Source organism: Ammodytes marinus (assembly GCF_949987685.1).
Source record: "Ammodytes marinus genome assembly, chromosome: 10".
Lineage (NCBI taxonomy): Eukaryota > Metazoa > Chordata > Actinopteri > Uranoscopiformes > Ammodytidae > Ammodytes > Ammodytes marinus.
In genome coordinates this window covers 12,493,937-12,562,551 of record NC_137214.1, presented here as the reverse complement: position 1 = coordinate 12,562,551, position 68,615 = coordinate 12,493,937, and the positions used below count along the sequence as shown (strand labels likewise).

The following is a 68,615-nucleotide window of genomic DNA, read 5'->3' as shown; positions in this document are numbered from 1 at the left end:
TTAAGTCTTATTCACTTTAATTTACTTTAAGTCTATCTGTTCCAATACTTTTGCTCACCTAAAAATGTGGTGTTCCTTTACAAAAAATGCCATCTTCTCAGTTCTATCAGATCCAGATGTAAATACCTGGAAATGAAAGCTTAAATGTTTACTATTGTCTCATATTCATATTTTGGTGTCAAACCCAAATGTTTCCAGTCTACAGCAAAAATAAAGGAATTGGCCTCACTGTTCCGATACTTATGGAGGGGACTGTATATATATATATATTGGCGTCTTAAATTTTACGGGATTTTCTTGCCCTCCAAAGAAATCCACATTCAACATTTCTAAGACAAGTGTGTTATTTGATGATAGGCCTATATGTTGTTTTTTGGGTGGGATGTCAAGTCAAACACATATGACGGTATGTCTTGATATTATACCTGTTTTTCAATTACAGGTACAACTGCAAATAATCATTCATGATATTGAATACAAAGTCAGTGACTCTTAATGACCGATTATATCAGGAATTCTATTTTGGTATGTTTCTTTTTATTTTAATTTAGCTGAGATGCTCCATGTACACTAGAGGGTTGAACTTTGCGACTCATTGAAGAAAATGCAGAGAGGCATAAGGGTTGAATTCTAACTGAGCAACCACATATGGGACATTAGCAAATAGACAGACACAAGGATGAGGCCATTATCTTCCCTGTTAAGAATGTGCACGCATGTGTGTAAGTTTATACTGTTGTGATAATGTACGTTCCCAGTTATTTATGTTCTCCAGCAAGTGTGTGTGTGTGTGTGTGTGTGTGTGCGTGCAACTGTGCGTGCGAGTGTGTGTGTGAGTGCGTGGGCGTGTGCGTGCGTGCGTTTGTGCGTGTGCGTGCGTGTGTGTGTGTGTGTGTGATGTCCTGTGAGCATTTGCAGCTGAGGTCATTTGCATTAATTTAGTCTGATGGAATTTCACATGTAGCAGAGCGAGCGGCTACATGCCCACTTTCTGGGAGTCTAATCCCTGCAGACTCTACATCAGAGATGGATCTTGCACTCAGACACACAGCTGTGATCCAGAGAGGATGAGTGGCAAAATGGCAACACATCTTTGAAAATAGCCTGTCGCAGTGTGAAATAGTGCCCCGATTTCCTATGAATCCGCATGAGAGAAGGAAACATAGTATAGGTGCTGGGGTGCTATGTCGTCTTAGCAGGGCTGTTCAGTTAAAATGTATCACAGAAATCAGTGATGAATGATAGATTGAGGTGTCTGAAGCTGACATTTTGTCACACAGATAGTATAAATTGTTACACCAGACAGCAACACAGCTGGGGAAGGTACTTTGATGATAGCACTTTAGATGAAAAATATCATAGAAGTATCGGTTCATTCTGAGGGTCATGAGAATATCTGTGCATTTCATGGTATTCTTTCAAGCAGTTATTGAGACGTTTCACTGAAAATCAAAAGTGTCCATCTCATGGTGGTGCCAGAAAAAGAGTCAGTGGAGGTCTTTAGAAACCATTCATGTCTGTACACTGACCCTTACCCTACAGATTTAAATCACTATCACCCAGCATACCAAAACATTTTATTATATTTCAAGGAATTATATTGTGTGGTTGACGAGGCAGGATGAGGAAACACAGGTACAACTGAAAGTCAATTTGCAGATCAAGAGGCAAACTCAAGATTAGAACCCAAATTAATTTAAACTCTGGTGAGTGGCGGTATGCGCCTGCTAGCCGGGTCTCAAAGCTCAGGGACATATCTTTGGTTACTAATCATCCTTACAACACTAAGGCAAATGAACATGATGGCTGAAGCTCTCTCAACCGACCAGTTTGAGAAGTGTTTCAGATTAGACTGTTCCAGACTGATAATCCGAATGCACATTCACTCAGATTACTCCATGCCTGCGGATTATGGGTGGTGCATCTCCTATTTTCTGCTGAAAGGGAGAGAAAGAGAGTAATCCTTGCAATACTGTTTTTGTTTGTTTGTGTGTATCCTGCTTGCTTCTAGTACGGTATTTGACCACAAGTGTATTTGCCTTCCACAGTTATGACTGGCTATATGTCTGCGATTACATGTAATGTATGTTGATATGCTCTATGTTCCCTGCTGTTTTTCTAATTAAAAAATATATAATTCACAATCAAATAGCATCATTGTTGCCATCAAATGTATTTACTGCAGTATCTGAGCTCCTGCGGGAACACTGTTTCTCCATGTTTAGTTTCCAGATTAGGTTTAAATCTAGGTTGTAATACTTATGATAAAAAATTGACAAGTCTGCTCTCTCTGCCCTTGAAACTTGGCGAGATCATCACTTGGCAGACGCTATTGCACATATTTGCAAGTGCTGTGCTCATTTGTCTGAGTGTGCCATGAATATGGATATCATTTGACTCATTTAATTGCCACCACATCTCTTTAGATGGATTTACGTATCTCACATATAAAAACTCATGTTTTGGTTCCAGCCTGCAGACAGAGAGCCAAGTAAAAACGGTTATCCAGAGAGGGAGAAGTGCTCTGTTCTTTAAGGAAAACCGCAAAAAAATTAAGAAAAGTGAGACGAGACAAGACTGATGGATGGCAGGACTCCCTGTCCAGCCAGACCCTCGGCTGCTCTCTCATTTGGCGATGCGTCATATTAGCATTCAGGCCGGCCCCTTTCCCCACCCACCAAAATGAATCACGGCTTATTACGGTAATGAAAGTGTCACTGAAGAATTGATGAAATAATGTATTAATGAATTACTGGAAGGGAACAGCACAGCAAATACAAAAATACAGAAGATAAATAATAAATTAAACAGAACAGATAAAAGAAGAGAACATGACAAGACATAAAAGTATTAACCAGGCAGAAACTACATAAACAAACAAGACAAAATAGAAGAAAAGAACAAAGGAGTTACAAGAACCAAGTGGTATCAGCATGGTGCCATATTCACATGACAATGCAAACATGCTGATGTGTGGCAAAGTAAAATGTTTAGCATGTTCACGATTAGCTTATTAGCACAAAAACAAAAATTAGAGATAACACTGATCGTAAACGGCATTCTTTTTTTCAGGTATTTGGTCGTAAACCAAAGAATTGGACAAGCTAATTTCATTACTTGATGGTATAGCACCAAACGAAAAAAACTTTGTAAATGCCCTAGAAGCGTACTCACAGAAGTAAAGGGTAAGTGAACACCAGTCTCCAGTGTCAAAGTCTGATGTTTTACTGACTCATACTTTCACTATGACATCAACCAACTATCCCCCAGGTCGAATGAGTCATGATTGCCAGAGGTGCTAGAGGGCTTTGTCAGTTATTTGTTGTCACATGTTGTTTGTTTCTTTCTGAAGTCTCTTGGCCGGTCTTAGAAGTAAATATCCATACCAAATTTCACAGTAGTCATTCCCATGTTTGTTTGAGTTTCTTCATTGAAGACCAGACATGTCAACATCATGGTTTCTCTAGATTCAAACTCAGGGGATCCCCAAAGTCAGCAAGCTTCGCTCTCTGTGCACTACTATGGGAATTTGTGTTAAAAATTTCATGACAATCCATACTGAAGTTGTCGGGATTATTCTGTCCGGACTAAAGTGGTGAACCGACATTGCCATCCATAGAGCATGTCTTAAAAATAAGCAAGCAAATGGGCAACAGCAAAACCGGATAGAATAGGAGTAGAAAGCAATCTATGATCTAACCAAGGCACCATGTCGAGTGTGACGGTGTGTGTGTGTGTGAGGGCAAGAGACGGTTTGGGACCTGAGAAACCGGGCAGGTGGCCGGGCAACTTTGCAGGGCAAGGAGAGGAAAGGTGGTAATATGGTGTGACAGTGACAACAGTGCTTTCCAACCCCCAGGGGATCATGGAAGTGGTGGATTGATTGGGGCTGGAATGAGAAAGCGTGAAGGGGGAGGCAAGGGAGGAGGTGAAGGCCTGGGGGGTGTTGTCCACTATGTCTGCTGTGGAGCATTTCGCTGCCACAAAATTCCAGCCATCAATAATCCACCTGCCACACACATACACTTCTTTTAACTAATAATGCTAGGCCAGCAGTTCAGCAGGCAAGGGTTGCTGCCATATTGAATGGTAATAAGATTGAGTCTCAAGTCATGATATTTTCATGGATTTCATTACTTTCCTCCCTCTTTCTTATACTTTACTCCATTTACCTGTTTATGCCTTTGATATAAAAACTAATTTAGCTAGACTATATATATCACCTACTGTAGTTGCATTATTAACCATCACGGATTAGATTTGAATCTGTATACCCCAGGAAAAAAAGTAACTCTGTTTTGGTTCATAACTTTTTGATATCCTGTGAAGTATACATCAGCTGCACGCTGAGCTCAGCAGTCTGACCGTTTGGCACTCTCTTCACCTGCAATCTGGTCTTGCCCTGCGCCCCCCACTGTGCACAGTGTGTGTGGATGTATTAATGCCGATGTAGTGCAAGCATGTTTGTGTTTATGAGTGGCTGGTAGTGGTGGCAACAGCAATTATGTGGGCTTTATGTGTGAGGCATCCTGACACTGTGTCTTGCATTTTGCCACTTTACCACTCAGGCTGTTTATCATCGTACCTACTCATCCGAACCTCCTGTTGCTGACCAAACACACAACAACAACAACAACAACAACAACAACATCACCACCAACACAACGACATCTCAGAAGCCGCTTGACTGTGAAAATTAGCAGCAGAATCTAGAAGCAGAGCAGTTCTTCCTCACAGGGGGTTTGCTATGTGTACCAGGCGGTGTTGATGAGATTTGGCTACACGCATCTGTTCCAATGTGTTTGCCCCTGAGACTGTTATCTAATGATCATAATGTAAGACACGTTAAAGTGTGAAGAGACCAAACCTTTTTGGGAGGAAAAGCAACTATTTGCATTTGTTTACAGCATATTATATAAAAGAAAATTTTCCTGCAGGATTACTATGTATTCTACTGCCTTCTAAGTCTTCCAGGGTTTTACCTGAAATAATCCTCATGACATTTATATCATACATTAACCCATTTATAAATGTATTTTACCAAATATCAAAGTATGCACACTAATATGTTTAACATTTTAAAATTGCTCAGCTGTTTTGTTTTTTTCAGTGTTTGTAATCATCATTCATTCACATTTTAAGAGTGAAATATTAATTGGAATTGCTGTATTGGTGGATTAGAATATTCAATATCATAACAGTTGTCCAAAATCAATTTAGTAGTAAATAGGTTTTTACATCTTTGATGCAATTCAGAATTCAGCGTTGAAGCCAGAGCAGTTTGTTTTGAACATTTTGTGTGCAATAACCTCATGTGTGTTTCAACTCATCTCAGTGTACAGTTCTACTGTTCGACAGTGCAATGCAAGTGTGCAATATTAACCTTAAACAGTCCAATTAGATATTGGTAAAATATGTGTCTCATCTCATCTCATTGTACAGTGTTCCCCTTTGTTATTTTATTGTTATTCTATTATATTATATATTGCTTAAACAGCATATAGCTTCTGTACAGGGCATTGTAAATCACTTAGCTGTTACTACCACTTATTTATTATTACTTTTATTATTTTTATACTTTTCTACTTCTATTCTTGTTATAATGCTATCCTATTTTATTTATACGTATATCATTGTTTTTATTGAAGAAGCTGACTCAAGAAGATTTGCACAAGAATCCCAATGTACCTTTACTGTCTTGTACCTGTGCAAATGGCAATAAACATATTTTTCATATTCTATTCTTTTAATCAGTTTGGCTGTCGCAGATGACTCATACGGTCTCAAATGAGGCTGGAAAATGTAGATAATTAAGTAGAGCTAGATCTTGACTATTGCTGTGCGGATGTTCCCAGGCTATTCCAAACTAGAACACTTATCTAATGCAAACGTAAGGAATGTTTGATTAGGGTTTCATTAAGTTTATAGGGTGTTATAAGACCATGGTGCATCCTTGGTGCAGAGGCTTCCCTGTCATAGTGTACCAAACAGGAATACACAGAGAGCTGAAAAACAGTAAGAGAAGGAACAGACGCATTGCCATGTGCACACACAACTGGTGTATTTTACACTCAGGATGCTGCCCCCCCCCCCCCCCCTCTTGCATTACTCACCTGGTGTTTATTTGGCTGTTAACTTACACAGCTCTCTCTCTCTTTCCTGCTTCGAAAATAGTCCCTGATGTAATTTTAAAGTTTGTGCTAATAAACATACATTTAAACAGCTAACATTCAATAACCTAAGGCCTGTGAAGTGTCACAAGCCTTTCAGTCAGTCACAACAACACTGCATGTAGTAGAGCTTTTCATTTCCATGCTTCCAATGTTGAAAAATATATAAAACATTGTTGTCCTCATAATTTGGTCAGGCTTGTTTTGTTCCATTGATGACAGCAATAATGAGGTTGACCATTTTGGATATATAATAATAATGTCAACAAAGGAGGATTATGTTTTAGATTGTTTGTCAATAAATGCAGATTTAAATTAGCTTGATCAGCAATGCCACTCAAAGTTCTGAGTGTCCCTCCATACTTTCATCTGCCTCCGTCATGGACTGTTTCTTTCATTTTTATCCCCATGCCCCTTCAATAAATGATAAGAATACTGACACATGGCAGGAGGCATAACTCGGCTTTTTAGTGTCCCCTAAGTCACACACACAACATAGATAGAGGAACACTGACTGTATACTGTGATTGGTCAGCCTGATATCCGTCAGTTATAGCCATTTGACCAAAATGTTTATTAGGAAATCTCTATGATGAATAATTCCACCCCAGTAAAGTAGAGCTGCCTGCCTTCATCAGTCTTATTGTATCTCAGATATCTGTCTTTTTGTTTGTGTTGGCCCTGTCTCACTGATTGAAGATCGTTTACCAAACATCAAACAATTGGAAATTAAGAGAACGTCTTTGTTTGCCACACACAACAATAAATCAGAGCATAATTCCTCAACCATTGAAGGAAAAACATGCCCCACATTCTTGTCTGTGCTGCTGGCTTTTTTGCCACATTTCAGCTCAGACTTCTTTTATATTTCCTCTCGCATTCAATGAGTTAATCCCCTTCCTTATCTGAGACCAAAGACACATTTTCAAACATTATCTATGAAAACTAGAGCTTGACTGACATTTTCACATTATATATGTCTTGTCCTTAACACCCATTCAATGTTTAACTTATCCAAAAGGCTCTGACAGAAGTTGTATTTATGGATGTTTTGCCTTTCTATCAAGGTTAGCACATCCCGTCCCGTTAGTATGATTGCATAGTGAATATATTACGACCTCTGTGACACAAACAGCAGACACTTTAATGTCTCATTAGTCTTCCCTATTAAACATTGAGGACACTGATGCCGACAGTGTTTATCGACTTGTAAAATATGACTTACTTATGCTTTATGCGTTATTGCAACTGTCCCACACCCAGTTAAAAGAGTCAATCCAATGTTTCTGACTCTTCATTAAATTTGCACTTTAGACATCTGGCTATAGCAAACCATACGGCTTCTCCCAAGACTGAGCCAAACACCCCTCTCTTCTCCGTCCACAGTTTATACCAACAGATCAACCCAGAGTCTGTTATACAGAGAATAAATAAACTTTTATTGACAGAAAGCAAAAAAAAAATCACACTTAACAGAGAAAGAGATAGAGACCAATGGCTATATCTACAACAAAGAGGTGGCTGGAGGTGGAACTCAACACGTTTACAACTTTGTTGTGTCAATCAGTCTTTCGGCTCCTTCTACAAAACACAGACAAAACGTACTGACATTAGGGCCCTTTATAAATCTACAGTATAATCTCCAGTGATATGACGGTGTGTCGGGTTGTGAAGCTTTCCTCTTGCAGTCAAGCTTCTATCCATCGTCTGTTGTGTCAGAAGTTCAAAAGTCACACCACTCCTCATCCTTAGTGACCATTTATGTACAGTGAAGCTCAACAAGTTCCTGCTAATCCTTTTAGAGGAACACAAATATGGGTATTTTGCTACAGAAGGTAAATTAATCATGTAAAGATGTAATGTACAGTTTCGACATACAGTATTTGACTGGATTTTAGAAAGACACCTTTTCATTTTGTCAGTCAACACAGTGCTTTTTTGATACAATATTTTAGATGGTTCAATATTACACTGTCGCAATGTGTTACATTACAGATTCTATTGGCTAAAATAAAACAGGCAGGACAAAGTGAATACTGTGGTGATCCTAAATAAGAATGTGTGTTAAAGCAATCAAGCTTCAACTTCTCTCTTGATTGAAGTGAAAGCAAAAACAACAAAATTCACAGTCAAACATCTCAGTTTAGTAACTAGCATTACTCATACATCATGATGGGGACGGTACACATCAGAAAGAGTCAGAGTATTTCCTATTTAGAGGTCAGGAAGTGAACAGTTGGTATCTGAACTCAGACTCAGTATTTGTATTTGTACATACAGGAAAAAAATAGTTGGCAAGACTAAAATGAACTAGAGAACACAGGCGAGATGGACCGTGGTGCTGTCATTGTACTGTAAATAAAGCAGTTTTTTTTTATAAATGAGTAGTGCAGATAAAAGAATGGTTTTTGGACTGTTTTCCGGGTAAAAACTATTGGCAACTTGTTGATCTCTTACTCAATGTAAAAAAGGAAAATCTATATAGCGCTCTCCTCTGCTTTCCCAGTGATTCCCAACCTTTTGCCAGCAGTATCTCCTGTCTGCATGTCCAACCTATTTCCCTTCTCGAGATATGCACAATTTGTGTCTAACCTTAAGAAAAAGTGGAAGATCCAATTCATATTAATGTTGATTAATTTGCTGTATAGGTAAAATATTGATCCTGTCGATATCTTATTTTTAATTACTTGTTCTTCATTCATGAATAACTAGTTTCCTGACTTGTTCAATTGACAACATGATTCAGAGGCTTGGCAGAGCTGCAAGGCTCTATTTACTTTCCTTAGTTTCCAAATATATTAAAATTATCATAAAACACTGTACCGCCCTCATCCTTTCCAATAGGCATGTTGGGAGCCACATACTGCTTCATTCATGGCCCAAACCCCCCTCACCCCGACCCACTTCCTCCCTTCTCTTAATCTCTTTTTTTCTCCCTAATCTTTTTGCGGCATCTCTCTTCCCTCTCTCTCCTGCGTCTGCCGCCACCAGGCTATGTGAAGTCCTTGGAGACAGCCTCTATGAAGTTGGGTGCTGCCATGAGGATGGTGAAGGTGCAAATGATGGAGAAGAGAGAGAAGGCCACCAGGCACAGCCGGTCCACCACCGCCGCCGCAAACTTCCACTCGCTGCAGATAACCTCGGCCTTGTCCTGCTCCCGGAAGCGCTGGGCGATGTACGACACCTCCTCCAGGATGTGCAGGATCTCTGGAGGGGCCACGCTGACTCCCATCCCCATCCCCATCCCTATTCCCATCCCCAGGCTGGGAACACCACTGCCACCAACTCCTCCTCCAGGCGGCTCGGCATCATCCGTAGGGGAGCCTTGTGCCCGTCCCCCCAGCGCCACCCCAGAGTCGCTAGAAGGCGGGCAGTGCGGGCTCTCTATGGGGTTGTAATTGCCGAAGTAGAGGCTCATGGAACCGTTGGAGGTGCCAGTGGGGCAGGGCGGGCAGGACGTCTGTGAGATGGGCACAGCTAGGTTTGGTAGAGTGCCCATCTCTATGGAGCTGGTACTGGAGGTGGGGCGGAACTTGTAACCAGGCCGCTTGCGCTCGTCGCCCGGCTGTTTCATACGCAGGAACCAGGCACACCAGTTCAACAGGACCACACGGACCTGAAAGAAAGAGAGAAAGAGTCAGTGGCACACATGCGCGCACACACACACACACACACACACACACACACGCACACACACACACACACACACACACACACACACACACACACACACACACACACACACACACACACACACACACACACACACACACACACACACACACACACACACAACTGGAAACTAGTACCATACAAAGGCATCAATGACATCAACATCAGCCATCAACATTGACACTTATCTGATTGATTGAGTTTCAGCCACTTACCCACTTTGGCATCTTGCCTCCATGAGGGTCATGGTGGTGAAACTGCAGGACTATAACTGTCACCACCACAGACATGCCCACAATCATCATGGTGCTGGCAAAGTACTGGGCTGCCAAGTACATGAGAAACATCAATGTCAACATGCTTTCACAGTTACACGATCATGCTTTTTATTGCTTGTTTTTGCATGTTCAGCCCCCCTTGAACTATCCCGTGGTCACATTTAATGGGCACGTACTAACATGGTAAAACATTCATCCGGGGTATATTTTCTAAAAAAGAAAATAGGTTGATTTCACACTAAAACATGAAAAGAAAGCTTATCTGATAAATTTTTGCAATAAGTTATATTCCTGAAGGGGAAAGATGTACAGCAGGGGGAAATAAATGTCTGACAACACAGAGGATAGGGGTAAACAAAAACAAAAAAAGTGAGAGAGAGAGAAATTAGTGTTGGTTCTGGAGGGATGTTTACAAGGAACAGTGAGAGAGGAGGGTACATGAACTGAACACTGCTCTAATTCCGAACACATATAGGCTACACAAACACACACACACACACACACACACACACACACACACACACACACACACACACACACACACACACACACACACACACACACAGTATATCTGAGGGCCTGCCCGCCTTTCTCTTGTTTGCTTGTGACTGTGAACAAAGACGAGCCAACGGCTTAAAATGGCTGCAGCTACTGTACTGCCAGCAAAGTCAAATATCATGTGATCTTGTGAGGTCAGGGGGTTATGACCTTATTGGTTTGTAAAAAGTAAAAGAAAGAGGGAAGGATGCTGAAACAATAGAAGAGAATCAGGAGAAGGGTGAAACATAAACAGAGGTATAGGGAGAGAGAGAGAGAGAAAGAGAGGTATAAATAATAGTCGCCCCAATAAAATGGTGTTACAGGATGTGTTTATGAGAAGTGGGAGGACATTTGTTGTGTCCTGATTGCTTTATGGACAACCTCTAATCAATTTAGGAGGAACAGTCAAAGGAAGTTATGAACATTTGGCCGCAAACCACATGATTGATCTGAACTAAATTAAAAATGAATGGAAACTGAGCAGAATGAAACTGAAGTGAGCCAAATGGTCTTGGAATAGATAACATAAATTAACTCAAATGAAATGAACACACTATGCTTATCTGGTGATTAAGAGCTCACGGCTAAAGACATATGGACTGATTCTGGCAGGGGCGTTAAACACTTGCTTAAAATATTTAGTCCAGTGCAAGCAGCCACAATAACTCATATCCTCATTCGGCCACTGTGTTATAAAGGGACATGAGTCATTTTAACAAGGCTACTAAAAGTGTCAAAGTTGGCGTCCAGTTGAGGACATGGGGGACATTCTTTTTTTATTTTTTTTATTAATAATAACACAATTGATGAAGCATTGATCAAGGTCTTCTCAGTGAGAAAACACCCTCTCACAGACATAGGGGAGAACGGGGTAAGTAGGCACACTTTTTACTCTACTGAGAATTGCTCATCACCTAAACATCTTTCGATAGCCATTCCTACATTACATTGAAGCTTAAAGTGTTGGCTTGAAATGTGTACCCCTCACTTTTTCTATCATATTGTAATAAAGAAGAAATTAATCATCAAAGACACCCTTACACATTTTGACAATCAACCCCATCAAGGGATCGGTTGTCATACACTATGGGGTTGTTTGTCACGATGTTATCTTAATGGGAATAATCTTGAAAAGAAGGCAAGAAAGTAGTACTAAATTTGAAAATGCAATTGCATTGTCAAGTTGACAAATAGGCCTATATAACTTACTGTAGCCTTGGCAGCTTGTCTAGTTTGGGATGCACTGGGTTGTTATGATTTTGTTGCCCTTTTTTCCTTTGCATGCTAGCTGCCTTTTCCTGCTCTATTCTTTCCTTCTCTGGGGTGTCAGTGAGGATACAGCTTGACAATTTATTTCGTTATTGGGTTCCTTTTCTGGCTGTAGCCTTTGGATAACTTGTGACAACCAACCCCCCCAAAAATGTAACGAGCAACCCCAACTTGAATGTTTTGCTAGCATCAAGGCCAACAACCATCTGACAACTAATTAGCTTGCTAACCACAATCTAAACTATAGTTTACCCTTCACACTTTTAATGGGTAACAAGTGTTTTGTTATAAACCCATTCTGTAAAAGCCTAGAAGAAAAATACTGAGGAGCTAAATATTTTCAATTTGACATGAAAAACACAAACAGTCCTCTCACCTCAAATTCAGCAGTCTAACTCCATGGAAGACTATGTAGGTGACCTCTTATCCCAATTCTGGATGTTTACATACCAAAATTTCACAGACAGCGCCTTCTGGTTCCGAGATATAACGATTGTGACAACCAACCCGTGTGACAAATTACCCCGTTCTCCCCTACAAGTCAAAAATACACAATTGTTCCTGTGTTGACTAAAAGTCCATGTGTGCTTCTTCGCTGGCTCCAGTAACCCTTTGAATTATTTGTCTCTGAGAACTTTGGCCCCAAAGGTTACTCATCTCTTCCCCTCTCTCTTGGTCTTCTTCCACCCTTCATCCATTATTTCTTCTTCTATCATCTTTTCCTTTCAATCAGACGTCTGACAGCGTATTAATGGCACTGACAGCTTTAGTTCTGGCCACCCAATTTACTCCACACACCATGCAGGGGCTCGGTGAATATATAGGCCCCCTCAGGCTACTCAAACCAAAGCTCGCCCATACACCAACATGGAGTGTTTATTTATTATCTTTTCAGGAGTCCATATAGAGTGTGTAGGGTAAGGTCACGCAATTGCCTACTGTAAAAAACACTCAATAAGCAATGCATGTTTTATGGAACTGGAAGAGCAAGAAATAATGAAACGGACAGGTGAGTCGTTAATGTTGAGTGGTCTGTAATATGTGTGTGTGTGTGTTGATGTACGGAATTGATCATCACTTTAGCACACGATTCTTCACGCATGCACACTTAAATATGTTACACATATACACGTACAGATTTAAATACAACCCACCGATGAGTGGAACAGAGTCTGAAGTGGCAGGCATGATCTCTGCTACCAGAAGCATGAAGACGGTTAGCGAGAGGAGCACAGTGATGCCTTGAGACAAAAGTTGAGAGAGAGAGAGAGACACACACACTCACACACACACACAGGGAGAGAGAGAGAGAGAGAGAGAGAGAGGAAATATAAGAATATACATAATGATGTGTTCAGGGTCACTGGTGTATGAAATCATCCCTGTAATTACTTATGTATGTAATCAGTTATGTTCACATGACTACAACCATTTATCAGCTGCTGGCCCCTCTGACATGCCCAAGGTAGGTTAGAGCTCTAGAAAATCCCTGAAACACTTTGTATCTGCTGACTGCTCAACCACAGACGGCTGTTACTCAAAACTCACTTATTTTCAAATTCAATAATTCCAAGATAGATTTGACATGCATGTATGCATGGCTTGCTATGTGATTCATAAGGACATGCATGTAGTAGACACATATCCATGACATGTGAGCCTAAACGTGTTTATGTATTGGTGTACAGCTGTGGGACATTTATTTGAGTAGTGACTTAATTTGAAGAATATGCATGTTTACATGTGTTTAAGCCCCTCACCCAGAGAAATCTTTTCTCCAGAGTCTGCAGGTAGCAAGAAGACCAGCAGAGCCAAGCCAGAGATCAGCACACAGGGGATGAGCAGATTGAGGCCATAATATAGCGTCCTGCGGCGCATTGTGACCGTGAAAGTCACATCCGGGTAGGGCTCCTTGCAGCACTCGTAGTACAGCTCATTGCGCTTGGCGGGCACACCTAAGAGAAGAGCACACATACGTACAGGTCAGGTGGAATTCAGTGGACCAAGAACGTGATCAAAGTTGAAGATTGACAAAGTAAATAGAGAAAAAAAAACATTTATCTAAATATTTCCATAAGTCCCAAAAACAGATGAACTTTTTTCACTTGAGTGGATCTGACTCAGACCATGCTTGAAAGTTTGCTCTGACAGTATCTTATCAAACAAACAAAAAAGCAAGCCAAAAACAAAGCAAAAAAACTCAATTGATTTTTTGACAGCTGAACTATCCATCCTTGAACTCCAAGTTTAGGGATGTGGAGTGCTGCTCTCACATATGGCCTGGGCTACACACCTGCCAATGTGTCAAACGTTCCTACTGAAAGCCACCTGGTGCTGTCAGACATCCATTTCCAGCTCAACAATCAACCCAGGGGCACTATCGGCTGCTGGGCACTCTGGGCTGCTACTCTGTCCCAGCTTCAAACAACATTTTCATATTATCCAGCTACAACCATCCAAACTATGTCCCATCCAAAGGAATTAATTTTACTTTTCCAATCATGGAATATGTTGTAAGGAAAAAAAAAGACTGACTAGAGCAGCCATGAGTTAAGTTAAGTTACTTTATTAGTCAATGGTTACATTGAAATTTCTCAAGTTACCATACTTTGGAGGGGGTCAGAGCGCAGGGTCAACCATAGTACAGCGCCCCTGGAGCAGTTTTGGGGTTAAGTGCCTTGCTCAACCACACAATGGTAGAGATGGTGGGCACCGTTGATGCAATACCAGTCACTACTAGTTTTACAACTAACACCCTCCTGTCCGGTGCCGGGGATTGAACCATCAACCTTATGGTTACTGGTCTGCCACTTTTCCTCTGGGCCATTCTACCACCCCTGTGTTTGTACTGTCCTGATGGCTGTACCTGCAGTAAAAAAGAACATTTTGTGTCTCTCTTACCAACAAGGTCCCACTCCCCATTGGGTATGTAGGTGGATGTGTCCACGTCCAGCATCTGGAGGTCCAGCAGCCAGCCGTTGTGCGTCCAGGAACCAAACTTCAAGTCACACTTCTGCACGTCGAAGGGGAACCAACGCACGTCAATGTAGCAGGTGCTCTTCAAGATGCCCGGGGGGATGTACTGGCAGTAACCTGAAGCATTCACCAGAACGTTGGTGTGGAAGGTGGCGTCAAACCGTTCATCCGCACTGGTGGTCGGGGGAGGATAACACAGAGTCATGTGTTTTAAAACTTTTAAAATATCTAATCATCTTACTGTGAGCTAAAACTCTATTTTGATTCAATCTATTTGTTGTTTTTGACGTGATGTTCTGATAAGCTTGCAATTACTACATGATGGGTTTTGTCAATGTGCAGTTTCACAGTGGGACCAAGGCCTCGGAATAAAATATGCTTGTTGTGAAAGGACGTAAACTGTGATTGAAGAAGTCACAGGAGGGTCATTTTGTCATGTTTGCTAGTTTCCAATCAACAAGAGTTTGCACATTAAGCGATAATAAAAAGATTTAGTTTAAAGGAAAGGACATTAATTATTTGAAGAACTTTGTTGGCAATGTGGAATTGTGTCCACCTGATGGATGTAATCCAATTTTCACTCTCTTTAAGCTTTATTTTTGGTCTCCTCCACCCAATCTTGAGGGGAAATATCTGGCTTTTTAACTGCTACATGCTCAGCTATGTTCACCAGTAAGTTGCTATTGGGTCCGCTGTTTAATGAATGCAGAGAGAGTAGTGTTCAATGGTGTTTGAACAAAAGTACAGAAAGGATCATCAGACAGACACATTGAAGCGTTCCATTCTCTTTGCTGTTTCAGCCTAACCTGCCACAGCAGTGAGCCGTGAAGGGATATCTCTACCCAGCCATCTGTGGAGAAGCCGTCCTGCTGCTCCAATCCTTCACTCTGCATACGCTTGGTTAAAACCCCAGGTGAAATCCAGGGTCCAGTACAATTTAATATTCACTTCTATTGTTCTGTCAAATATGCAGTAACAGGATCCAAATCAGTGACATGAGAAAACACCCCAGATGCCTCCTTCATGGCTCTGCAACTCAAAATCTGCCGGGATGATATATGCGCAGCCACGGAAAGGTCTTTGTTTCTAAGTTTCAAATATACCTTTGCATGCCAGACTCACCAACAGCACCAGAAGTGAATGAACACAGTCAAATTGAGAAAAGTTAAATCTGTATTCTCTGAAGGTATTCGGAGTAAGCAAACAGTACATTTGGAGACAGAAACTGACAGTCAGGAGAATGCCTAGACCACCTAACCTTAGATCTGCTTCAGCTCTGGCACTTCATTGGAACTCTTATTAAGTATTAAAGAGCAGATCCTGTGCCAGAGGCGAGGCCGGAACTTCTGGAGAAGTAAGGCAGTGTTGTCTGCTTTGTCTCCCTCTATAGTATTTGGTCAAAATTCTGGTCTTCATTGTTACTCTTTATTAAATTAAAAGAGAGATGTTGCTAACTTAGACCAGATAATGTAATGTCATACAAGGAAGGCAAAGTATAAAAAACACAATTTGTTGATGTGCTGATAGATATATTTGTTATGGACTAAAAGAGATACTAATGTTATTTAATTGAGCTTATAATTACATTATATAAGGATTTCCAATTTCCAAAAACAAATGTTCTTTATCTATTCTGATCAGCCAGGTTTTATATCGGGTTTTATATCTTCTCTCAGAGGTTTGATGCAGAAGATATGTTAACATTTATTTGTATTCTCATTTGTGGACAGCCTGTGTGAAGGAAAGTGAAAAAGGAACATTTACTGACCAAAAACATCAGGAAAAAAGTATATATAAAATCATTGATGTTTGCAAAACATAGTCCAGATTAGATCATTTGAAGTGGGACTTGGGGAAAGAAACCCTTTAAACACCGAGAAAAACGGCTAAGCATCTTTGAATCCATTTACCTGTTCCTCCACTGATATTGTAGAACACTCGATAATGATGCAGGGGAAATTAGTGGGGACAAAAGGGGCAAAGCTTTTCCTCTCTTCTATAAGGCCTGCTGTCAGTTTCAGTAGTTGGAAAAAAATAACAAATATTAGTGGAAAGTTGCTAAGTTTTTTTATTTAATTAGGTTAATGCCCCTAACATCCTATCAGCCAAGTCCTGCATCCTGCGTTATTGAAGGCCACACAAAAGCCCAGTATAGACCTGACAGGTCCTTTTAACAATCCACACCAACTTAGACCTCCAACCAACACACCCTGAACTGTACATACGTACATATATACTCTGCAGTATAAAAAGGCAAACACAATACACCTATACATGCAAACACAAAACAACACACACAATGCAATCCCCAGCGAGCGTGATAACGCCAGTGTGTCTGAAACATCCTGGAGCCTCATTCAGCCCTGACAAAAGAATTTGTGAATTGAGTCCTTTTATTTGTCCATGCCTTTGCTCTGGTTGAGTGATTGACCTTACTTTCCAGGGGGTTAAGTGTTGTAATTTATTTCTCTTCTGTGTGTGTGTGTGTGTGTGTGTGTGTGTGTGTGTGTGTGTGTGTGTGTGTGTGTGTGTGTGTGTGTGTGTGTGTGTGTGTGTGTGTGTGTGTTGTTATCGGCTGTGCAGCGGCAGGGATGTGTGGGTTGGCCATGGCGGAGCTAAGCAATGAATTATTCAAGCTTTGGCCTCACTTTATCTGAAGGTGTGTGCTTTCCTGCAATCAGCGCTTATGCACATCACAGAGGAGCGTGTCCTGGACTACTGTATGTGTGTGTGCATTGGAAAAGTACATGCTGAACACGTTATGTAAGTTAAGAAAGGAGAGATGTACTGTAATATACTATACTTAAAGGTGCACTATGAAGTTTCAGGGGAGGGGATTAGTTTACATTTGCAGAGCCTGCAGTTTGTTTACATAACTAAAATATTTTCTCTACATGTTATTCTTGGTATTGAATAATTCAAAACTACCGTCCCTGCTGCTATAAACAACAGTCTTTACAGTGATTTTTCATGTAACTTTCTAACTTTAAACAGTGTTCCAGGGATCTAAATTTCCTGTTAACGTTTGTTTATTCAGTTATGAGAATATACCTCAGAAAAGTTTTCCTTCTCTACAAAAGACTTTAAATTGGATAGTGCACCGTTAACGTTATCTAAAAAGTGAAGTGAATAAAGACCATGGGACAGACATGGGACTTTTTTGAAATGTTAAAAAATAAGCGAGACCTGTTTCAGGTATCGTTTTAAAATATTTCTCTTCACTTAGAATCTTAGAATAATACATTTTTGGCAATGTACACATGTTTAAGGTGCATACAACTAGACACAGGTGATAGCCCTGGGAGAATGGGAAGTTGCCACATTTGTACAACACACCCTCACACACACACACACACACACACACACACACACACACACACACACACACACACACACACACACACACACACACACACACACACACACACACACACACAGAGAGTAGGGCAGACAGAGACTGACCGACACTGACAATGACAGATTTCTGCACCATGGGACATGAATGACCAAGCTTTCCTCTCAATCACTCAACACCTCATGCTATCCACACACCGACACCGACGCACGCACGCACACACGCGCACACACACACACACACACACACACACACACACACACACACACACACACACACACACATACAAAGTCAGAAGTGTTCCTGCAGAAGAAATATTGCAGTGTGGAATTAGTATACATGTGCAGAATGCACTGATCTTTAAATCAATCATGAAATCAGTGCCAGACTAAGAATTAATAAGTAATTTATCAAAATTAAGGATTTCACTTTTTGCTGATGCCTGCCACCAGGCTGAAAGAGCAACAAAGAATAGTAAAGAATATATTTTTGAGAATGTGCATTGCTGTAAATTTAGGGAAAAGCTACAACTTTCACTTAATGCTTTCAGCCATGAACAGTTGAGAGTTGCATGTGGTCAGCGCCTACTCAGATTGCATTACTTTAAGCAAGACCTATCCATCCATGCACTTTATGTCATATCCTAGGAGTTCAGCATTCAACTACACATCCGCAGGGAGTCCTGGCATGTTTGACAGTCTTAAGGCATTGTGATTAACTAGCTGGGCAAGTAAGTTGCTGGCAAGCAGTGCAGTATTTTTCCAAATGACTATGGGATGTTTACTCCTAGGGAGGCTAACCCATGTACATACATCACCCATGACAAATTGATTAATTAGAAACATCTTGTCATCTTCACAAAGGAACAGAAGGCGTGGAATCATTATGTTGAGATAATGATAGGGGATAACTCAAAAATGTAAAATGGCTTTTTGCTACTAATTAAAACTGAGCATGAACATGTTGTTGATCAAAACTACAAATTCTTGTGTTTCCTTATTGATGATTATAGAAGATTTTCAAAAAAGTTTAAGATGTCATCAGGGCACTCCTCTGGCTCCTTGGTGTTCACCTTCTCAAGTGAAAATAAGTTGTATTATCCTGAGGATAATAAGGACACTTAAATGCAAAGTAAGCAATTCTGGAGATCGCTTGTAGTCAAAATCACTTTTTGTGAAAATCACAAAATCCTGTTCGCACTGTGTGTTTGCTGGAAATAAAATCTGATGCTAATAGCCAGCCCACCATAGCTAGCAAGATACACGTTTACAGAGCCCGGGCTGTGTATAAAAACGGGATTATTTTTCAGAGCACACACAGTACATGCAGCCATGGATCGTGAGGAGATATTTACTGATTTTGACAACAAGAATTCTACAGAATCGCTGACTCCACCTTTACAGTAATACCCTTCAAACTGCACTACAGTACATCTTTGTACACATAAACACAAGTGGGTTTTCAATTCAGGTTGGTTCAGCTGGTTTAGTAGAATATTGCAACCTCATTTACAAAGTACACAATCAAGAAACGTAAAATATACAAAACAAAATCCAAACATGCTTATCAGTAATAACGACAATAAGTATTTTCATTTAAGGCATGTATTCATTTTCCAATCACAGAAAAGTAATCAAATCAGTCCAACTGGCCATTTATTTAACCACCAATCTATCTAAATAAAAACTCCAACCATCCATTTATTCGATTGATTCCTCTTGCATCTTTATGGCCTGTCACAACGCTTGTTCTGTGTTGCTCATCTATCTTCTCTGCTGTCTGAATTAGGATTCTGGTTGTGGTTTACCTGAGTTGGACGTCCTTCGCGTGCCTTATCGATCCCCAGCCAAGTGAGACCATTAACTTTTCCCTCTAATAAGAGAGGAGGTCAATAGCTTACATAGTGGCTTTAAATCTAGATATTCTTTAAACAAACTATCACGGTCAATAACACAGTCACACAGACATGCGCTAATTTGTGCTCGCCTGACACACATACAAACATGGGAATACAGAACAGGCTTTTAAGGGTAGACGACCCAGAGCCAACATAAAGTTTATAGCTGGTTAAGATCAATAAAGTGGAAGCGCTTCACTGCAAACATCTGTCTTCTGTCTTAGTGGAGGCCACGTGCATTCGGAAGTTTACCCTAAGCTTATCTTAAACATTTTAATTCAATTTTTCCTAATTAAATGAAGAAATTAATAAGATTTTAGCTGTCAAGCAAAGTAGTGACAGAACCGTTTTGTTTTTCCTAGGCAGTTTGCATTAATATTTTGTCTGGATGGTAGATCCATGACTCACGGTGTAGATTACCCACGCTAGAAACATCATTATAAAACAGTGTGAGCACAATGATCTGAAAATTCGAGAGATTTCCTACTGGGAAAATATGAACTGAATGACTCATCACAGACAAGATAGGATTTTAATTTTATCCCACTTTTCGTTAGAACAAATTGTATATTGAGATGACATTTGACCTTGGCTTTCCTAAACATCATTAACTCCATATTAAAACAAGGAGAAATGTTTGAATTTATTGCGAGCTCTCAGCATGTTAATAAGCCTGAAAGCATCTGCTATCCGACACAGTAATAGCGGGTTATTGGCTGCGCACTGATGGCCCACTGTGTAATGGCGTGTTTTGTGCCATTACTGTCTAAATAGTGTGTGTGTGTGTGTGTGTGTGCTGCTTGTATACTGTTATTGTTGTGTTTGCAACTTGTGTGCATGTGCAAGCCGTGCACAGATGTTAACTGCTATTAGTGAGATGAAAGCTTAGAGGTGTTGTGTAATTAGTTAGGTGTGTGTGTCTGTGTGTGTTTTGTTTTCAGCAGTGATCAATATTATTACTGAATTTATTGTTATCAAGTTTCCTCTCTCCTGAGGGAGCCTGTATACCTTTTGGCTCGGCTGTAAAGTGAATCTTAATCTTCCCTTTACCTCTCATATTTTCAAACTTCAATGAGGTAAAAAACATCAACATAGGCAATTTTCTTTTTCAATAACCCAAACTAAAGTAGACCTGTATAGCTGATTTTAAAGTATTTAATATATTATCAAATGCATGCAGTTTTGCTTTCAACATTGTCTGAATATTAAATTCATTTTCAACCAATTTGCATCAGTAAATAGGAAAGTAAATGCTGACCAGATTCAGATTTCATTTCCTGTTAAGATATTTGATCCGTTTTCCCAACAATTTCTGCTACTAAGAACACTTGTTAAGGTTAGGAATAGGTGTGGTCTTAGATCACACAATGGAATGAATTTTATGTTGTCTGTCTGTCCACCACTTTTCTCCAGACTGGCTACCATCAGTTTGATGATTTGCCAAGAAATAAGATTGAGATACCCATTGTCCCCTAATGTCTTCTGTGATCCATTGAGCAATGGTCTTGTGCCACCAGAAGATCAAAGTGTTAATTTATCCAATAAAATATCTCAAAGTTTGATTAATGGATTTGCTCAGAATGTGGTAGAGACATTAATGCTTTCCAACTTTCCAGCTGACGGCATCATCAAAAAATAATGTTTTTGGTGCAACACTGGGTTTAGGACCAAACAACTAGAAAATCTAACGATGCTTCTATCGGCCTGCCACATGACCTCCTGCCTACAGTTTTCGCTGGATTAGATAAAACATTACAAATAATCCAGGCAGCATTTTTTTAAATTTATTACATTAATGGCGAAGCCAATTAGCAATGCCTAATGGTATTCTTTAAAAAAACAGAGTTGTTGCTTTTTTCATGTGAACAGATTTAAGCAGGAAGCAGAACAAAAGGGAGCGCATGAGAACACAGTGGAGAAACTAGCAAAACATAAAAGAGGTAGACTGTGAAAAGAGGGGCAGAGGAACATGCTGACACCTTGACAAAAAAGAGGCAGGTGGACGGGATGATTTATAAAGAGGAGCCGGTGAAGGGTAGGAACGATAAAATATTGAGAAAAAGAGTTGATTGAATAAGAGTGAATTATAGTGAGACAGTGAGTTATGAAGGAAACAGAGGCACAGATAGAATTAAATTAGAGGAAAGATGGTACGGAGAGATAGATGGTAGACGGTGGTAGGCAGAAGTGGAAGCAAAGTTTAAAAGGCAGAGATTGGGAAGGATAGGGGCGAGAGCAGGGAGATTGGGATGGGTAATCCTGGCAGGTCTAACAACTGAGCCATTACAATTTGGATTAATACTCTCAAACCTTTGTTTTTCCTTTGTGGTCCCTGTGTGTTAGGACGCACTCACACTAGGCACTAGGATTGACGGCCATGGCACGGTTGGAAGAGTTGTGCTTTGGTACGGTACTAATGGCATGAGCATGCGTATAGACGGTATAGATATGTTCCCCCCAACCCCAATACGGCCATGCGTGTAACAGACTTCCACATTAGACAAACATTGTGATTTCAGAGTCTTTCTTTCCCCTCAGCCTCAGACCAGAACATCTGTCTCTCATTCATGCATGCAAATGCAACGCAAGTATTTGTTTTGGAAAAACGAGTGGCCTACATTTTCTAAATGACCTGAGAAAGCTTTCGCAGAGAAGCAAAAAAAAACAGTGGATAAGCAAACAGCAGCAGCCTGATCTGAATCATACAATGCAATGAGCATATTTAAAAACTGAGAATTTGACAGTGGTAGATGATAAAATTAGTCTAAAATCCCTTTATTCTATTTATATACATTTGAGAAAATTAATTTTCAAAATAGTTGTTCTCATTTAAACCAATTTCCATTGCTGGGGAAGTTACAGTTACTGAATGCATAAGAATCACTATTTTAGTTTTGAAAAGGATCCTTGTTCTCCTGCTGTCAGTGGGTTTTTTGTGTTTGGGTGCAATTCTTTATCACATTGGCTTAGAGTCACCCTGATACTGCCATGGTTTGTGGAGATAAAAGATTGAATTTGATAAAACAGCAGCGTATCAGATGGATTAAAATTATATTTCAAAGGCTCCAACACACCTACCTCAACATAAAAATAGTCAGCAAACAAACCATCCTTCACAGGTCGTGTGTTTATCTGCTGCAGAGAGTGGTGGACTATAGCTTTTTTTTTTTTTTTACAATTGACAGCAGGTAAAAAGATCAGAAAAAGGTCACCACTTTTTTCAAACTTAAAGCTATAGTGCGTAACTTTTTCAAACAAATGAATGTTGGTTACATTCAAGCCATCGCCAAACGAGTTGACACAAAGTTGAATAAGTCTATCAACTCCACAGAACTCTCTCTGTATGGCAGCGTTTACAAACTGGTATCACCACATGACACTGGCGATCACCAAAGGCTTAACTAATGTAGATGTGCCTACAGTGTTGTTTTAATTATTCCTCAGGGGGGCAATCAAAGTTACACACTAGCTTAAACCTGCAGATTGTTGTTTATTTATACAGTACACACAGTAGTTACAGAGCAACATTAATATTCAGTTGGAGTTGTGACCACTCTCTTTTAGCTCACTATTTTAGAGACAATAAAGTGACATTAACCTTAAAAATGTGGGGCAGAGAGCTAAACACAATCTGAACTCACTATAAAGCTCTGTAAAGCCAAGGGGAGCTGAAGTTTCTGCCGATTCTTTGGAGCTTCATCACTACAACGACCTATTTTGCATTAGCACATTATTTAACAATGATATTTGTTACATTGAAAGTGTTAATATTGGGTATAACCTCTTTAAGGAAGCTGGTAATGAGTAGGCAAAAGCAGCTCTTACCTGTTGTAGAGGAGAATGTCAGGGGTCCAGATCTGGTCTGAAGGGAATCGAAGGTTCTGGACACCGGGGTATTTTTCTGTATTCCAGCTCAGGTAGACGTCAGTCCAGTACTGAGAGAGAGAGAGAGAGAGAGAGAGAGAGAGAGAGAGAGAGAGAGAGAGAGAGAGAGAGAGATTTTCACTAAAGTTAATCTGATGACTTTGACATTTTTTAACAATGGGTGCAAAAACTCTCATGCTCTGCGAAACCCATAATCTCCGATGAACTATAAAAAAAATGAAAAGGAAGGGATAAAATCATTCTTGTAGTATTACTGTTAAACTAAACAACAATTCTGAAGTAATCATGAAAGGAAGGAAAGGATTATACCATGTTAACGGTTATCTAACCACGCAGGCACACTTCATTGCTTGAAACATGTAACAGTCTAAAACCGTGTTCAGCCAAATACTACATGCACGGTATAAAGCTACTGTGGATCCCATGCACAGATAAGGCTTTAACTTTAAACATGTATTTTTTTTCACTGCTTCTTGAAAACTGGTAAGATTCCCAAAGCCTCCAGTCAAAATTTCTACTGGAATTAGCAATGAGCAAACTGTATCAGCACCTGTTGCACAGACTAATCTGTCTCGAAGCAAAAAAGGTGTTTGTGGAATTGTTTGCCTATTGGTGGTCCATTTACAATCAACTTGACTGCCACTTGACTATACTTCACTTTTTTTTCCTTTCTTCTCCCCTGGTCTCACTTTCTGCTTGACAATTTGGCTGATTTTGGACATTTCCTGGAGTATGCTGATGCCAGCGGTAAACTAGCCTGGCTCCGCCCGCCTACCTACTTCCGCCCAAATTTCATTTTCCCTTCAGAGGTCAGTCTGCTGCTGCGGAGAATTCACGTGTTTGAGCTCAGGAAAATTTCCAGACATCCAATCAGCGAACAGAGCGAGTGGCTGAGAACGATGACGTCGATGTCTCGCTCCAGTTTCAGTTGAATGCTGCAACCAAACGTTATGCGATTGGTTGGCTGATCCAGAGTGGCACTGGGCAGATCCAATACTTTTAAACATCAACAGACACCCGCCTCCAAGTGAGTGAACGTTTGCCACATAGAGCAGTTCCAGACCTTCTGTACAAATGAAATGAAGTACGATGGTCTGGTAGCACCAGGCTAGCGGTAAACATGGACACACACAAAATCTCACAGAGATACAGCAACAACTGGTAGAGTTCCAGTATTGAGGATGATGTTTATTACAGCGAGTGTTAATAAACTGCAGATAGCTTAAATATACTTAGATGGATGACATAACATGGACTAATACTAACACAATACACTGTAAATATTCTAACATAAATATTTATTTTAGAATGTGAGCAACAAAAAAAAAGACTCTGGACGTTCACGGTTATAATTCAATATCAACAAGCACTATTTAGTGGCTCTATTAATACAGTTTATCAAGCACAGTCACGGTGTCTTAAGAAGATAAATATGTAATAAAATCATTAAAATAATTAAAATACTCTGAGAGTTGATGATATCATTAAACTTTGACTCACCAGCTGCAGCCAGGCGTTGGTCATCAGCACTTGGTTCTTTTCATCCTGAGACAGGAACAGAGAAAGCAATACATTTCAGCTGTTTTGCATATCCAAAGGAGGAAAAAACATTTGTCTCATTTGTGTAATTTGTTGTTATTAAAGTCTTAATTGATGTATGTTTTTATGTGCTGCTAGAGGTTTTGCCAGGACATTCCTGTAAAAATAGATTTTTCGACTCAAGTGATATAATATAATTGTTGTCTTTATCAAGGGTTAGGGTAAGACGTTCAAAAAGGTTTTCAAATTGAATATACATTAAAGCCTTTTGGGAAATGATGTTGCTCATATTCTAGCTGCAAGGCGAAAAGAGCACTTCTGTTAGCATCAGAATTTCTGCTGTGTGTAAAAGTCAGAACAGGAATGTCAGAAAGATTATAGCTGAAAGGAGGAGAGAGGAAGGCTTTAAACACATTGTATCAGTCCCACCTATCCACGGGATATATGGATGGCCACTTACATAGAACTGCACAAATATTTTGTAATTTAGGTAACTTGTCCAATGAACCTGTTTCTGTTAGTTCCTCTGGAGAATCTTAGTAAAACATGCACTCAATCATTTTCTGCCAGATAACACAACATCCCAAGGACAAACTCTATACTTGTCCCACTGTGAAAAGCAAAAGGCCATGTGGGAAGGACACACACACACACACACACACACACACACATACACATAACTGGTATATTGTATGTGTCCTCTGACAAATGAGAGCCGACATCTGGCTGGTAAGAAACTCAGTGCATTTATGACTTCCCAAAACAGTCTTCTCTCTGTGGACAGGCTGACTAACACACAGTATGTACATAAAGCCTTCAAAGTGTCTCGCAGGTCCTTTCTGTCTGGTGAGTGAGTCAAGAATTAATTTTAAATTCTCCTGCGTAAAGTCACTCAAAATAGTAGACCTGGATTGATTTTTGAGTCACATGACGGAGGCCGGATAGCAAGGAAGGAATGGTAATTTTTATAAATTGATAATGTGTCAGGCTTGTCAAACTGGGGTAGACTGTCAAAACCCAAAACATTGTCAGGTAAGTGGCCTTTGGGGAGACTTTGACATATCTTATCTACAGGCTGGACAACATGAGAATATGTTGTAGGGCAGAATAAATAAGCAACATTAACCCATCTCCCAAGCAGCAACTACTCTTAAATGAAAATACAGTTAGGCCTGGGACACATATCCTGTGTCTACCTCTGGAGCGCGTCTGCATCTGTTACTGCTGTGTCTCTCGCTGTTTTCGGCCACACATGCAACGTCTCAGCTGCTGCTGCAGCGCTTCGGATATTGGATGTGTGGCCGCTGTAGTGTGTTAACCTGGTCACCGAAAAAATACACTACAATACAGTACAAAACAATTTAAAATAGATACGATTTAACCACTTCATGTGGTAAACAAAGAATTAACTAATTGTACTCAAAGTAAACTCCAAGAAATGTTTGATTGCATGACATTGATTGACCACCGCAGTGTCTTGCTAGAAAATATCATGTTAAGAAAGTTTAACCAGGTTCAACCTTTTTGCCATGAAAAATTAGAAACGTTTTGCAGTAGTGCCCTGTGTAGGCACCCCGCCGTTATTCCATGAAGGGATACTGACTATCTAAACCTAAATTCCACTTTTCTTCAGTGAAGCAGCAAGATCACTAGTAAGTATCTCTGTAAGAAAAAACAACCTTGCTAAGCCCTCAACTTTCCCCTGATGAATAGAGATTCAAAACAATAGAGCACAAGACAAATCTAGAGAATGTGCCACTGGACGATCAGGCACTCATCCTTTGAACACAAGCAAACAATGTATGAATGTCTTCCGCTCCAGGTTTTCCACTGCCTGAACTAAACTCCATGCCACAGACACAAACATACAAATGGGGGGCGATTGTGGTGTAGTCATCTCTGACCATCCAAACTGTCTACTCTAATAAAAGCAAAAATACACCAAAAATTATATTTAAAAAAAATACAAGTAAATTCTGTCTCCCTCACCACGTCTATGATCTGCAGCAGCGTAAGGCCCAGCTCCACTAGGATGGGGGCTGAGTCATTGATCACAGGTCTCTCCAGGCGGTTGTAGTTAGCCAGCAGCTCTTTGTACAGCCTCCTCTGGTGTTCTCCCTGCAGGGATCCTAAGGGAAACCAAATAAACATGAGGAAGCATGAGTTTTTGTGAGGATTATTTTGAATATAAAGCATCATCTGAACTACAGTGCCAAGCACCAATATTTGAGCTTGGAAATTCATTCTTGTAACATCTATGAAGCGCTTATTTGACATTATTTTAATACACATAACTTCCAGATATTTCCGAGTTGAAGGAAACAGGTTTCTGAAGGTCAATCCTTGATTTATAGAGACAGGTTGTGCAGTCATTTTGTGTGCATTTTAAAACCATTAATCTTGTGCTGGATTGATTATGTTCCAGATGAGGATTTTTATTTTTTTTTTAAATGCAATCAGTGTTTTGGCTTGGGCTATCCCTTTACTCCAAATTGTGCTTTGGAAACTCTTCGTGTTATTTTAATCCAGAAAGTAGCTTTAATGCAGCGCCTTGGCCTTTCACCCTCACTTTTCTGGCAGCAGCCTCGGGGCAAATTATAATTTACCTGGTTGAGTTTCAAACACGCTGCCATATACTGTACCATTTCAGTCTCTACGGTTTGTGACCAATATCCCTGATTCCTGCAGTACACCCTGTAATGGGCCTATCGCATGAACAATGTATAAGAGGGAGGTCCGTTGAGCTGAAAGTTTTGATGAATAATATATAAATAAATACATACAAGTGCTGACATCTGCATAAACATCCAGAGACTGTAACACACACACACACACACACACACACACACACACACACACACACACACACACACACACACACACTGGCAGGATAGTGAGTGGGTGTAGTCTAAAGGTCCAGGCTGATTAAAATGATGTGTTTGTTGGCCCGACTCTCATCACCATTATTGATCCTCTCTAGCTCACCTTCCACACACATTAGGTGCTATCCATTTATCCCAAAATAAACGCCCCCATTTAGGGACACACAAACACTTACCCACACACACACTCATCTCCATTTAGTGCATTTTAAAAACAAAAATCTATTTGCATCAGGGCAAAAAATTACATTTAACAAGTAATTTGCAGTAGTCTCTTATTAAACCTTGCATGCTTGTTAGCTAAATGATAATCTGAGATTAAGACCAACCACATCAATCAGTTAGTGGTACACACACAGTTCAGCAAATTAACACACTTGAATAACAAATAACATATATATTTATATTGCTTTCTTTATAAATGTGTGACAACTTGTCAAAATTGTGCTCCACAGGTCAGCGCCATGCATAACCAGCATAAGGACTGCCTTCTTCAAACATACATTGGGAAATGGTGGACGGAAGGAGACAAATGAATAATATATAGAGACAGATGTGTGTAGTGTGGATAAGAACATTAGGAGATAAAGAGAGGATAGAGCACTACAACCAAAAAGCGCAGCAAAGAAGGTATTGTTGATTGGCCAGTTAAGACTGTAATGAGGAGAGTTATGTCAGTACTGAGCCTTAAATCAGAGATGGAGGAGTTAGGAGAAGCAGCTCAGCACAGCATAATCCCTTTCACTGCTATTACAGAGCCATTACATCAAACCCTACCCTCTCTATCAATGCATGTGTTTGAAGTTTGCTTCGACGTACAGTATTCATGGCTATCCTTCAGATTCAAACACACCTAAACTCACATATATCTATCCATCTATGCACAATGTAATATGCTTACACACGTCACATGCTCTCAAAATCCTCATGCCTCATCTACAGTTGCTCTCCTGCCAGCCTCCTTCCTGTGTTTTATTACTGTGAATTGTCAACTGAGCACACATTACTAAACTAATAAAGTCAGTAACGAAGAACTCAGAGCTATTGTTGCTTGTCTCATAAAACCGTGTTTGGAGGGAATGAAATAATCCAATCAAATAAACCCCCGTGCCAACTTTAATTCACAACCAAGAGTGTGCAGTGTTCACCAGGGACGAAGGGATACATCCTTTTGTTGTTGTTTTCGTAGCGTCTCACTAATGAAACTGATATGAGAAGCTGGCAAGAAGACATCCTCTTCCAAACACACAGCGAGAGGCCTCATCAAACAATTCCAGTGGAGGGAGGGAATGAGGTGGGGGTTGGGGGAAGGGGGGCTGAAAGAAGGAAAAGTGATGTGTCCTTCGTTTATCAACCTTTTCGGTTATCTCCCTGTTCTTTGTCCTTCAGTTTAAAGGATGATGGAAAACACACTACAAATTGGGGATGAGAGGAAGTCCATTTTCAAGAAGAATCTTAAAAGCCATATATTCTGATTAGGGCTGCACGTTTCTCGCTTAAACGCGTATCACGATTTTTCTCCTCAAGAACGTATATCACCATTCTCTCATATGGTTCTTGTTTTTTCAATAAAAACATTTACTGAGACTTAGAAACTCTAAAAACATTAAGTTAAGTAACAGCTTTAGAATACATTATATAAATAAATAAAACCTAGCACCCAATCAACCACTGTATTTAAGCTTCTTAATTAAAACAAAAGTGTACATGATCAACATGTTGGGTTTACAAGGAGGAATACTAGCAAATTACAACATCTATTGAGTTGTTTGCCTGAATGATACATAAATAGTATATTTTGTTTTACATCGTGTAGCTAATTGTCATTTGTATAGGGGAATATGAGTGAGAGACTCATCTTCATTTACAAATGAGATCGCATAGATATATGAATCAAGATCACGATTTTTTAATTAATTAACTCTAATGGTACCTTTTAATCAAATATATCTTTACTTTCAGATGGATTTAGGTCAATAACATGTGTGATAAATGTAACTGGGACAGATGTTCCCTCTGAATACCAAGTCACCAAGAAGTTTTTCTTTCTTATTTTTCCAAAATTCTACCCTTGAAATGTTATATATTAAACGTCTTCCGATGCAATTTTATTTTGTTATGTCTTGCAAGAGGGAAGTGTATAATGCAAAGCAGAAAATGAGCTTTCAGCATTCACTTTATCTTTGCTATCTTAGTGTCCAACTCAAACTAGATCTCAAAACCAATCACATTGCAGAGAGCATAATTTCGAGGTTACAATGTAACACAGAATGAACACACACACACACACACACACACACACACACACACACACACACACACACACACACACACACACATTTGAAATTCACTGCTGCCTTTTTTTTATCTCATCTTTGCTCAGTTTAACTTCAAACATCCTAAACAAAGAGCTTCTGTGTGTGTTTGTTCTGGCTCAATAAGCTGGCTGAGCCTGACCGCTTTGTGGCACCCCAAGGACCCAGGGGGCATCAGCACCCAAGGAAATCTTTTATTTCAGCATGTCAGAACCCAAGACATTATTAACACATTGCACATATTCCCAAGGTCTCCTTTGAGACCAAGCCCATTTCCTCTTTGTGCGTTTCTTCAACAACAACATTTATTAGAAGAATATTGGACGAGAGAGCTTTCTCACATTTTACTGTGAAATAGAATCAAGAAGAAATTCAAAATTTGAGACACGAAGAGATTTGGTCTGTATATCTCTATGCATTCTGCTTTGTACTATGCGTTGGTGAATTAAGATGTCCAAGAATGGGTTACCTGCCTTTCAATCAGTCTATGGGTGCATTGCATAGCCCCCATGCTTTGTGGTCCATGCAGAAAAGGATTTAGGATGTCCGCATATAGATAAATGTCAAATATAGTATACCAAAAATACCCAGCTGTTCTCATTCATCTGGTAGCATTTTGAAGTAAACAAGCCAGCATGCTTTTTTGGCTGTTCCACAATTCTCTTTGCAGTGGAAGATATGTAACATTAACTGAACCTCCGAGAGAAACAGCGTTGTTACGGATCAATAAGCAAAAGGGTCAAGTTCAAGGCAGGTTATTTTTTGGAATTGGACCCAATATTCTGGATAAGATTAAAAGATGCACATTATGAATTGACAACATGAGGACAGGGAAAACACAAAGTGAAAACAACAATGGGTACCACGGCGTCAGGATAGGACAGCTGCAGCAATGTATCTGTTAAAATATAAATAAAATTATAAATAAATAACTCTAATGCTTAGCGTCAGTTAGGAGGAAACATTTCCATAATTTGCGCGAGGTAAAAATAAAATGTCATACACATGGCAGCTCAAATATGAATGGTCAGAAGACGAGAGGAATACTGCTGCTGAGTGCTTTGCTGAGAACATATTATTTATTCTCAACCAACTCAAGGTTCAGAACTTTCATCTGCATCTAACCTTTTACGGCATCTCAGTTTTTACATCGTCATCAAAGGGAAAAACCTACCTGTAAACAGATTACGACTATTTGTCAAACTACTTTTTCCAAAGCCTCGTTTCCACCAAGCAGTCTGGCTTGGTTCAGTGCTGCTCTGACCGCTTTTATTTACGTTCCCATGGTCAAAAGTTGGGGAGGGTCCCAAAATAAGCAGGCTGAGCTGGTCCTTTTTTTGGCACCGTTCTGTTAGGGTACCAAGTTGTATGAAAGGGTGCCAAAAGGGTGGAGCTTCATACTACAGTCCACATAGTGGACAGAATCATTTCCGCATAAAACCGTTGGTGTTCATTGTTTAGTGTGTGGTATTTTTCCTCTTCATTTATATAATCAGAGGGCTACACTGTGTCCCGTTGCTACGATGTCACCATAGTTACGTAGCTGCCGTGTGCAGCACTGTTTGATCACTGTTCCTGTTGGCTCGCCCCGAGCCGTCTCTGTGCATTTACCGTTAACACATTCGCAATACGGGGGCAGACTTTAAATATAGGAGTGGCTGGCTGCAGCTATGGCTGTCTGGCTTAAACCCCGCCTACCAAAAGGGTACTGTCGGCCTAGGATACGCAAGGCAGATCTAGCGTAGACGAGCTAACCCGACTTGAGCTAAACAGACCCAGGCCAAACCGCTCAGTGGAAGTGAGGCACAGGTTCCAAAATGTACTTTTAAGCTTCAGTTGACAACATAGCAAATTCAACACTGAGCAAGACAGTGCTAATAACTGCTTGTAAAACATTTTTTATATCTAAAGTTTATTAATGTAGTCTGTACTTGTCAACATTAGTTTTACAAATGTTTACATTTCGGCTTGATTCAGCACAATTAATTGAACATGCTCTTAGGGGACAGTAATCCAACACAAGACATGGGCACTGAAACGCTACTGATATTTTAGTTGTGTCATGTTTTGTATGTTGTCATCTGCAAAGAGAAATACAAGGCCCTGCAGGCATGACGAATACACAATGCAGTGAGATGGTGGAACTCAACACATAGGGGAGAACGGGGGAATCTGATGCATCGGGTAATGTGAGCCACACCCTGTATCTAGGCAACGGAAAACATTTTTGGTCATGTGAGATACATGTTTTCAAGCCCCTCTCATTTCCCCTTGGCCCTGAAAGAGAGGACCTCATTGTGCTGTGGTTAGCATGTTTTTTTTCACCAAAATAGGTATTTTGCATGTAAAAGTTAATTTTCTTGCTGTCAACTTAATCAACTGGTGTGCCAAAGCAAATGTATTCACGTAGAAAAACTTCTATCATACGTGTTGATGAACTACCAACATATAAAAACCATGTGATGATATTAGCTAAAGATTAGCCTGAAATGCTAAGAGAGGTAGTTTTTTCTCAAATTGTGGTGGTGGGGGAAAGTGAGACAGTGTCTCACTTTCCCCCACAGCATTTGGCTCACTTTCCCCCACCATGAGGCACAAGTTAAGTTTAGTCTTAAACATATTTTAATGTAAAATTACACAACATATGTTTTAGTTTAATGTCATACACATTGTAGAAAAGCCATCATGCCAAGGAAATACACCAGGAAGACGACCTGGGGCAACCACACGGAAAGAGCACCTTCTCATCTTTCCCTGTAACCTTCAGGGCTGGAATGTAGAGTAGGCTTAGTTGTAGAGTATGACAGGCTGATGTTATAATCCAGTTGGGTCTTCTCCTGTGTTCTGAGTCCCAGGCTATTCTCGCTGGTTCTGATTTTCCTATGCTTTGACCCCCAGACACAAGCTGGGTCTAAGGGTCCTGTGTTCTGACCCCCAGACTGTGTTCTAATCTAACTGGTTCTATCTTTCATTTGAATCTTATTAAAACCTTTTGAATTATAATATGTTGTATTTGATTTTGTTCAGAGTTACTTTCAAGTGTTTAGAAAATTTGCTTTGCTTAATTGACCAAACCCCATCATTCTTTTACTAGTCCGACATTAGTTCTGGAATGTGTGGCTAGCTTTCAGGATTCTAACTGTTACAATATGTGTTGTTATGGTAGTTTCAGAGTGGCAAAAGTAAGTGGATCAGTTTACCCCCTTGATTTTTCTGGTCCGTCTCAGTTTACCCCACAGCTGGGGTAAAGTGAGCCACATGACAACTTTTTTAAAAACAATCATATTTTCACTGCCCTTCATCTTGAAACAATTCTGCTAATGCCCATTTCTAGGAAACATCCTGAATTAATGGGAAATGTGTAAATTTGAGTGATAAATCATTTTAGCTTGCTTAGAGGGGAGCAAATGTAAAAAGTGGCTCAGATTACCCCGTTCTCCCCTACATGCAAATTAAATAACTTCATAAGGGAAAATCAGAAGTATTATTCCTCTCCTTCTCAAGCATTTTGGAATATCCCTCTCTTTTTGTGTTTTACTGTACATTTTCCATTATTCTCCATTATAACTGTGCCTCTCTCTCTCTCTCTCTCTACCTCTCTCTATCAGTGGCTTTATGCCTTTACAAGCCTTTCCAAATCTCTTTTGATCCCTCTCTCTCTATATGCTGCTCTCTTGTAACCTCTATTTTGTCCTCAATTGTTTTGTTTGAAGGTGTTAGCTTTCAGCGTGTGTGCACCTATTTGCAGTGAATGTGCACATTCTAGAGCTGGTGAACTTAAGGGAATAAACAAAAAGCCAGAAAAACCTGGTCATGATCCGTGCTGTCACCAGTTATTTAGCATCATCTGCAGATAAATTGTGATTTTAGTCAAATGTCCCTTAAGATAGAGGACAAAGTGTGAAATAATGTGTGGGAAGTGGGAAGCCAAAAATATATTTTTTTGGACTGAGTGGCATGTGGAAAACTCGAGAACCGGGTAAATACACTCAAGCACATTTTATTTTTCTCTTTATCTGTCACAGACACACACACACACACACACACACACACACACACACACACACACACACACACACACACACACACACACACACACACGCACACAAACAAATTTAGCTCTGCAATGTTGTATCATCTGAATATTTTTTTGTGGGTCAATGCATTCAGATGAGGCCTCCAAACACACTCATCAGACATAGACTATCCAAACAAAGATGGCCTAAGGGACCAAGTCTCCTTCACTCTTCCTCAAACAAACACATTCACAAACTACTATTTGAGGGTCTAAATTATCAACTGTTATATCAGGCCGTTTTAGTGCCTTGATGAGCCCAGCAAAATCTGTCCAAACTGAGCCGCTGTCTAACACACACACACACACACACACACACACACACACACATTTAGGTACACTCGATCAGACGGTGGCAAAGTAATCATGAAATGGAATGATCATGGCTTTCCTCAGTCTCTTTCTGCCAAGATAACTTACAGTACAGATGCCGATCAAGTAATCTATTACAGGATACATTTTTCTTTCTTGTTTACAGTTATGCTTATAGGAAACCAGTAATTACATCAAGAAACTTCTTATAGACCCACTGTTTAATTGATTTTAAACAATTATACAATTGTTTGTGAATTACTGAATGCATTACTTATTAGTTGATAAATAATGAATTTAATCAATCAATGTGTAATGTTTAAAAGCCTTTGCTAACACAGTAGCTGCATGTTGAGGCTAATGTGAAGGTGCTTTATAAGAAATAGTTCATATTGTGTTCTAGTCCGTCTAAAAACAACACTCACATGCCCATAAATAGGTTCAACGAGTTAGAAAAATCAAGTTGTGTCGTGCAAGCAAAAAATTCCTCCTTTGTGTTACTATCCCATTATAAGAAAATATATTTGTTGTTTCATTATTGGTTATTGGGTCTTTAAGTTAGGTGTGTGAGCTTGATTGACAGGTGGTTCAGCCTATCCCAGCTATGCTGCTTCAGGTCTAAGAAAATCCTTTCAAAATTCTATCAGTGACATTACAAATGCTATGTCGTTTTTTATATCGCTCAAGTGTGACTGGCTTCAGACACTTTAACACTACTAACAGTCTTACTTGCTATCAGACTCTGTAGTCAGTGTTAACATGAGGCCTCTAGTTGAGCTGGGCCCCTGAGGGTACCAATGATGCAACATGAATCCTGATAAATAAACAGAGAAAACGCTACAGGGCTGTAGCGACAAAAGGGTCACGAAAATAAGAAATGAAGTAAGAAGACTTAAAAAAAGACATGCCATTCACTTCAATTTAGCTCAACATTAGTTTTAATGCTGAGAGCATGTTCTTACTTTTGAAGCTTGTCCTCCAGTACATAAATTGCTAACATAAAAATCACACTAGTGAACAAAACTGTTCATTATTTAGAGTAATGTTATTTCATATGGTTGTAAACAGGCTTGCTAAATTTGAAAGATTTGATGTGGAGAGCCAATACAATGATACTGTCTGGAACAGAACAGGGCTCGGATCCCAGAGTGCTTTGAGATAGAGTGACCAGAGTTATGAACCTGAAGGGGAAAATGAGCTACACAAAGAAACCACTGACAGAAAGCCTCTCCCTGAGGGACTGGACAGTCGACACCATGACAAATGCTAAAGCCATTCTGATGCAAATGTCTCATGTGAGTGTGTGTATGGGAGAAACTGAAAGAGAAAAATATACAGTGCTGTGTGTACAATTTCCAATGATGATGTGGAAGCAATATGACTTTGGCCAAACAAATATAACTTTTGTTTGGCTATAGCGATGTTGCATCAGCTGAATATAAGCAATACACAACTATAAAAGAGTTGTGAGTTCTGGGTAGAGCTTAACAACATGCTGATTGGATACAGTACGACCAATCAGAGCACTGACCAAGGTGAGATATTAAGCCCCGTTCGTTTAGCGAACAGCGGGGTTAGCTGGTGAATTACACTTTTTCCGTGGTCAGTCGGCAACAGAAAATTCTTCTTTCTTGCTAATGAAAGATTTGAGTGCCGTCTTCTAAATCGTTAAGTGTCGGCCCAAAGCCGTTTCAAACTCAAACAACTTATCCGCAGCTATCTTTGATGTTTACCATCACGGCTTCAACAGCGCATACCCAGCACTGTCATCATCCGGTTACGTCCGCCCAAGAGCCCCATACATACACAGTGCATTTTGAAGTTAAATAAAAAAAGTTAAAATAACACTAAAAGAGTTAAATTTAACACCATTTCCGAGTGTATTTGGTCCCACTCAGAATTGGAGTTAAATTAACTCTCTTCAAAGTGTTACAATTTTAGAGTTAAATTAACTCAAAATAGAGTTAAAAATACACTGTATAGTGTTATTTAAAGCCTTATAGAGTACTTTCTACACCCCGTCTTTTAACTACCGAAATTGACACCAACACTAGGAGGCATTCTACTCCAGCTGTTGTTATATTAACTCAGATAGAGTTAATGGAGTTTGACACTGCATATTTAACACTGGGGAATTTACTGTGTAGGGCTTTTGCCCGCCCATATCAGATAGAAGGATTTGATTGGCAACTCCGAATTTTCCGACATATTAATGAGCTTCAATGGATCCTGTCCAGAGCAGCAGGCTGAGCAAATTTAAATTTGGCAGCGGCAAGTCTGGATTTCCAGACTAGCCAAAACCCTAAAAACATGTAATTTAACTGTAAAGCACTTCAAGGTGACACAATAATGGCACTTGGACACTCTTATCTATTAAGCTACAATGTGTGTGTCTTTCTCTGTGTGCATGAACGAGTGTAAAAAAAAGCAATTTGTCGTGTCATCGTTCTTTTGGAAAACAAGACAATTAATGTAAGAGGATACTTGTATGTGTACGCACTCCTGTGTGCATGTGTGTGTGTGTGTGTGTGTGTGTGTGTGTGTTTGTGTGTCTAATACACAGTTCTGCCTCTTAAACTAACCAAGTGTACATTGGCAGTGGTCTGGAACCTCATTATTTCACAATGAATCATTTGGTAGGGGAATGAGTCAGATGAGGTCAGCAGTGAATTTTCCAGATGTTCAGCAGCCTCAAACCTATATCTTAACGCAGGTGGCTGGCTCATTGCCCAACCTGTTTCAAAACACACAGACAGAGAGAAGGAGGGACAGAGAGTCAGAGAAATAAAAAAATCTGTGAGTTGCTTATAGGAGGGAGAAAGGAAGTAGAGGAAGGTAACTTTAAGCAAGGACTGGGACCAGATACATGTTATGGGTAAGAAGGAAGGTGAAAATGAAGTTAAAAAGTGAAGAAAAAAAAAATCTTAAAATGCCTTGAAAATTCTATAGGGCCATAAAAAAAGGTATTGAGAGAATTCATCAAGGCATGGTTGTGAAGTATAATAACAGAAGAACTAAAACGTGAATATCTTCATTCATTAAGAAGTTAAAACTAGACTGGCTAAAGTATCAGTTGCTTAATTTCTATTCTTGCACCAATAGGTTTGATTGGTACAGATGCATGTTGACTATATCAATACAGAACCGTTTCAATATGTCAACCAAAGTTATTACGTGCCTCTTTAAATATCAAAGTTCAATGTTGGCATTCATTTGCTATGTAGGTGATGTGATGTTTCATCTCCTATCCAATTCAATGTGTATGAATGTAAATTAGGACATAGCAAAACTGAAACCACTAAAAAAGAAAAAATGCAAGAAGAGGACACAATGGAATTGACAATAAGTCATGCATTAAATCAGTAATGATGAGAAGGGAAGGTGATTGGTAGACAACAGCAGAGAGAGTGAACAGAGACAGATGAGGGACAGTAAAGGAGACCATGGGGATAAAAGTTACACTGAATCAATTTTACATTTACGGTCTCAACCCTCCACACTTAGCTGACTACGGGTTTTCATTTCTTGGTGTGACCGTGTGTCTCTCTGTGCGTTTCTTTAAGAAAGTGGGTTTCCATGTGCATGTACACATGCTCATCACTACCATTGTGTGTGATCCTTAAAGCAACCAACGAGTCATGACATGTAAACATCTATAAACACATCAAGTTCAGCATCATATGATATCCCACAGGTCAGAGGGTATGGGGTGTTGTGTGGTAATGGTGTTTTGGTTGAAGGGATTCATATAGGAGAGATTTATAATCTATGGAAGAGGGCTCAGAGCCCTGGAACCACTGGATGTTTAATCCTAATCCAGGAGCTAAAACCTTCACCTTGTTGCCACACTGAGTGCTTGGTGACCACATTCATACTTCCACACCATGTGGTACACAATCCACCAGGATTTGTATGCCTTTCTAGGGCTATAACTGCTGGAAGACAGCTCCACGGCTTGAACAGTAACAAACCGCTACATACGCATCTACACAGTCCCACAACTTTTGAAGTAATTGTAAGGCCACACAACATGTCGACCATTGTCCAAGAATGAACAACAGTGGCACTTACCCCACCTTAACACATGAGAGAAATGCAGAACAAGGGCATAAGAAGTCCATTTCACATAAACTTCCTGATTAAAAAGCGTGGAGTCCGGCAAAGTGGTGAGTATTGCTGAGGGTGGGGAAAATAAAAAGGTGGGCAGACTGTGGAAAAGTCTGCAGGGGAGAAAGAGACTAAATGAAAGAGACAAGAGGAAGACATCGAGAGAGATGAGGCATTGCTAGAAAATCAAGCAGATATTGTTACAGCATTTTGCAAGCAACTTCACTGTCAGCAGAGGGTCAGGAAAATATAAAGTGTAAGCATTGTATTGTATTCTGAATATAGGGCTGTTGAGTCATTAATATTTTATGAGGTAAATAAAAATGTCCATTACCAAAGTTGTAAAGCTTTCACAATTTGTCGCAAAATCCTGCTTCTGAGTGTGTTTCATCATTTTCGGGTTTTTTTGCAGCAATTTCCTGAAAACCGTTAACAGCTACACTTTCGATGGAATACTGGGAATACTTCATTTGATAGTATCTAAGCTACACCTCCCCCCCCCCACAAACACACACACTCCACACAGTTCTACTCCCCAACGAGAAGACCACTGACTGGATCAGTATGGAGACGGTAGAAAAGTTGATGTTTGCGCATTGTGGACAGACACACATACTGTGGGCACACACATACACACACACACACACACACACGCACACACACACACACACACACACACACACACACACAAACATAGAAAGCGTACCTTCGGCAAAGCCACTGTCACAAACTGGTAAGTAAAAACAACCCAGATGTTGCTATGATGATGCTGATGGTGATGATGGGATGGGATTTAGGAGAGAATTAGAGTCATGCGTGCACATCTCATTGCACACGAATGAGCTAACCTTAATGCCCACACTCTTTTCGTACGCACACAAAAGCACAGCGTTTGATTATATCTCTCAAGTGAATTAAGTAATCTTTTTACACCAAAATAGATTAGTACGAGTGCCAAAAAAGAGGGCATTTTTTGTTTGTTAAACTAATTCCCATTTTTCGTTCAAAGATAATGAAGAGGGGAGATTCAATAGAACATTTGATGACTCCTTAAAAACAAATGACAGTGATTCGGTCTAGTGAGCAAAAAAAGGAGTAGCTAATAGTTTCAAATGCAAAAGAAAAACTTTTCTAATCGTAAAAGCCTCCTTAAAATACCAACTCAGTTCAAAAGTGCTTTAGAAATCACTTGTAACAGACAATGTAGGCTAAACTCAAGTGTATTTTCTGAATTTTCTGAAACACATGCCAGACCCCTGCATGAATTTTAGTGTTTTTTCTGTCAAAATCATTCATTTCCCTATCAATTAAAAAAAAGGGGGGGGGGGGGAATAACAGAAAAGAAACTTAATTAGGCGCTGACATCAAGAGCGACTTTCCTCCTCAAACATACCTTTGAAAAGCATCGCCGCAAAAATATAAAATCCAACCGAACATGGTCCCCAAAACTTGTGGCACCGCATCCTGGCAGCGGGCAGTGAGACTCCCCGGAGTCGGCTACACAGGGACTCTGCTCCGGCTTGACGGTGGGGTGAACATGAGCCTGGAGAGAGAGAGAGAGAGAGAGAGAGAGAGAGAGAGAGAGAGAGAGAGAGAGAGAGAGAGAGAGAGAGAGAGAGAGAGAGAGAGAGAGAGAGAGAGAGAGACGAGGAGGAGGCAGACAGCGGGTGAGATGAAAACACTGACGGACCACAGTGAGTGTGGAGTTCAGATTGGCGCGTTCACATTCAACCAAACACGGAGAGCTGCACGGGGACGCGCGCTAGAGCTATTCACAGGTAAATAACTAGGCCTATGACAACGTCTTTCTTGACTATCGCAAACTTCGGTAGCGTAATCAACTGACGGTTTCTAAACCTTGTCATGTTTGTTTTACAAGTGAAGTGTCGTTTGTTTTAGCTTAACTGCTTTTTACATTTTTTTTTATGTTTTTCGTTTAAATAGCATCTTCTACGATATTTAGTTTAAAAAAGGCCTACATTAACGTCGTCTTCTTAACGTCTAATTAATGAATTCATAATGCCATACTTACAGTTGATTTGTGTCTCGTGCACCTGTCGCCAAGCGGTGCCCACCTGTATTTAAGATCGGAGCAAGCAGCAGGGGGGCACGTGTGACGTGGACAGAGCGCGTATGTCTGCGTGTGTTGCATTTGGATCGCAGTGAAGGAGCCCATGAATGGGCTTTACTGCAAACTGGGGTATATGATTTCTGATTGGTCAAAGTTAACATGAGCTGTACACTTTGACCAATCAGAGCGAGGCTCCGATTCCCTTTTCTTATTGGCTGTTGGGACTGTCCATTCACTTTGGCACGACTTTGTTGGTGTAGAGCGTGTCAGGGATGGACCATAGGGGAGGGACCAAAGAGAACAAGCGGTTGGAGGTATTTGAATTCGAATCTCTATCCCAACTGCCATTTTCTTCCCAAATCCTCCACTCCAGCTTTAAAACTTAGGTTATAATTTAAATTTAGTTAATTTATCAATTTATATTTATATCAGTTTATTTGTGGTTTGTAGCACTTGTTCCCCCAGTAAGTATGAAGTATATGAAAATCATGTGAAAGCAGACTATTCTGCTTTTTGTGGTTCAAAAGGATTTACACTTAACAAAAGTCTTTGATTGAATCAATATTGATGGGTAACAACAATAGCTCCATTGACTGTATTTGAGGTGAACGGGGTTCCTTAAGAGAATTGTCACCTGACTCTTAGTTCGTTTCGACCATAGGTAGCATTGTATTGCCTTTCAATAAACTGTTTAGGTTTTACAGCCTCAACTTTTTGTTGGCTTACTCTCACATGCCCTCGTCAGCATCAGCCCCAGCTGTTTTAAGCTTAAAAGCTTTATAACCCCCACTGTACGCTGACTGCGCAGCAGCACGACAGACAGACAAAGTTAGTTACCGGCTGTTGAGCATAATGGAAGCCCAGGCCTAGCCAAATGGCCCATAGTAGTGATGTTAAAAAGTCCTTCATCAACTGCATTTTTGTTGTATCCTTCACCGTTTTGTGCCAGTCTGGCTCATTATCAAATGACCAATGTATTCCAGTCCATAAATAATTCCAGTTAGATATAGATTCCGACAGGCGATGAGGAGGAACACTGCACATTTCTGCCAATGTTCTCACCACCTGGCTCTGCCTCTCTCTCTCTCTCTCTCTCGCTATATCTCTCTCTCTATCTCTCTCTCTCTCCCGCCCTTGTCCTCTCTATGGAACAGGAGCATATCATCTGTCCTGTGCCAGCTGTACTAAACCAGTTCTTGCTGTTTTTCTTCACACCTGGAGTTTCATCAGAGGGGATTTATGCTGTTAGATGTAATTCGGTGCAGAATCCCATATTTGTGTGTGCTGTCATTGGGTCGACAGCCACAGTGCGCTTAGTAAAACCTCTGATCTTTCACAATCTCCATCCTTGTACTTGATCTCGCTTGGAAAACAACTCATGAGGAGCCAGTAACATTAAACTTAGCCTAATTTTACAAAGGGAAACATATTTCTATTTTTCTGTATCTTTATCATAGTGGATCAAGCCTAACATTGTTGATGTATGATTCATGCACGAGAATTATTCATCACTAATTCCCACTTATAGAGATCCCATCAAGCGTGCTATTCTTGCTTTCACCATCGAAGCGGGGCGGCGCATTTGTCATGAACTTCACTCCCTTCAACTCAAAGATCAGAAATAACAAACTCTTTAAGTCCCAATCAGTCTGAGTGCAGAGTGGCCATTATTAATGTATCTGTGTCTTAGTCAGTATAAAGATATAACACAAAAAATACTCAAAAATTCTGGATTTGTCAAAACATCTATGCCCATTGAAAGCTGCTTAAACCACTTGATATCACTTTTGGTCACAGGGCCAATGCATTGATCCTGTATGGAGTATGGAGAAAAGAAGGGAGGGCTTGATAAAACACTTGACAAACCGGCCAGAGAGCCGTTTGAGGATTTCCGTGTCTGGAAAAAAAAACTATAAGATAAAGTACCAGCAGGCTAAATGCTGGAAATACTTTGCACATTAGTATTAGTATTTGTTTGCTACAAGAGTCACAATCAATCCATTCTCTGAAGCACGCACATGGTTCTCACTCTGAGGACTACAGAGGACTACAGATAACCTTACTGTGGTTTGGTGAGGAGCTGTCTATAATGCTGAAACCAAGAGCGGCATTGTACTGCAGTAATGCGCAGATGTAAAAAAAAAATATATATATACAATCATATGAAAAAGTTTGGGAACCCCTCTCAGCCGGCATTATAATTGACTCTGCTTTCACAAAAAAAAGATAAAAGTGGTATGTCTTTAATTTACCAGGAACAGCTAAGTACTGGGATGTTTTCCAAACAAAGATTTTTTGAAAAGCAGTATTTGGTTGTATGAAATAAAATAAAATGTGAAAAACTGGCTGTGCAAAAATATGGGTACCCTTGTGGTTTTGTTGATTTTAATGCCTGTAACAGCATGTAAAACTGATGACTTTAAACACACAGTTGGTTGGATTATGTTGTTAAGCCTTGAACCTCATATAATTGTCTGTTTAATCATGAGAAAATGTATTTTAGGTGCCTAAATGCAAGTTGCACTTCTCTTTGACTCTCTGCTGAAGTGAGACAGAATGGGATCATCAAAACAGCTCCCAAAAGATCTTAAAAACAAAGATTATTCATTGTCATGGTTTAGGGGAAGGCTACAAGAAGCTTTCCCAAAGGTTTCAATTGTCAATTTCTACTGTAAGGAACGTTGTCAGGGAATGGAAGGACACAGGCACAGCTGCAGTTAAACCCAGGTCTAGCAGACCAAGAAAAGTACAAGAGCAGCATATGCGGCGGATTGTGAGAATGGTTGCACACAACCCAAAGATCACCTCCAAAGACCTGCAAGAACATATGGCTGCAGATTGTGTATCTGTACATGGTTCTACAATTCAGTGCAATTTGCACCAAAACATCTGTATGGCCGGGTGATGAGAAGGAAGCCCTTTCTGCGCCCACGCCACAGATACAGTTGCATGGAGTATGCAAAAGCTCATTTAGACAAGCCAGCTTCATATTGGAAGAAAATGCTTTGGACTGATGAGACAAAAAATAAGTTATTTGGTCTTTATAAAAAGCAGATGTTTTGGTGCAAATTGCGCTGAATTGTTGAACGATGTACAGATACACAATCTGCAGCCAGATGTTCTTGCAGGTCTTTGGAGGTGATCTGTGGGTTGTGTGCAACCATTCTCACAATCCTCCACCTATGCCGCTCCTGTTTTTTTCTTGGTCTGCCATGCCTGGGTTTAACTGCCACTATGCCTGTGTCCTTCCATTTCCTGACAACGTTCCCTACAGTCGAAATTGACAATTGAAACCTTTGGGAAAGCTTCTTGTAGCCTTCCCCTAAACCATGACAATGAATAATCTTTGTTTTTAAGATCTTTTGGGAGCTGTTTTGATGATCCCATTCTGTTTCACTTCAGCAGAGAGTCAAAGAGAAGTGCAACTTGCATTTAGGCACCTAAAATACATTTTCTCATGATTAAACAGACAATTATATGAGGTTCAAGGCTTAACAACATAATCCAACCAACTGTGTGTTTAAAGTCATCAGTTTTACATGCTGTTACAGGCATTAAAATCAACAAAACCACAAGGGTACCCATATTTTTGCACAGCCAGTTTTTCACATTTTATTTTATTTCATACAACCAAATACTGCTTTTCAAAAAATCTTTGTTTGGAAAACATCCCAGTACTTAGCTGTTCCTGGTAAATTAAAGACATACCACTTTTATCTTTTTTTTGTGAAAGCAGAGTCAATTATAATGCCGGCTGAGAGGGGTTCCCAAACTTTTTCATATGACTGTGTATATATATATCAAAGACATCAGACAAGTCGAATAAAATAATGAATTCCACTTTCCAGATGCAATAATAGAGCATGTCAATATTTTAAATTGTATTGACAGATATGTAGAGGTGAATGCAAACAGCAGTGCATGATAGCGGTCAGCTTATTGTTCGTTAACCACAATGTGCTGTGGCTTGTTGATGAATCTGATCTCACAGCTGAGCTCAGGTTTCGAAGTGTCAGACTTGTTTTGGCATGTTAGACAAAATGACATGTAGATAACAAGATAACAAAGTCAAATCAATTTCCAAACTAGTAATGAGAAGCTTTGAACTTCCAAAGTCTGACAACAACGAAATGCAAAAGTGCTGATGTCATTGTCTGGATACGTATAGTATGCAAAAAGATTTTTGGTGTGCTTACATAGGGAGTCTTGGAATCTGTTTTACTATAAATATATATTCTCTCCCCATGGGCCCCTTTGGGGGAGGGGTCGCAACAACAACACAAACAATTTCAGAATCAGACAGACAATGAGATTGACTTAAATCTCAGCATGCAAATCATTTTGCCTCATAAATGACAGGTATCACGTAAACCAACAAAGCAAGAAAACCTCTCAGGATCACCCTGAGTTTGGTTGATGTTGAACCTTTAAATTCTGAGCTGGAGCTTCCAATCCATCCACCCTTCTCTAAATTAGGACAGAGAGGGAATCTGCTTCATATTTGCTATTTTTAAATGCACAGATCGGTTTAAGTTGAAGTACTATAGCAGAAGGAAAGCGCAGCACAAAGAGAGTGTGGAGACCAGAGGGAGCTGTTAATTCTCCATCTTTTATAAATGAGGAGGGTTCTGCTAATGGACTTAAGTGTTGCGTTGCCACCATCACTTCCGTCCATCTTCTCTACAGTAAAACAAACTTAGCGGCCACATAATTCAATTGCAGACATTACAGAGGCAGTGGTACGTTGCTTTGCCTATATGTGACAGTACGTGAAAACCTCAGTGCAAAGAGATAAGCTAAAGGAGACAGAGGTATTCTTATCTGCTTTTCCAAATTAAATATTTGAAATATTCGCCAGTCGCAGCAGGGTGCATATGTGTGCATGTGGAGATACGGCATGGGCAGATGTATTTTAGTTTAGTCTGTGTGTCGCTACCTTTGATGTGTGGAAGATGCAACGTTTTTGCTCTAGGAGAGAGCACAAGGGTCCCAGAGCTACCCAAGGTAGCGTGCGTGTGTGTGTGTGTGCGTGCGTGTGTGCATTTTTGGATTTGACATGCTATGTTATGCATCTGTCAGTGTATTCATACTATTTGAGGTCTTTTCAGAAATATATGCACATGGAACAAGTTTTTAGGTGGTTGTGTTTAACGAAAATGCTAATAAAAACAATTCATTAGAGGCCTTTAACGCACCTTAATGTATGTTTTCAGGAATAAGTGTGAATATCCGACCACTCACTGAAGCTCAACTCTGTCCCTAAATAGCACCTCCCCTGCTGCCAGCCAGCCATGTACTGTATCTACTTTACACGGCACGGGTGGCGACTCAGTTTATTATGGGCTGTCAAAGAAAGGTCGGACCTCTCACACACACTTAGAAGTTTACTGTGGAAAAGGTCAGGAGAGCACCCAAGGGTGAGGGAAGAGAGACAGAGTCTTGAAAATACAAACAAAACAATGTGTGATAAGTGGCTCATCCATTTACAGAACATGCAGAGGAATACTGTCACACTTTTATGTACACATACTTGCTCAGGTCCACACAATGGAAGGAGTTTAAATCATTCATGTGTTTTCTGTTTTGTTGGATGTTTAGTTTTTTTGTTTATGCGTCAACTTTAATCCTCACTTTAGCTTTTAACGGAAGGGTCATTTCGGTGTGGCATCATCAGTGTTGGAGCTGCAGTATAAATATTACATCACAGGGAGTCCTCCTGCTCATACTTTAAAGGATTCATGCTTTGATGCAGCACCTTGTTAAATGGAGAAATCTCAAATTGATTCTCTTGGGACCTGCTTTGCAATTATTTCTGGTCTTAGAAAGTCTTTCTTCCATCAAAAACAGGCATTACATTTTTATAACTTAGGTAGAGACAGTAGTGCGGGAATTTTAATTAATATCTTTATTTCACCTTTATTTTTATTTTTTTTTTTATATTAAAGTCATTAAGAACAAGTTCTCATTTAGCTTTTGTCACCTGCATTCCTGATTTTATGACCACAATTTACTGCAGCATTTCATTCTCATAATTGTATTGCAGAAATGTACTTTTCAACAGGTATGCTTCCTTCTATAGATTTATGAATTGATTAAAAATCACAGAAAAAAACACACATTTTTTTCTCTTTCAGGTCACTCATTGGTTAAATGCCTCGTGTGGTAATGGGGAACTGTCTTAACAGCTACAAATGTGCTTAGGACCCCACCCAGTGGAAGATAGCTAGATGTACACAAAATAAATATTGTATATTAATAACAAATATGTAAATTCTTCCAAGTCCACAAAAACCTGTCAAAAGATCTAAATTATAGGGGAGAACGGGGTAATCTGAGCCACTTTTTACATTTGCTCCCCTCTTAGCGAGCTAAAATGATGATTTATCACTCAAATTTACACATTTCCCATTAATTCAGGATGTTTCCTAGAAATGGGCATTAGCAGAATTTTTTCAAGACAAAGGGCAGTGAAAATATGATTGTTTTAAAAAAAGTTGTCATGTGGCTCACTTTTCCCCAGCTGTGGGGTAAACTGATCCACTTACTTTTTCCACTCTGAAACTTCCATAACAACACATATTGTAACAGTAAGAATCCTGAAAGCTAGCCACACATTCCAGAACTAATGTCGGACTGGTAAAAGAATGATGGGGTTTGGTCAATTAAGCAAAGTAAATTTTCTAAACACTTGAAAGTAACTCTGAACAAAATCAAATACAACATATTATAATTCAAAAGGTTTTAATAAGATTCAAATGAAAGATAGAACCAGTTAGATTAGAACACAGTCTGGGGGTCAGAACACAGGACCCTTAGAGCCAGCATGTGTCTGAGGGATAAAGCATAGGAAAATCAGAACCAGCGAGAACAGCCTGGGACTCAGAACACAGGAGAAGACCCAACTGGATTATAACATCAGCCTGTCATACTCTACAACTAGGCCTACTCAACATTCCAGCCCTGAAGGTTACAGGGAAAGATGAGAAGATGCTCTTTCCGTGTGGTTGCCCCAGGTTGTCTTCCTGGTGTATTTCCTTGGCATGATGGCTTTTCTACAATATGTATGACATTAAAATAAAACACATGTCATGTAATATTACATTAAAATATGTTTAAGACTAAACTTAACTTGTGCCCAATGGTGGGGGAAAGTGAGACAGTGGCTCACTTTCCCCCACAGCATTTGGCTCACTTTCCCCCACCACCACAGTTTGAGAAAAAACTACCTCTCTTAGCATTTCAGGCTAATCTTCAGTTATCAGCATCACATGGTTTCATATGTTGGTAGTTCATCAACACGTATGATAGAAGTTTTTCTACGTGAATACATTTGCTTTGGCACAACAGTTGATTAAGTTGACAGCAAGAAAATTTACTTTTACATGCAAAATACCTATTTTGTTGAAAAAAAACATGCTTACCACAGCACAACGAGGTCCTCTCTTTCAGGGCCATGGGGAAATGAGAGGGGCTTGAAAACATATATCTCACATGACCACAAATGTTTTCCGTTGCCTAGATACAGGGGGTGGCTCACATTACCCGATGCCTCAGATTCCCCTGTTCTCCCCTATATGTATTTCTCTCCAGCATGTGTTTGTGTCTGAACAGTGAAAAGGGAATAATTCAACAATGTGGCTCCAGTGAGTTATAAGTCATTAAGGTTTTGGCACAACAACAACACAACAACAACAACACAACAACAAGATGATAATTATTTTTATTTTAGGAGTTTATTTTAATAATAAGTATTGAACACTGGCATATCAAAGGAATATCAAATTACAAGATTGCAAAAAGTAAAAATATGCCTGTTCATTATGACACAATATATTACTGTCATGATTTAAAACTTAAACCTTACAAAATGTCTGTCTTTATGCTGATACTGAGAGCTTGACCTTCCTGTGTGGATTGCACCAGTGTGTGTTTTTGGATTGGTCTGTCCCTGCTCTGGCACACAGTAAAGTGGTTTCCTTGAGTGGCCAGCCAGATGTTTGACTCATTCATTCCTCTCTGGTTTGTGGTAAGTAGGAAACCTTGAAAGAAACTCTTTCAAAGTTCCACATTCAGGCGTGAGATTTTGAGCTCTGAGGATACTCAGACATTCAGCAGATCAACAGCTTGCCGTTCACACTGCAGGTAAATCTCATATTTCTGTGACTCTATATCTACAAGGCTTATTTATCGGGCTTTACACCAGTGGGAAATGGAAGCAGTTCCTAACTCTTAAAATCCTTTCATGCATATGTTTGCATCTCTGTGTGTTGTTTTTTTATCAGTGACTTTTCTTCAATAGAACCTAATAATTGGATTATGTGTTACTTTTTATAGACATGAGGTCTGTGATCCTGTTGAGTGGTTAGTCATTCAATTTTATGAACTTATTTTTTTGAACAACAGAAAGTGCCTGTCTTTTTTTTAATTGCATTTATCTCATTTTAGTCTGTCTGTTCGGGCTTTTTGCCTCCCCGTTTGTGAAGGAATACAAGGCCAACAGTTCATCAGGCTGAAGAGAGAGTCTGGCTACTGGGATCCACACCACTCTCAGAACCAGTGGGGGTTACACCATTCAGGAACAGTCGCCAATACTCAGGTCAAGCCAGTTTGAGCCTGATTGGAAGCCAGTGAACGCAAGTGCCAAGAAGACATTTTGACTTCTACATGTACATGAGTAACCTGATGTTTGACCGCTCTGTGGCTACTTGAGTTAGATTTTTGTCATCAAAGCATTTTATTTTATTTCACCTTTATTTTTACAGGCAAGTCATTAAGATCATGTTATTTGTACGTATGATTAAATATATGTCAAGTATTTTACCTTGCAGTATTGTGACCTAATATTGTTTTATTTAACATGCTGCTTTCCCCTGAGTACTACAGTATTACTTGCTTTTAATATGCTTTTTAAATTATAAAATGAATCACATTTCTTTTAGGTTTAAATTATTTTTTTATTCTATTCGGTTTGTTGCATTGAAAAACAACAGGCTGTATATGGAGATGCTGCGCAATGCACAAGCTCACCTGGACAGCCAGACGGGCGGACACAGATAAAACAACAAAAAGGGGAAAACTGAGCCACTGTAGACAAAAAATGAGTGGTTAAAGCTGACAATTTTACTAAGTGCTCACTAATCTGTGGTTTTGCCTTCGAATACTAGTCTCTATCGGTATTAAGTGGTTATTAGAGTGCAAGTAATTAATGTTAAAAGGTTGCATGAGATAGTATGCTTTTATGTATTAAAAAAATACAGCTGCTTACAGCTTAATATATGTTTTATATATTCATATTAGACATGTGTGACTTAGAGTTGTTTTCATGAGTGCATGGATTATTTGGGGACAATGATGCCTAAAATTAACCATTTTATTTATTTTTAGATTCAACGTGAATACAACAGTTCTTTTTACTGAAATTAAATGATTGCAATTGTGATAGGTTGAACACTCAAATGGGGACTCAAATAAAAAACTGATATGAATGTAAGAAGAATCTTTGTTATATTCTTACATCCGTCTTGTATGTTGTACTTTTGGAAATGGGATTTTGTTTTAAATGCATGAGAGTAGGAAAGAATAATTTATACAATGTTCTTTAAATTATTTTATTATTTTAATTATTTTTAAAATTATAATAAAGTGTAATGTTGTGTACTGTATTCTGTGTTTCTTCTTTAACTAGGACATTTTCTACATCACTCTGGTTAACCACTGGATGGTGCTATCATTTTCCATTTCATTTATATATTTTTTATTTTCTGTCAGGCTGGACTGTTTCAGTTTTTAATTGAACATTGGGTTAATTGAACAATTTTATTGAATGGAGCACAGGTAATGTGACATAAGTAAGTATGACAAATAACGCAGTGTGCATTAAAAAAAGATGTATTAGTGTGATGAAATCTGAACAATACAAATAATTTACTGCAGGGGATTGTGCTATTTAAAGACAAAATTACTGACCGAAATGTAGTAGACTTTGAATTTGAAAAGGGTGAGATAGACAAAGCCAGTATTCTTACAGAAAAAACAGTAGAAGCTGTTCACATACAACATCACATATTTGAGCTTCACTCATTCACTCAATGTCTTTATTGTCTAAATTTATTATAATATAACATCTTCAAAGATTTTGAAAACATGTAAAAAAACATTTTGCATCGCTTATGAATTTGTCAGATAGTTCAAATGTTGTTGGGCCAGGGATGGGTTTAAATCAAATCAAATGTATGACAATATAGGCTACTACTAAAGTTACAGTAAGGTATTTTGTGCTTAGGGTATGTGAAACAACCCTTTCCTACTCTTCTTATTGTGACGTATCAAATTAACTAATTGTTTTAGTAACAGTCTGAAGTGGGACATTCAGTTGTTGATTTTTAGTATTTTATTATTAACTGCTCTGTGATCCAAGAGATAAAGGACACATTGCAAGTTCACCACATACATTAAATCAAAGTCAATGTCAATTAGAAACGTAAATCAATAATGAGGAAGTGAGATGCTATCTATAAATAAAGCCTTTAAAAAAAATGTAAAATTATTCATTGTGAAATTGTATGCTGAATGAAATTGGTTACTGTTCTTTATTTTTTGCTGCGTTTCATTTTAGCTTAAGTACATTCTACAATGACCAGCATGTGTTATGTAGTGTATTGAGAGCTGCATGCCACTATACGCCGCAATGTGTAAGAAATGTGTCAATTAACAGTCTGAAAAGTAACACAGGCTGCACAAGATTGAGATTATGTATCTATAAACAAACCATTAAACCATAATAATGTATTATATTAACATCTGTAATACAAAATGTGCACATACTGACAAAAAGGCCTACTGACATACAAAACATTTTACACAGTGCATCTAGAAAAGAAACCTAACCAACTAAAAATCAAAGAGTCAAAGTTCTCTTCCAAAAAGCCACCTTGGGGGCTTCCTCCTGATCAGTGGTAACAAATGTTTTGTAGATTCTTGAAGGGTGGATCAGCAGTGGCCTGTGAGGGTTGTGTTATTGCTGCTAGTTTGAAGGTGGATCCTCACTTGCAGTTTGAGGAGGGATTTTCAAAAACTTATGCACAGCTGGAGTGAAGATGAGGATGGTGCCCAGTATTGAGACGGTGAGGAACGCCCACAGGAAGATTCTGTCTAACACCTGGGCAACAAACTTCCAGTCTTGAACAACCTGGGAAATAGAAAAGGTGAGGGAGACGGTATGAGAGCAACATACATACATACATACATACATACATACATACATACATACATACATACATACATACACATACATATATATATATATATATATATATATATATATATATATATATATATATATATACTGTATATATATATATATATTAGTGGTGGGCCGATAACGGCGTTAACGGCTGCGTTAACGCCAAACTCTTATCGGGCGATAAAAAAAATATCGCCGTTAATCTCTTAATTCCACCTCCTGTTCGGCTCAGGGGAGATGCTGTTCGCCGTCGGGGTGAACCCCCTTCCGCACGTGAAGGCTCGCTTCACGTGCGGGAAAGCTATAGTGTGAGCGGCCACAGCTTGTATTTTGGTCATATCTAACACTGGACTGCAGGCCTATATAAAAGTGTTGTACCTTTGCTTTCTTTGGGTTAAAAAAAACTCCATCAACTCAGTATCCGTCTAGTCCAAAAAAACTCTGTCAGCTGCTGCTGCAGACGGTGTGCAGACGTGCTCGGAGAATCGGCATCGGCGCATCAACAGTCATTCAATGCAGCGGCAGTAATCATACAACCGAACGGTGTAGAAAGTCCCGTCAGTTAAAAATAGTGATCCAGATTTTAAATCCATGTTAAAATCGGAAGGATATAAAGCTAGTTAGCTTAAAAAAAGTAGCAAACATGTCAACTGTGATGTGTTCAGGCCGGCTCAGTAATATGATTGATGTGTTCAAATGCAACACAAAAAAAAAGAAATTTGAGATTTTGGCGAAACTTGTTTTCCCAGCAAGATAAAATAGATAGTAAAGATGGAATGGAATTATGACCTGTTTAATGTCCTATCTAGAGCTATGATCATATCAGCAATTAAAGCAATAATACAAGTTCTATTTCAACAAAATAATAGAAAATTATCAATTTTGATATCAATAAAGACTTGGATCGTTAAGGAGTCTTGAAAATGGTATCAATATCAATACAAATTAACTCTCCTGTCATCTGAGAGAAATTAAGATGATTTAATTTTTTTAACCGTTAGTATTTACCGGTTAAAAATATTATCGGTTGACTGGTTTACCATGGACATCCCTTATACTGTATAAATGTATATCATACATTGTATGTTTTTTTTTGTGTTATCCCAGTTAAGTTTATTATTAATTTTTTATCATTTAATATTACTTTTAATAGTTCCGGGACGTTGGAGCAATAACCTGGTGTTTTGACACTTCAGTGTGCACTGTGAATTTGAAGTAATGTTCAGTTTTTGAATAAAGATGCAGCATTTACAAATGTTTATTTTTTTTATCCGATTCATCGATTAATCGAAAAAATAATCGACCGATTAATCGATTATTGAAATAATCGTTAGTTGCAGCCCTAAACAATTCATCGTTACCTCTTATGGCCTACAGTTCAAAGTTCATGTTTAACTGAATAAACAGTTTGTAAACACAAGTACATCTTGTTGAACATTATTTATTTTCATCACCAATTATCATAGTAGAACAGCTTCCTCAAGCAGTTTGTGATGCATGTTGGAAACAGGAGATGAGCCCCTGGTCTGATGCGCCACCTGGCTTGAGAAACACGTTCTCAAAGACTTACTTTGAGTCATTATTTAGGAGCACACGCATATTATGAATGAATTCAAATGAGCCATTTTAATCTAGATTAATCTAGATTAATTTCAAAATTAATCTAGATTAATCTAGATTAAAAAAATTAATCTATGCCCACCTCTAATATATATATATATATATACTTTATAAGTGTTATAGCCTGGCGGGACCAGCCTGATCTCGCAAGCTTCACATAGACAATATTTCCCATGCAGATCAGTCTGGACTTTCTCCAATCTCTGTGGGGAGGAGCCCGGTCAAAAAAATCAGATTGAAGACTACATGAACCAATAAGGGGCTGCCTTACACTTAGGGACAAACGTTAGGACAGAACGCATGCCCTGATTGGACCGATCATTTTTTGACCGGACTTTTCCCCTGGAGAAAGGCCAGACTGATCAGTAGGAGATAAATGAATGTGAAGCTTTCGTAATCAGGCTGGTCTCGCCAGGTTAGAAGTGTTAAGCCCATATAGCTATTCTAATGATAACTTGGATCTTTCCTGAGCGTTACGATCCAACCAAACCCACCTCGCGGATGAAGTGCTCCTTGCGGATATGTCTGCTGATGTACCGCACCGAGTAGATGGCCTTGTCCAACATGGTCGACCAGGCTTCGTCCTCCTTTCCATCGGGAGTAGTCTGTCCACCATGGGCCCCGCTGTTGGCCCTCTGGACTCCTCTCCGGCCTCCAGAGCGGGGCTTCAGCTCGGGGCTTTCTGGAGCCAGCTCTGGGTAGTGGTAGCGGTCGGTGTGTCCCCTCATGCACAGCAGCCTGGGCAGCTTCTGAAGAAAGAGAGTGCGGACCCACGGCGACATGGGGTGGTAGGTGGCCGAGGAGCGGTGGTGCACGTTGATGACGAAAACGGTGACGATGATGGAGAGAGTGACGAAGATCATGATGAAGAGCAGGTACTCTCCAATGAGCGGGATGACCTTGGAGGACGAGGGGATGATTTCCTCTATGACCAGCAGGAACACAGTGAGCGACACTAGGACAGAGGTGGAGAGTGACAGCTTCTCTCCTTCATCTGACGGAAGGTAAAACACCAGCACGGTCAGGAAGGACAGACCCAAACAGGGGAAGATGAGGAAGAGCGTGTAGAACAACGGCAACCTCTTGAGAATGAAGGAATACGTGAGGTAGGGGTACGTGTACAAGCCGTCCTTCCGGGTCCCTCGGGCTCCGGTGGCGCTGAGGATCTGCCACTCCCCGTTGTCGAAGAAGTCCTTGCGGTCCACCTGCTTGTCTATGAGGATCAGGTCCACCTGGTGTCCGTCGTACGTCCAGGAGCCAAACTTCATGGTGCAGTTCTGACGGTCGAAGGGGAAGAAAGTGACGTCCATGGTGCACGCCGATTTGTAACTGGCAGGCGGCGTCCAGGTGACGAGGCCATTGTACCTGATGATGGCTTTGGTCATCAGCGAGCCCTCAAACCGCCCATCAGCACTGAAGAAAAATAGAGCGAAATCAGAGAAAAATAGCCCCGGTATTGCATTTAGAAGAGCAGCACAGCTCAGTATTACATGCCCTTTATTTTGTTGTGTTAGAGTATTTAAATCAGCTTACATCTCAACATAGACATTTTATGCAAAAATGATATTTTAAGGAACAATGTGTTTTGTGGCTGTACTTTTCATGCAGTGAGTGTTTGAGTTATGTAAGTTTCACATAAAGATATAATCATCTGTCAGTTTGTCTCGTGGCACATAAAAGCACATCTTACTTCTCATAGAGGACGATGTCCGGGAGCCAGATGTTTTCAGAGGGAACTCTGATCGAAGTGATTCCTCCGTATTTCTCTGGATTCCATCGCAGCTTGTAATCGATCCACTCCTGTTCAACATTAACACATGGGGTAGAATTGAGATTTTTATACAATACTTAACAATACTGAGGTGTTGTTTGCTTTTATGGTTCCCTAAAATGTGATCACTTCTATCAGTTTCAGTCAGAGTTTTTCTAACCTGTGTTAAACAAAGGAACAACAACATATCAAAATGAAACAACCCTTTCACACAAAAGAAATAAATATCTATGCCTTTTAGTGAGAATATGTTCCCTAAATTATTATTTATTTAATCACTTAACAAAGATCCTCCACTGTAATACAAAATTAACGTGATTAATTTAATTTACAGTATTAAGGCTGGTGTCTTTATATCTGTTATATCACCCACTCATCTATAGCAATATTATTGTGTTCCTTTATCAAGGTAATATTGTCGGAAATATTAATATTAGCCTGTGTATTTTATTGACCTTATGGTTACAAACAGTGAGATTAATTGTAAACCTATAGCCTCCTTTTGATTTTTGTGTCATGCTCACCTGACACAGCCAAACGTTAGTGGACATAAGCTGGTTCTTCTCATCCTAAAACACACAGAAACAACAGATGAGTCAGATTACAAAGGGGGCATATACTCCAGATGCAAGATACTAGTGTGTAGATTGTGTTATTTCATGATTAAATTCAAACAAAGGGTTATGCACATCACCAAAGTTAAAGCATACGATTTAAACCTACAATCAGTCCCAACTATATTGTTAAGTCTTTAAAGTATGGACCAAGATTATCAAAATAAAAAAGTGAAGCATTTGATCCTGAAAAGGGTCAGTCATTTGTAATTGCCGGAGTAAAATCTGTCTGGGAAAGGTTGATAATGTAAGGCTTCAGATTATTTTTTGCAGGCTCTGAATACATCAACAGAAAAGACAGACACACAGTACATACCGTATATATTGGTGGTTTGAGTAATTGTGTAAGTCGACAAGTTTTTTGTGTCTACATGAATACATTCATCTTTATTAATAAAAATCAATATCAAATACATTATTGAGGTCACGTGTGATGAAACTTGTGTACTGTACAAATAACTTGTGATCTGGGTGCCTCCGCGAAATCAGACAGAATCTCATTTACCTGTCTGTGCCACTTCCTTGGCAAACAAGAAAAAAGAAACATGAAATCAGAAGGAGGTGGGTGCGTTGGACCGAGCTGAGGCAATATATATGCGGCAAGAGGGAAATAAAGGAGGACAGGAAGAGAGAGATGGGGAATGGTTGGACGCAAGTTTATTTCCACATCAGTAAAGGCAAGTTTGAAAAAATAAGAGGGAAGAGTGAGAGCAAAATAACTGAGAGAAAATACAGAGATGTGGCTGTTCCAGTGAATCCAGACCAGGCCTCAGCTGTCAAACTCACTTGGATGTTTTGGCGATCACACAAAACAGAGGTGAACCATAATCTAATACAGAGCCTGGCTCCAGTGTCAGACTCAGGGGACATGCTACGTAGTGTAGCCCAGCTGCTGTGTCCCTGGGTTATCTTTCTCTTTTCACGCACCCTTTTCCAAAAATCCAAAAGATCATCCTTCTTTCCGTCAGAGCCATCAGGGGGCGTTGTTAAATTTGTCATGGATTTTCTTTGACCTGCATGCATGTTACTTGGAGGGATGAAGAGTTAAGTCTAAACTAGATTAATATTTCATGCCAAGAGAGTGGCTCCTCCATTAGCATACTCTGTTTTCTCCTCTCGAACACCTAAACCATCTCAACCTATCACAGCAAGCCTCTGAAATATTAAAGGAACACTCCAGAAAGAGACTGCTGGGTTGTAGATATGAAAAGAGTGTTCGGGATCTATTTCAGGACTACGGAGAGCTCCAACGCGCAGTTGCAAGTGGCTAGTTTATTTGCAGCACCATGGAAAGCGGACAGCATTAACCAACCGCATCTACCTTTGGCTCCCTATTGTTATATTTTTACGAACTCTAATTATCTTCTTTTGAGCAAGCGTGTTTCATTTCTTTAGCCTCTACATATGGTCACTAATGTTCATTGTTTTTGTTGTTGTCAACAAAACACATACAAATACAAAACATTCCTAATGAGGACATACTGCACATACACAACATATTCATTTTGATGATAAGTATTTCAGATAAAAGCTTAAATGATTTCCCTCGAAGAGCTGAGCACAGTTTTTTTTGTTTTTTGGATTGTTGTTTTTTAGCAAACTTCAGCCAAACAGGTTTGAATAATTAATCTGTTGGGAACTATTTACAGATTTGCTTTTGTTGACAGCAGAACAGAATCTGTGGGTTCAACTCCAAATAAACTTCAGTGCCTACGATCATAGTAAAAGTATCTCCAAGTGCAAAGGTATGGCTCACTCAATCAGTTTTTTGACAAGAATATAGGTCTATGGCACAAGGATATGGAGCATTGATTACACAGACCATAGTCGCTAGTAGGAGCAATTCAATGTTGCTTTGGGCAATATCACTGGATTCGTTGACAATATGAAAAATCTCCCCATACTAATGAAGTTATGAGTCATGATGAGGTTAAACATAGGATAAAGGATAAGGTTAAAATGATTTGTTAGACTTCTTAACATCTTACTACACAGTAAATTCCCCAGTGTTAAATATGCAGTGTCAAACTCCATTAACTCTATCTGAGTTAATATAACAACAGCTGGAGTAGAATGCCTCCTAGTGTTGGTGTCAATTTCGGTAGTTAAAAGACGGGGTGTAGAAAGTACTCTATAAGGCTTTAAACAACACTATACAGTGTATTTTTAACTCTATTTTGAGTTAATTTAACTCTAAAATTTTAACACTTTGAAGAGAGTTAATTTAACTCCAATTCTGAGTGGGACCAAATACACTCGGAAATGGTGTTAAATTTAACTATTTTAGTGTTATTTTAACACTTCAAAATTTACTGTGTACATTTGTTCTTTAAGAAATTTGAAAATAGTAAAAATCATCTTAGAATATTAATAAAAACATAATGACATTCTCAAATAATTGAATATGCATTTCTATGTAAATCTAGAAACAGAATACAAATTCTCTAGAACTTCAAAACAAATTGTTAGGAGAGTTTTGTGCAAAACTTGATGCTGCTCGTACTGATGGACCCACTAGTAGAGCTAGTAGTTTGGTAGACATTGGTAGGATTAGGTTTACATTCAGGTATTCAAGGTTTACATTCAGAAGACAAACGTGTGTGGCTATATGTTTTTGATTGTAGGTGTGTTCTCACCACATCAACCAGCTGGGAGATCTTGAGCCCAAAGCGTACTCTGATGGTGTCGTTGGCGTGCTGGATGGGCCTGACCCAGCGCTGGTAGCCCTGGAAAAGGTTCCTCAGTAGGGCATCCTCCATCTCCGCCAAGGACACAAACTCATTTGGAGCTGGAAAAAAAGGAGGAATGTGGATGAACAACTATTCATTACAAAGCATTGTGTTACAGTTACTGATGAATAAAGTGGAATAGAGTACTGCTTTAATGTTCCCATGGGGCAATTTTTCTTACAGACAGTCGTCAATCAATAATACATACGGAAATAATCTGGACTTCCACCAATTCAGAGGACAGTGGTGGAAAATACACACTTACACCTTTGTTGTTCAATACCTATTTACTGTTCGTTTTTTTCGTTTGTTTCTCCCCATAAGTTGACCTCAGAGAAAGCATTTGCGTAGTAAATATTATTAAAACCTTGACATAATGTTCAGCACCATGTACAGTGACAGTGCTGGAATATAATGAAATGCTAACACTCATTCCTTTATGAGCCATATGTAAATACCATAAACTGGATAAAAAGATAGGTAACTGTGTGGTTTGAGCATTTACTGACCAATCTCTGAGGCCAGGCTTCGTGGACATGTATAAGACGGAAAGACAGGCTTCAAAATATGACCGAAGTCAGAAAACACACCCACACACCACTTCTGTTTTGTCCTTTATCAGCTGCCACCACAGACAGTGTTTCTATTCTGAAACAAACTAAGGCCTATACATCACTTTGCTTACCCTTCAAATCACACTAATCTTTATCTATAAGTAGAAACTTCACATCTCCTCCAGCTGTGTGGAGGGGGCAGGTTGTGAATACATGGGACTACAGGAGAGTTTAAGGAGTGAATGCATGTCTGCAATGAATTACAAATGGAGGGGGAGTAAACAGGGACAATGTCGAAGCAGCAGGGCAGTCAGTCAGCCTGAGGCGATGTGATGTCTCTGTACACACAGACAGTAATATTGACAGGAGACGGCTGTCTGTAATGTCAGACACTGGGGATGTCAAGTGCAGGAGCTATACCTGTATATATTGTGTGGTAGGCAAGAGGGTTCACCTTTAGCCTGCCGCAGCTGGTTCCTCCTCTGGCTTCACATGTGTCTGACATTGTGTGACTGGACTTGTGGTGTATACATTTAAAGCAAAGGACAAGGAAACATAACACCAACACCTATGCTGTTATCAGTTACATGGCAGTTTAATCATACTGTGTCACCTATGCCTGTGCTTTCAAGGCCTCAGTGAGATGTGCTGAGAGATGGGTACTGACATCCGACACCTGTGTTCCTGTGTGTGTTCCTGCCCCGTGGACCTCAGCACAAACAGAGCTGTAGAACTGATAATGACAGCTCAAAAAAACGTATATACAATCCAGGAAAAAACATGTTATCTTGACGGCACTCCCTCTCAATTGGGCCGGGGATTCAATTTCAGAAGAATACTGGAAGGTTTCACCCATGTCCTCAAGGAGACTCGATTTTGTTGTTTACTTCAAATGTCATGGCGCACAATAAGAAAAACAGACAGGGAAGGAGATATGGGGAAAGTAATGAACGGTAACAAACTGCTTTCAAAGCAACAAAATACGAATTTCGGATAAGCAGTGAATGATTGAATATAATATTTGGGTGACGAGGTCATCGGAGTTTTACCAGAGTTGATTGTCCGAAGTCTTTATCAGACATCTGTGTTGCACCACATGGTATGTCTGTTACGCTCCCGTCGCCTCGTTCTCCATACAGAAAAATGACACATGTACAAATGTACAGTGGATAGGAATACTAAGAAAACAAGTGGGAAAAAAACACAAAGTTATCTTACCGGGGATGTCGGCGAGGGACCGCGGACAGGACGCCGAAAGGAGGATGAAGAAGACCGCCAACTTCATTGTGTAGTCCTCCTGGTCCAACTGTGCGCTCCTGCAGCCTCCCGGTGCTCTCAGCCGTTCCGCTGGAGAGGACAACTACAGTGCACACACCGAGATAGCAAATGCAGCGGGGTTCCCATCGGTAGAATGTCGATATTGCGCAGAAAGCAAGTCCCCCCCTGCTGCAGTTTGACAGAAGGCAGGGATCCAGTGCCCTCACGGTATCCGAACGCTTTGATTCCGGTTGAAGCGTCACGAGAAGCTTCGGTCAGCAGAGCGGCTTTCTGGATGAGAGGAGGAGGATGGAGGGAGGAGGGTGAGGGGAGGGAGGTCCAGGTGGGACAAAGGCGTGGAGTTTGAAAGCAAGTTTTAAGAAAAAGTATTATTATTATTATGTTTAATATGTAGTACTGCTGGTTTACTCGGTAATGGTGTTTATTCCCTCCAAAAATGTGTATGAAACACTTTGGATATTCCTGAATGGTGCGATGAAAGGATACTTTAAGTTGTGACACATTACGTCATAAATTAATGTTACAGTATTTGCACATTTTACAAACGTAATGGGTTCTTTCAGCCATCAAATGACTATAGCCTATGTGAAACATTTGTAACCTTTTTTCCTTTTTAACAACATAGAGTTGCGATGTGTTGTAGGCCTATATTAAAGTAGTGAGTGCCAAAGGATTCATGTTATAGGACCACAAAGTTATGGTACCGTATTCCCTGTAGAGGTCTGCAATAATAAAAAGCCACAATCTTAGTTTTTGTCAGAACAGCTGTTTATCTCAATCACAGCATGAACGAGCACATCACTGTCGCTGTTGGTCCACTGGAGGGCGCTAACCGGAACACTAACCTAGGACATCATCATGTTATTAGAGATTATATGACAGGACCTTTGTGTTATTTCAAAGATCCAGACATGTCATTTCCAATATTACAATATAAAATTGCATTTCAGAGGCATTTTCTCTGTTACTCAAATGAGAGGAAATTCAGAATATTTTTGATTTAGGCTACATGGGTTTTGAGCACTGTAAGTAGTCGGCCGCCCCAGTACAAACCATCAGTAAAATCATGAATGCTGCTCTTCTTTCAGAGCTTGCATACATATATGAAGATGGGGGCTGGCTCATAAGGACATAACTGAAACACATCATCATGCTTCATAAACATGTATACACACACACACACACACACACACACACACACACACACACACACACACACACACACACATACACACACACACACACACACACTCATATGTCCATTGTCCCCAAACATCTGGTCTTAAGTCTGTTGCCACCAAGAACAGTTTCTTAGTCTGAATGGACTCATGGACAACAGCAAACACACAGTCTGTGTTCCTGCATACCGCCTATAGACAGAGTGACCAGCAAGGTTGCACAGACTCATTGGAAGAGTGCATCTATGTGTTAGGTGTTGTTGTATCAAGTGACCGGATGCTGCATCGCTGGTCCAGTGAGATGGAGAGACAAAGGGTACGGATAGAAAGTGTTATCAATCATTAATAATGTAACACTTTAATCATGTTTTGAAAAGCTAAAAGCGATTTGAAATTATTTCTGACCATGGAAGGAGAGGAACGCATAAATAACTGAAAACAGACCAAATATGAGGGATACTTCAGCTATAAAGGACAATAAAAATGGAATAGGTTGTCTGATGTGTACATGAATAAAGAGGAAAAAAAGAGATGAACAGAATAAGTGCAAAAAAGGGAGAGCTACGCGCGACATAACTCATTAACATCCCCCCACACAAACACACATTGATGGTAGAGATGGTTTATAAATCACAGCATGAGAACAACAACACTTTAGATGAAGTAAACTGATTATTCAGTGAGTGTGGAAAATATTTTGTTGAGGTGAGAAATAAGCTCTCGATAGATATAGATGGGTTTTACAGTTTAGTGTCTCCATGCTCGGTAAGAAGCACATCTCTATATCAGTATATCAGTATACATGTATACTGGAATACTAAGCATTACATCCACATGCACCTTTCTACAAGGCTTTAACAGCCTCAGCTCACGTAGGAATGCTCCCTCTGGGATTCATTCAGCCATTATACAAGTTATACAAAACCCTCACCGAACTGATGCTATAAGGTAAATGAAAACTGTACTCCACATGTATTCCAGTAAATGTATTCCTCGGTGCATTGGAGTCAAATGTCGTGCCAATTTCATGGCTGTCGTGAATTTAGCACTCATGTGCTCTGTGGGATTTTTTTCAGCGCATCAAATGGCTAATCTTACACATGGTCAAAGGACAAAGGACAATAGTGCTGTAACACACACACACACACACACACACACACACACACACACACACACACACACACACACACACACACACACACACACACGTGCACACTGTATATTTTGCAGTTAACCAGGCATGAAGCACACATTCTCTCTCTTGTATTTTTATGCCTGCCTCTCCCTCTTTGCCACACACTCCCTCTCCCCGGTGCTCCTCCTCCGTGAGTTGAACTGACGGGGATAACGGGAGGCTGATTATCACAATGAAATTATCCTGATTTTCTGCTCCACTTGGAGCCATGGGGCAGGCAGCTGCTGCCTCTGAAATCGCCCGGTTCGCCTTTCCTCTAATCATTTGGAAACATAAATTCTCGCAGGCTGGAAACCTGCCGGACGGTCCCCTCCCAGACGATTGTGGGCAGCTGCACAGTGTGTGTGCATGTTTATGTGTTGGCTACTTTGTGTGGGAGAGGGAGAAAGTGAAAGGAGTGTGTGTTGTTTGTTTGTTCCTGTGTGTAAGTGTTGTTTTTGTTTTCACAGCCGTTGTTGAGCACATAATTAACGTCTTTATAACATAATGTGGCTTGGTGCAAACATTTTTAATGAATAAGAGGAAAGAGCCACATCTCCTAAGGCCAGAAGGTTTGATCTAAATCCATATGGTGTTTCAGGTGCATGCTATGAAAGAAAACAATAAAGAGACTTGTGATAAAGGTAGGGGAGGGATACAGCAAAGGGAGTCAAACCTCACAAAAGCTTAAAAGGAAATATCAAAGCCAGTGGCCTCACACCTTCTAATGCCATCAGGGCACTAATGCTACCACCAGCACTTTAAGCTAAAGTGTATCAGTAGAAGCCAAATTAGTTTTTAGAGGATGCAAACTTTTTCAAAATTGGCCAAACTTTCAAGGGATCTAATGGAAAATCCCCCATTCATCAATAATGCAAGAGTTCAGTGATTTCATATTTCACAAAGTCCCTTAGTACTTCAGGGCAAAATAGATGGAAAGATACTGACCGGATCAGAGGGAAAAAGTCTCTGGGAACAGAACCCACAGTGGAGAGAATACATTGGAAAGGAGAGTGAGGGATTAGCAGAAAGTGGCCGGGGTTGGGTTGACTTTCAGGGCCGTATGTTAATTATAAGAGACTTCAACATCAGCGCATGCTGTGGAAAGTTAGCACCAAAACTGAGTTTTCCAACTCAGTGGACACACACACACACACACACACACACACACACACACACACACACACACACACACACACACACACACACACACATTTTTATTTATTTATTGACCCTATACATCATAGTTCAATCTAGGAGTTCGACTTTGAGTTTCCCTTTTGTTGTTGTCAGGCTGGTGTGAGAATAGGCCACTGATTGTTTTAAACTCAAAACTGCTGATAAGTGTTAAATAACTGTTTCCTTCATATCAGACTGTAAGAGGTTCTGAGGAGCAATTAGCATATGCAACAGCAATGTAAAATGATAATGTGTTATTTGTTTGTGTGTGTGTGTGTGTGTGTGTGTGTGTGTGTGTGTGTGTGTGTGTGTGTGTGTATAAGGAATGTAAACAAATGCAGTTTTCAACATAAAATTCATTAAAACAAACAACCACACACCATATTCTCAAATATCCAATGGCAATGATGGCCAGTGGGTCCCTTGATCCACCATTAGACCAGTCTGAAATTGTCCATGGACTTCAGTGGATAAATCCTTATGACTTGGTTGATGACATCACTTGTAGCACCCCCAAGGAAATTAATTGACTGTAGCAACCAGTTTTGGATGAAATACCTTGACCAATGTTGGATGGATGGCCGTTCAGAGGGTGAATCTTACCGACTCTGCCGTTCAATGGTTATGGTTGTGTGTGTGTGTGTGTGTGTGTGTGTTAGAACACTTCAGTCCAGTGCCAATTGGTGAGTGGCCAAGTGAGTGAATTAACTCTGGCACACCAAAGCTGCTGTCATCAGGTGTGAGGCAGCTGTGCTTAGTTTGTCTGTGTGCATGTCTCCTCTGAATGCATGAGTGTCTCTATGTATGTGTATGCGTTTAGACCTGTGTTTGTTTGATATGCACGCCATCCAAAATTGTGACTGTCCACCTGTGTTGCCCGATGTGGAAATAAGTTTTGCATGCGGATTATTATTTGCATCATCTTGTTCTCTTTATCTGCCTGCACATGCTGTGTGTTTGTGAAGTGTGTCTGCCTGCCAGTGTGCTTATGTAAAACCAACCATAGGCATGTATGTATGTGTGCTCCAGTGATCTGGTTACTCCTCTAGGCTTAGCACCCTGTGGTGTCAACAGAGAGGATTGCTGGGTGTGTTTCATCTCCCTGTGTGTGTGTGTGTGTGTGTGTGTGTGTGTGTGTGTGTGTGTGTGTGTGTGTGTGTGTGTGTGTGTGTGTGTGTGTGTGTGTGTGTGTGTGTGTGTGTGTGTGTGTGTGTGTGTGTGTGTGTGTGTGTGTGTGTGTGTGTGTGTGTGTGTGTCTGTGTGTTGTTGCCCGTGAGGAGTTCACAGTGCTTGTTGTCTCAGGAGAAATCGGTCTCTGTTTCTCATCCAGTGTCAGATGTATGTTGTGTAACCTTCAATTGCCTCTGGACAAGACAGACGAGATAATGAGGAACCTTCTGTCATGCATCCACATATGTAGTGTGTCACTTTCGCATGAAGCCTGAACGAGGGAATCAGATGAGTCTTCATTGTATTAACATCCTCCCCCCCGGTTCCTAGCGTGAGCCAATGGAGAGTTGAATGTGTCTAATGTACTAATGTCACATAAACAGTGAATGCATACTGCTGTTTATCATGAGATTCAAAAACTCAATGATATGTACATGGACCCTGTCTTTGTTTCCTTTTGCAGAAGTGCGGGGTTATGATGATTATGTGTTTTTGGTAACAGTTTTTACATTCATCGTTGCTTTTTCATTCACCACATCATGGTTAAATCCAGCAGGTTAGGATAAAGCTTGAACGGGAATACTGTTTCAAGCCATGATGTATAACACCTATCAATAACAAAGCTCACCCAGCATTAAATTAATCTAATGGTGAATTATGTAGAATTAGTAACTGTCTTTTTCATGACATGTATTTAAAATGTACTATAAGGTCACCTACAGTGTATTTGAGCAAAATTGATGCAACATACGAAGCAAATAAATGGACAGTGGAATGGATTAAATTACAGTAAAGTTTTCAAAAGAATCGTTTGAAATTTTTACTTGTTTTATTCCCAACAAAAACATTTTCAATCACCCTTTTTGTGGGCGGTTAAAAATGAGTCAAAATGTATTTCAAGTGGCGCTGAAGATTGTTTGGAGGGTATGGGTGTTTTTAACCCATTGATGACGGCTGCTGCGCGATGCCACATTGGCTCTCCTGCCTGATGCTGCGTCGCGCAGCATTATTACTTTATCTAATTTTCATGGCATTCCCAGCATAGAATGCACTGTCATTAATTCAAATACACATGAGGTGGGTTTTGTTGATTTTTTTAAGACCACGTGACCACCCAAAAGTTGTGTGGTTTGCCGAAAATCATGTCAATCAAAAAAATAAAAAATAAAAAAATAAAACAAAATAATAAAAAAAATACGCCAGCTATGTCGGCGACAGAACAGTTAGTGGCGTTTGGTGCGCAGAATCAAGGTCTACTATAGACTACTGACGAAAATCACACAACACATTGCATCTATTTATTAACAATATTTAATAATTTTCTAATTCATCTAATTTTGACGATTTTTTGAAATATTTGTTGGTTTGTAAGCGCTAAGGGAGCATGTTTAAATAAAACCTGTGAACCTTAACTTTTAAATGTATTTTATTTCATGTTTCTATGTGCTACACAGGCTTAGATATTAAGGTTTTGGTAGACTTTACAATTCGTACTATTTTTTCAGAAAACCCTCAGGCATTAAGGACATGCATCCGAGATTGCCATAGTCATCAATGGGTTAAAGGATAAGGACGTTTAAAAAGATGTTAGAAACTGTGATATTATAAGACATTTAACACTTTTTAACATTGTTATTCGTGTTCCCATTTTAACAACAACATTTTTCAACACAGATACTGGTTGAAGCAAAGGTTTGGAAACAGGAGATGACACATACTGAGTTTCAGCCTCTTCCAGATGTGACAACTGCTGATATACTGTACACAGAGAAAGAACATTGAGCCAAAGCCCCCCCCCCCCCCTTCCGCCCCCCACACACACACACACACATCCAAAGAAGGACTCTGCTGTGCCAGATACCTCCACAGGGTTGTTGTATCAACAAATGTCTCCCTGGTGATTCAGCAGAAGGTGTATATAATACTCTGGGGACTTTCTTGCTATGCAGTAGAGCTCCTGAGACATGCCGTTTTGCTTATTTTGTGATTAAAAAGGTATAGTTGCTGACGGGCAGCACTTGTGTCACAGCACTGTTAGATTTGAGGGTTCTGAGTGTTCCAGCTGCTGTCCGTGGTGCTGAAATATCACTGGCAGGTCTGAGCTGTGTTGTCGCTGGCCAAGGTGCTGATCCTCTGCCTATGGGGCACCCTGGGCACACGTCCTAAGGGTTGTTGTATGAAAGGTCTGATACAACTCTCCTATCCACCAAATATGCAGCTATGGCGAGTAGCTGGTTAGCTCATTTTTGCAAAAAAAAACCTTCTCTAACCTGAGAGGTTGCAGGCCTTTTTGTACCTCAGTGGCACAACATAGTTACTGTCAAATCATTCTCAAACCAATCGTTGCTGGATTGTATTGCTTGCATTATGTTAAATAAGGGTTTTCTGTAAGTTCTTATTTTACACCCTGACACTTGTCTTTGTAGTTTCAGTAACTTTCATTGTTGAGTAAAAAGGATGCTGCATAAACTGGCAATGTAGCATTACCGTGGTATACGAGGCAACCACACAGGCAATCCGACTGTTTCATTTCCTTGTACCCTGTCTTTCTTCTTTCTACCTAGCTGTGTGTTACATATTGCTTGTTGTCTGCTTAGTTTTCTTAAATACCTCGGCTCTCAGCAGGCATTCTCTCCACTTTCATACACCAGGACTCCAGCTCTGCAGGAGTCGGCTGCCTCCTTGACGTTTGAGCATTAGTCTTTCGAAGCAGGTTACACAACATAGGTCTACGTTACATTTCTTCCTGCAGTTATATTTGAC

General features: G+C 39.9%; 3 protein-coding genes across 3 annotated transcripts; 1 reads left to right on the top strand and 2 right to left on the bottom strand.

The window, feature by feature from the left end:
* Positions 1-9,162: 9,162 nt before the first annotated feature.
* Positions 9,163-40,735, bottom strand: LOC307256727 (neuronal acetylcholine receptor subunit alpha-7-like; the record flags this gene model as incomplete). The annotated part of the gene is made up of 9 exons (XM_080035811.1): positions 9,163-9,786; positions 10,058-10,167; positions 13,084-13,170; positions 13,690-13,884; positions 14,831-15,078; positions 23,983-24,092; positions 25,543-25,587; positions 27,571-27,710; positions 40,666-40,735. The coding sequence occupies 9 exons, from the start codon at positions 40,733-40,735 to the stop codon at positions 9,163-9,165; spliced, it is 1,629 nt and encodes a 542-aa protein (XP_079891937.1).
* An 8,944-nt stretch (positions 40,736-49,679) lies between these two features.
* LOC307256930 (uncharacterized protein C3orf85-like) lies at positions 49,680-50,400 on the top strand (the record flags this gene model as incomplete). Its single annotated transcript, XM_080036046.1, is given in 6 exon segments — positions 49,680-49,704; positions 49,789-49,839; positions 49,842-49,903; positions 49,905-49,993; positions 49,995-50,040; positions 50,314-50,400. Coding segments are annotated over 6 exon segments (360 nt in total).
* Positions 50,401-52,366: 1,966 nt separating this feature from the next.
* LOC307256133 (neuronal acetylcholine receptor subunit non-alpha-2-like) lies at positions 52,367-59,373 on the bottom strand (the record flags this gene model as incomplete). The annotated part of the gene is made up of 5 exons (XM_080035013.1): positions 59,227-59,373; positions 56,501-56,545; positions 55,896-56,005; positions 54,700-55,618; positions 52,367-52,531 (listed from the first exon to the last, which is right to left on the bottom strand). The coding sequence occupies exons 1-5, from the start codon at positions 59,347-59,349 to the stop codon at positions 52,367-52,369; spliced, it is 1,362 nt and encodes a 453-aa protein (XP_079891139.1). The 5' UTR covers positions 59,350-59,373.
* Positions 59,374-68,615: the final 9,242 nt, after the last annotated feature.